Source organism: Anolis sagrei, chromosome 4 (assembly GCF_037176765.1).
Source record: "Anolis sagrei isolate rAnoSag1 chromosome 4, rAnoSag1.mat, whole genome shotgun sequence".
Lineage (NCBI taxonomy): Eukaryota > Metazoa > Chordata > Lepidosauria > Squamata > Dactyloidae > Anolis > Anolis sagrei.
The window spans coordinates 247962986-248034410 of NC_090024.1; the positions used below are offsets into that span (position 1 = coordinate 247962986).

General features: G+C 47.5%; 1 protein-coding gene across 1 annotated transcript; it reads right to left on the minus strand.

The window, feature by feature from the left end:
- Window positions 1-26438: 26438 nt before the first annotated feature.
- Window positions 26439-60074, minus strand: CD40 (CD40 molecule). Its single transcript, XM_067468328.1, has 9 exons — window positions 59916-60074; window positions 40845-40926; window positions 37235-37366; window positions 36993-37139; window positions 34864-34957; window positions 32279-32340; window positions 31445-31567; window positions 29773-29813; window positions 26439-27575 (listed from the first exon to the last, which is right to left on the minus strand). Exons 1-9 carry the CDS (start codon window positions 60012-60014, stop codon window positions 27435-27437), a joined length of 921 nt encoding a protein of 306 aa, XP_067324429.1. The 5' UTR covers window positions 60015-60074; the 3' UTR covers window positions 26439-27434.
- Window positions 60075-71425: the final 11351 nt, after the last annotated feature.

The window sequence follows — 71425 nt, forward strand, 5'->3', positions numbered from 1 at the left end:
AACCGGACCTTATCATCATCATCATCATTTAATAACTTATTAATCGCCCTCCATCCGAGAATGCTCCAGGCGATTTACAGCTAAATTATAAAAGATAAAATACATCCATACAAAAATTAAAAATTATCATAGAATCATAGAATCATAGAATCATAGAATCAAAGAGTTGGAAGAGACCTCATGGGCCATCCAGTCCAACCCCATTCTGCCAAGAAGCAGGAATATTGCATTCAAATCACCCCTGACAGATGGCCATCCAGCCTCTGTTTAAAAGCCTCCAAAGAAGGAGCCTCCACCACACTCCGGGGCAGAGAGTTCCACTGCTGAACGGCTCTCACAGTCAGAAAGTTCTTCCTAATGTTCAGATGGAATCTCCTCTCTTGTACTTTGAAGCCATGGTTCCATTGCATCCTAGTCTCCAAGGAAGCAGAAAGGAAGCTTGCTCCCTCCTCTTCCCTGTGGCTTCCTCTCACATATTTATACATGGCCTTCATCATATCCCCTCTCAGCCTTCTCTTCTTCAGGCTAAACATGCCCAACTCCTTAAGCCGCTCCTCATAGGGCTTGTTCTCCAGACCCTTGATCATTTTAGTCGCCCTCCTCTGGACACATTCCAGCTTAGAGTCAATATCTCTCTTGAATTGTGGTGCCCAGAATTCATGTGGACGAGCCCGATACCACCAGGCAGAAGAAACGACACAATATTCCAGGTACAGTGGTCTAACCAAAGCGGAATAGAGCATGGGGAGCATGACTTCCCTGGATCTAGACACTAGGCTCCTCCTGATGCAGGCCAAAATCCCATTGGCTTTTTTTGCCACCACATCACATTCCTGGCTCATGTTCCCCTTCCTCCCCACGAGGACTCCAAGACCTTTTTCACACCTACTGCTCTCGAGCCAGGCCTCATCGTCCCCCATTCTGTCTCTTTGCATTTCGTTTTTCCTGCCAAAGTGGAGTATCTTGCATTTGTCACTGTTGAACTTCATTTTGTTAGTTTTGGCCCTTCATCTCTCTAATCTGTCAAGATGGTTTTGAATCCTGCTCCTGTCCTCTTGAATCTTGGCTCTCCCTCCCCATTTGGTGTCGTCTGCAAACTTGATGATCCTGCCTTCTAGCCCTTCATCTAAGTCATTAATGAAGATTCTGATCAGGACCGGGCCCAGGACGGAACCCTGTGAATGGCACTCCGCTCGTCACTTCTTTCCAACAATGTCCCCTTTTAGTGGTTGTCCACTCTCTGGTCACTCCTTGCAGACCGCATAGAGTGAGGCCCTCTTTGTGTTGGTGGACTCACATTCCCAGCATCCCTCTGCTTGCAGTGGCTGATGGGACATGCAGTCCAACAGGACCTTATGAGAGTGGCCTGACCTCCACCCCAACGAATCAATGCCAGCCACCTCTGGCATACAGGTCCAGTTCCAAAGGTGGCCCTTGCCTTGAAATGGCTCAGGACGTAAATTGCTCTTGTTGTCAGGAGTCAATTTCTGAGGGCATGAAGACATCACAAATTCCCTCCGTGACATCCTGACTGAATCATCCTGGCTGCCTCAGTTTTCTCTCTGTGACATTTTGAAGCCGGCAGAGGACGCTGGGAATCTTGTATTGGAACTTGTGAAGCAACAAGCTCTAATAAGGAAACTGTGAAGAGGGGGAAGATGGGCAAGAAAGGTGTATAAAAGGAAGTGGTGGTGGGAAAAAGTCAGCAGTGTCTTTCTTTGCTGCAGAGATACAAGCAATATATCCATTTCCAAGCAAAACCGGCTTGTGAGTGATCATTTAACATTGCTACATAAAAACCTACAGTCTTACACTTGTGGTGCCCAGAGGAAGGGGGCATCCCCTCTTTATCAGTCCACTGTCAGCCCCAGCTCGGGGCAGCCCACCTAGCAGATCAAAAACAGAAATGTGAGTACATAAATAGGTACCGCTTTAAGCAGGGAGGTAATAAAAGGTGCCCATAAGGACATGCCGGCTATTTGATCGGGAGAATGTCTAAGGATAACAAAGCTCCTCAGCAGGGAAAATGGAGTGACAGCAACCCGGGGTCCAGCACAGCCTCCACATGCCAGGTGGAGTTCAGCCTGCGATTGTGTTTCAGGATCAGAGTGCTTTGGATATGGGAAATGATGTAAATGAAGTTCAAGATGGGAATGATTTGGTCAGTGATATTGATGCAGAGAATGACAGAGAGACACCTGTTCAAAGTGTAGTTTCCCATGAGAATGTTCCTACAGGGTATAGGGATGATGGTTTACTCCGCTTAAGCGGCTGAGAGGGAAAAGGAAGGGGCCCAAGGCTGTTAGGAATGGTGGGAGTTGGAGTCCAAAACACCTGGAGGGAGGGCCGAGGTTTGCCCATGCCTTAGAGTACAGTGGAGACTCCTTCTCTGGAGTGTTTTTAAGCATAGGCTGGATGGCCACATGTCGGGAGGGCTTGGATGGTGCCTTTCTACCTGACAAAAGGGGGTTGGAATGGATGCCCTTTGGGGTCCCTTCCCACTCTAGGATTCTGTGATTCTAAGCTTCTCCTGAGTTGTATTGTCGAAGGCTTTCATGGCTGGAATCACTAGGTTCTTGTGGGTTTTTTCGGGCTATAGAGCCACGTTCTAGAGGCATTTCTCCTGACGTTTCGCCTGCATCTATGGCAAGCATCCTCAGAGGTAGTGAAGTCTGTTGGAACTGGGAAAAATGGGTTTATATATCTGTGGAATGGCTGGGGTGGAGCAAGGAGCTCTTCCCTGCTGCAGTTAGGTGTGAATGTTTAGCTGATCACCTTCATTAGCATTTGAAGGCCTGCCTGAGCCTGGGAAAATCTGTTGCTGGGAGGTGTTAATCTGTGCCTGGTTTTTTTCCTCTCTGTTGTTTAGCTGTTATAATTTTAGAGTTTTTTAATACTAGTAGCCAGATTTTGACATTTTCATGGTCTCTTCCTTTCTGTTGAAATTGTCCACATGCTTGTGGATTTCAATGGCTTCTCTGTGTAGTCTGACATGGTGGTGAGAACACAGAAATGTGTTATTCGAGAACACAGAAGTGCTGGACCACACCAACAACCACCATGTTAGACTACACAGAGAAGCCATTGAAATCCACAAGAAGCATGTGGACAATTTCAACAGAAAGGAAGAGACCATGAACATGAACAAAATCTGGCGACCAGTATTAAAAACTCTAAAATTATAACAGCTAAACAACAGAGAGGAAAAAACCAGGCACAGATTAACACCTCCCAGCAACAGTTTTTCCCAGGCTCAGGCAGGCCTTCAAATGCTAATGAAGGTGATCAGCTAAACATTCACACCTAGCTCCAGCAGACAAGAGTCCTTTGCCCCACCCCAGCCATTCCACAGATATATAAACCCATTTTTCCTACTTCCAACAGACCTCACAACCTCTGAGGATGCTTGCCATAGATGCAGGCGAAACGTCAGGAGAGAATGCCTCTAGAACATGACCCTTCTCCTGAGTTCCTGCAGAGTGAGCCATGCTTCTATGATTCTGTTTTGTTGCTTGGCCTTCTTTATGGCAAGCTGCGCAACCCTTTCATGTGCCGTCCTGGCATTTGCAGCCCAAACTCTGCCTCGCTTTGCAAGGACATCTTTTAGGAGGCGGGACTGCAAGCCCTGTTCACCCCTCCGCTTTGGGGTCCCCACCTGCTCCTCCCTGGGGCACCTCGGCCCTTCTCGGCCAGCCTTTGGGGGTCTCCGCGTCCCCTTCCTCTGCCGCATGCACCTGGGTAATTCTAGAGTGCCGTCTTTTTAACGCCGCCCGTGCCTCATTTACTGTTCCAGCTGTTACGTTAATGATTTATGCATTGAGTGTTGTTGTTATTAACGAGCCGATTACTTATTGTATTCCAAAGTGAGGGTTTCGCCCCGGCAAGCGGCCGCAAACCAATTGCATCGCAGCCCTTTTTACCTTTCCAGGAGGGTTCAGGGGGAACGCCTGGTGGGGAGGCCGCAGCCGGCCGTAATGGCGCCCGGGTCAAGCAAGGCCCCCTTAATGGCGGCACCCGCCTGCCGTCATGGCAACGAGGGCCCGCTCCTCACCCCCAGCACCTGCTTCCTAGCCCCCCCCCCCCCCCCGAGAGGTTTGCTGGGCCTCAAAGGGGGTGGATTAGGGAGATCTGTGCAGGAACTTGAATTGAAAGGAGAGTTAGTTGTGACAATTTTTGCACACTTTTAGCTGCACAGCATCACTCCAACAAATGTTCACGGCAAGGATATTAATATTAAACAATCCAATTTATTATCTGGCCATTAAACTCTGTGTGTGTGTGTGTGTTGTTGTTGTTGTAGTACAGTGGTTCTCAACCCGGGGGTCGGGACCCCTGTGGGGGTCGCCAGGGAGTGTCAGAGGGGTTGCCAAAGACCATCAGAAAACAGTATTTTCTGTTGGTCATGGGGGTACTGTGTGGAAATTTTGGTCCAATCTAATTGTTGGAGGGGTTCAGAATGCTCTTTGAGTTCAGAATGCTCTTTGGTCTTTAGGAGAGCTGATTTCCGAAAAATGAAGGAAACGCTGAGCAGCATTCCGTGGACACAGATACTAAAAGATAAGGGAGTTATGGATGGATGGGAGTTTCTCAAGAGTGAAATACTCAAGGCGCAATTGCAAACTGTGCCAACAAAGTGAAAAAAATAGGACAAGTGCAAAGAAGCCAGAATGGAAGTCCAAAGAACTTCTAACTGTGCTGAGACACAAAAGAGACATGCACAAGAAGTGGAAAAAGGGAGAAATCACCAAAGAAGAATTCAAACAAATAGCCAACACCTGTAGGGAAAAGGTCCGCAAGGCTAAAGCACAAAACAAGCTCAGGCTTGCCAGGGACATTAAAAACAATAAAAAGGGATTCTTTTCTTATGTCAGTAGAAAAAGGAAAAACAAGGAGGAGATAGGGCCTCTTCGAGGAGAAGATGGGGCAATGCTGACAGGGGATAGGGAAAAGGCAGAACTACTTAATGCCTTCATTGCCTCGCTCTTCTCACAAAAAGAAAGTCATCTTCGACCTCAGCAAAATGGAGTGGATGAGGGATTGGAGGACATCCAACCCCAAATTGGGAAACAAGTTGTCCAGGAATACCTGGCCACTCTAAATGAGTTCAAGTTCCTTTTCAGGGCCAGATCAACTACACCCAAGAGTACTGAAGGAACTAGCAGAAGTCATTTTGGAACCATTGGCAATCATCTTTGAGAGTTCTTGGAGGTGATTTGAATGCAATATTCCTGCTTCTCGGCAGGGGGTTGGACTGGATGGCCCATGAGGTATCTTCCAACTCTTTGATTCTATGATTCTATGTAGATGAACTATAAATCCCAGCAACTACAACTCAAAAATGCCAAGGTCTATTTTCCCCAAACTCCACCAGTGTTCACATTTGGGCATATTGAGTATTAATGTCAAGTTTGGTCCAGATCCATCATTGTTTGAGTCCACAGTGCTCTCTTGATGTAGGTGAACTACAACTCCAAACTCAAGGTCAATGCCCACCAAACCCTTCCCGTGTTTTCTGTTGGCCATGGTAGTTTTCTGTGCCAAGTTTGGTTCAATTCTGTCATTGCTGGAGTTCAGAATGCTCTTTGATTGTAGGTGAACTCTAAATCCCAGCAACTACAACTCCCAAATGACAAAATTAGTCACAATAGTGGGGGGCGGGGCGGGGGCAACCCCACCACTATTCAGATTTGGGCATATCGGGTATTTGTTCCAAATTTGGTCCAGTTAATGGAAATACATCCTGCTTATCAGATAACTGCGTTACAATTAATAACAGGAGCAAATTTACAGTCATGAAGTAGCAAAATAATGTTATGGTTGGGGGTCACCACAACATGAGGAAATGTATTAAGGGGTCACGGCATTAGGAAGGTTGAGAAACATTGTTGTAGTAGGTTTTTCGGGCTATATTGTTACTATATCTGTGGAATGATGTAGCAGGATCAAGTGTGTGTTAAAGAAAAACCTTCCGATGTTATTTATTATGTGCAGCTGGTAATGTAGGTCAGCCAGCATGTTTGGGCCACATCCCGTGGGGTGTAACTATATGGATTTTAGCATTGGAAGAGACCTGATGGGCCATCCAGAGTAACCCCATTCTGTTACAGTAAGTCGTACCAAGATCAAGTGTGTGTTAAAGAAAAACCTTACAATGTTAATTATTATGTGCAGCTGGTAATGTAGGTCAGCCAGCATGTTTGGGCCACACCCGGTGGGGTGTAACTGTATGGATTTTAGCATTGGAAGAGACCTGATGGGCCATCCAGAGTAACCCCATTCTGTTACAGTAAGTCGTACCAAGATCAAGTGTGTGTTAAAGAAAAACCTTACGATGTTAATTATTATGTGCAGCTGGTAATGTAGGTCAGCCAGCATGTTTGGGCCACAACCGGTGGGGTGTAACTGTATGGATTTTAGCATTGGAAGAGACCTGATGGGCCATCCAGAGTAACCCCATTCTCTTACAGTAAGTCATACCAAGATCAAGTGTGTGTTAAAGAAAAACCTTACGATGTTAATTATTATGTGCAGCTGGTAATGTAGGTCAGCCAGCATGTTTGGACCACACCCGGTGGGGTGTAACTGTATGGATTTTAGCATTGGAAGAGACCTGATGGGCCATCCAGAGTTACCCCATTCTGTTACAGTAAGTCGTACCAAGATCAAGTGTGTGTGTTAGAGAAAAACCTTATGATGTTAATTATTATGTGCAGCTGGTAATGTAGGTCAGCCAGCATGCTTGGGCCACATCTGGTGGGGTATAACTGTATAGATTTTAGAATACAGTTTGGAGAAGCAATACACTACTCTGAGGAGGAGAAGCAATATGTTGTAATGCTGCCATGCTCGAACAACGATGCTCTTTGCTATGCTGGAATAGCTATTTACTCAAGGTTTATGCTTTGCTCTCATTTGAATGAAGACGAAGAAGCCTTACTCTGTGTTACTAAGGACTATGTAAGTTTGTTGCACTGTTTGATTTTGTATGCAACACTGCCAGTTTATGCTTCAGTCCCGTTTTCCTCTTGTTTGTGTGTCTTTTGCATGAGACTTGGCTAAAACACGCTTTGCGCAACACGTTCCAGAAGCATTTTGGGTTTCTATATCTGTGGAATAATGTCCTGGGTGGGAGAAAGAACTCTTGTCTGTTGGAGGGAGGTGTGAATGTTTCCATTGGCCACCTTGACTAGCATTTGATGGCTTGGCAGTTTCCAGGCATGGCTTGTTACTGCCTGGGGGAATCCTTTGTTGAGAAGTGATTAGCCCTAAACGGTTCTGGCCCAACTTACCTATCCGAATGTGCCTCCCCTTATGACCCTTCCAGTTTGTGGTGTCAAACTGCATTAATTCTTCAGTGTAGATGGACCCCCTGGGACCCATGGCCCTTTTGACTGGGCTCCCAGTCCTTGCCATCCTATTGAGGCAAACTGGTTCTTGGCAATTCATCCAGGGCGCCAAGGACAGAGATCTAGATCAGAAGATTTTCTGACTGCCGGAATATCTTTTGTAGAAGTCTATTTGCAGTGCGGTAAATGTAGTGCTTTGACAAAAGAGACGGATAAAATGGCCACAAATTGCCATGGAGACTCCAAGTATTAATTTCATTTTCATGTTAGGAAATTTACCTGTAACTTGAAATGCTGTGATTCTTTGTCGCAGGCAGGTAGGAACCTTTGGCTATTGTGCTCTGGTTCTGCCCTCTTTGCCTCAAATGCTCTGAACCTTTTCGAGCTCTTTCTGGTGGCCTTTGGCCAACACCATCAACATTGCATTATTGTAGGTTTTTTCGGGCTATATGGCCATGGTCTAGAGGCATTCTCTCCTGACGTTTCGCCTGCATCTATGGCAAGCATCCTCACTGCCTCTGAGGATGCTTGCCATAGATGCAGGCGAAACGTCAGGAGAGAATGCCTCTAGACCATGGCCATATAGCCCAAAAAAACCTACAACAACCCAGTGATTCCGGCCATGAAAGCCGTTGACAATACACAATCAACATTGTGGGGTTGATGGATTGATTAATGATTGGGAAAAGGGGAAGACTAAGGTGGCAAGAAGCAGTGCTGAGAACATCCCATCAGGGGCTTGCCATAGATTAGAAAGAATTAGAAGACACAGAACGAGAAGGTACAATATTTGCAGTTCCGTATTAAGTAACTAGCTGTACCTGCCACGTGTTGCTGTGGTCAACCTTCCCTCCCTCTTTCTCTCCTTTTTCTTTCTCTCCTTCTCTCCTTCCCTCCCTCCCACTTTCCTTCCTTCCCTTTTTATTTCCTTCTCTCTTTCCTTCCTTCCTTCCTTCTCCACCTCTTTCCTCTCCTTCCTTCCTTCCTTCCTTCCTTCCTTCCTTCCTTCCTTCCTTCCTTCCTTCCTTCCTTCTCTACCTCCTTCCTTCCCTTTTTCTTCTCTCTTTCCTTCCTTCTCTACCTCTTTCCTCTCTCCTTCCTTCCTTCCTTCCTTCCTTCCTTCCTTCCTCCCTCCCTCCCTCCCTCCCTCCCTTCCTTCCTTTTTCCTTCCCTCCCTCTCTCCCTCCCTCTCTCTCTCCCTCCCTCCCTTGCTTTCTTCTCTATCTCCTTCCTTCCTTCCTTCTCTACTCTTTCCTCTCTCCTTCCTTCCTTCCTTCCTTCCTTCCTTCCTTCCTTCCTTCCTTCTCTACCTTCCCTCCCTCCCTCCCTCTCTCCCTCCCTCCCTCCCTCCCTCCCTTTCTTCTCTATCTCCTTCCTTCCTTCCTTCTCTACCTTCTTCCTTCCCTTTTTCTTCTCTCTTTCCTTCCTTCTCTACCTCTTTCCTCTCTCCTTCCTTCCTTCCTTCCTTCCTTCCTTCCTTCCTTCCTTCCTTCCTTCCCTACCTCTTTCTTTGCTTCCTTCCTTCTCTACCTCTTTCCTCTCTCCTTCCTTCCTTCCTTCCTTCTCTACCTTTTTCCTTCCCTCCCTCCCTCTCTCCCTCCCTCTCTCCCTCCCTCTCTCTCTCCCTCCCTCCCTTCCTTTCTTCTCTATCTCCTTCCTTCCTTCCTTCTCTACCTCTTTCCTCTCTCCTTCCTTCCTTCCTTCCTTCCTTCCTTCCTTCCTTCCTTCCTTCCTTCCTTCTCTACCTTCCCTCCCTCCCTCTCTCTCTCCCTCCCTCCCTTCCTTTCTTCTCTATCTCCTTCCTTCCTTCCTTCTCTACCTTTTTCCTTCCCTCCCTCCCTCCCTCCCTCTCTCTCTCCCTCTCTCTCTCCCTCTCTCCCTCCCTTCCTTTCTTCTCTATCTCCTTCCTTCCTTCCTTCCTTCCTTCTCTACCTTCCCTCCCTCCCTCCCTCTCTCCCTCCCTCCCTTCCTTTCTTCTCTATCTCCTTCCTTCCTTCCTTCTCTACCTCTTTCTTTCCTTCCTTCCCTTCCTTTTTTCTTTCTCTCCTTTCTTCCTTCTGTACCTATTCTTGGACTGCAACTCCCAGCTGTCCTCTGGATCGATCTACCTACCTACTATCTATTTCTATCTAATCTATCTATCTTATCTATTTGGAGGATTGCTGGGAGTTGCAGTCCAGGAATAGGAAATATGCGCTGTATCGTCATTAGGGGGTTTTACGTTTACATAACTTTCCATTATTTTTAGGAGGGTTTTTTCATGACAATACATCCAGTGTTTCTTGAGTTATGTCAATCCCATAAATGAACATTACATTTTTATTGATGGAGATGATTGCCTCTGTTTGCATATTAGGATTTATTATGGAAAGACTTGCCATTGGAATGGGAAACCGGACAGCCAAGGGCCCTGTCTTCCTGCCTTTGACTTTTCCTTTCTCTACTTATAGATTCCCCCAGATTCTCTCTCCAGAATACGTTCTGTATTCCGCAAGGAGTTCCCGGCGTAACTGCGAAGGCGTCCCAATAAAGTGTGCAATTTGCAGCCTTTTCAGTGGTGAAAAGGTATGCCGAAAGGTGTCTTTTGACATGTTAAAGGCTCACCAATTTCTTCCGCCAGGAGCGGAAGATTGCAGCCCACTTCTTCTTGACGGAAGGCGGATTTTCGCCTCCTGAAAAGGGAATCTGGAGGAGGCGGAAAACAAATTGGCCTCCAATGCTGCTGCAAAGCCTCTTTCCCCTCTTCTGCAGAAACAAACACAACTGTCCCTTTGAACCTGGGTGAGAAGCATTGGGCACCGAGGGGAGGAAGAGGCAGGAAAGCAGTTATTATGGGGCGATGGAAAAGGTGTAGTTTTGCAAGGACTTTTGGTACCTCAATAAACTACAACCAGGGGCGGTTCAACCCTTACGCGAAGTAAGCATTCGCAGTAGAGTTGATTTTTCCAAGGGGCACTCTTGGGGGAAAATAGACCTTGACATATGCGAGTTGTAGTTACTGGGATGTATAGTTCACCTACAATCAAAGAGCATTCTGAACTCCACCAATGATGGAATTGAACCAAATATGGCACACAGAACTCCCACGACAAACAGAAAATATATATCAGTGATTGTTGTTGCTGGGTTGTAGTTACTGGGATGTATAGTTCACCTACAATCAAAGAGCATTCTGAACTCCACCAATGATGGAATTGAACCAAATATGGCACACAGAACTCCCACGATGAACAGAAAATATATATCAGTGATTGTTGTTGCTGGGTTGTAGTTACTGGGATGTATAGTTCACCTACAATCAAAGAGCATTCTGAACTCCACCAATGATGGAATTGAACCAAATATGGCACACAGAACCCCCACGACAAACAGAAAATATATATCAGTGATTGGTTTGGGGGAGAGAGGCGCCAAAATACTGTTTGCTTACCGTTGAAAATTACCTAGAGCCACCTCTGACTACAACTCTCAGGATCCTGTAGCATCGAGCCATGGCAGTTAAAGTGATATCAAACTGATTTATTTCAGCAGTGTAGCTGTACCCGTTACTGTAGATTTGCAGGCCTTTAAGCAAGAAAGCCCCCTGTCCATCAGAATCCTCACTTGAGGTTAAAGCCCTATGAGGAGCGGCTTAAGGAGCTGGGCATGTTTAGCCTGAAGAAGAGAAGGCAGAGAGGAGATATAATGAGAGCCATGTATAAATATGTAAGAGGAAGCCAGAGGGAGGAGGAGGGAGCAAGCTTGTTTTCTGCTTCCCTGGAGACTAGGACGCAAGGGAACAATGGCTTCAAACTACAAGGAAGGAGATTCCATCTGAACATCAGGAAGAACTTCCTGACTGTGAGAGCCGTTCAGCAGTGGAACTCTCTGCACCGGAGTGTGGTGGAGGCTCCTTCTTTGGAAGCTTTGAAACGGGCTGGATGGCCATCTGTCAGGGGTGGTTTGAATGCAATATTCCTGCTTCTTGGCAGAATAGGGTTGGACTGGATGGCCCAGGAGGTCTCTTCCAACTCTAGGATTCCATGATTCTTGTAGTTTGAAGGCATTGTTCCTTGTCCTAGTCTTCATGGAAGCAGTAAACAAGCGTGCTCCCTCCTCCCACCTGTGGCTTCCTCTCACATATTTATACATGGCTCTCATCATGTCTCCTCTCATCCTTCTCTTCTTCAGGCTAAACATGCCCAGCTCCTTAAGCCACTCCTCATAGGACTTGTTCTTCAGACCCGTGATCATTTCAGTCGCCCTCCTCTGGACACATTCCAGCTCCCTACCGTTTGCAGATTGTCGGCACCTTATGATGGCAAAATGCAAGCAAACAGGAGTTTCTTTCTGGTTTTGCAATGGGATAGCTTCCCCTACCATGAAGTGGGGACCCATATCAAATTAAGCTTCGGGTGGAGAGTTGGTTTTCTTGCTCAAATACTTGCAAATCTATATTGAGGAGTGTGTCTACATTGCTGAAATAATTCAGTTTGGTACCACTTTAACTGCCATGGCTCAATACTATGGGATCCTGGGAGATGTAGCTTGTTGAGGCACCAACCCTCTTGGGCAGAGCAGGCAATCGTCCTTGCAAAACTACAAGGGATCCTAGTTGGACAGTTTCTGAGCCAATCAGGAACAAGCACAGTCAATTGGAGTAGGTGTCAAAATACAATCATCATCATCATCATCATCATCATCATCATCATCTTTATTTATACCCCGCCACCAGTTCCCCAAAGGGGACTCGGGGCAGCTTACAATGAACATGCTATGTATTCTCAATTGCAAAATGTCCATTCTTTGGAGCGCTGTCCCTGCTGACATCCTCTCTCCAGCCATTGAGATAACCCTCTGATTTTGCCTTCTGTGTCTCATTGGACCTTCTGGAGAAGCTTGACACGCTGGGCCCCGAACCCGTGGTTCTTGCCGATGCGGAAATCACTCAAGGAAGGTCCCCCACACTTAGAAACAAATGCGGTCATCGCTAATAGTCAACATGGATTTATCAAAAACAAGTCATGCCAGACTCATCAGATCTCTTTTTTTGACAGAGTTACAAGCTGGGTAGATGCCGGGAATGATGCCGTGGATGGAGCGTGACTGGATTTCAGGAAGGCCTTCTTTGACAAGGTCCCCCATGACCTTCTGGCAAGGAAACTAGTGCAAGGTGGGCGAGGCAAAACTACGGTGAGGTGGATCTGGAATTGGTTAAATGGACGAACCCAGAGGGTGATTCTCCCCAAGGCTTCATCCTGGGAAGAAGTGACGAGTGGAGTGACATCTGCAGGGTTCTGTCCTGGGCCTGGTCCTGCTCAGGATCTTCATTCATGACTCGGATGAAGGGCGAGAAGGCAGGATCGTCAAGTTTGCAGACGGGACCAAATTGGGAAGGAGAGCCAAGACTCCAGAGGACAGGAGCAGGACTCAAAGGGATCTTGACATATTAGAAAGATGAAGGGCCAAAACTAACACAATGAAGTTCAACAGTGACAAATGCAAGATACTCCACTTAGGCAGAAAAAAACGAAATGCAAAGATACAAAATGGGGGATGCCTGGCTCGAGAGCAGAAAAAGGTCTTGGAGTCCTCGTGGGCAGGAAGGGGAACATGAGCCAGGAATGGGATGTGGCGGCAAAAAAAGCCAATGGGATTTTGGCCTGCATCAAGAGGAGCCTAGTGTCTAGATCTAAGGAAGTAATGCTCCCCATGCTCTGTTCCGCTTTGGTTAGACCACTTTACCTGGAATATTGTGTCGAATTCTGGGCACCACAATTCAAGAGAGATATTGACAAGCTGGAATGTGTCCAGAGGAAGAGGGCGACTAAAATCATAGAATCATAGAATCAAAGAGTTGGAAGAGACCTCATGGGCCATCCAGTCCAACCCCCTGCCAAGAAGCAGGAATATTGCATTCAAATCACCCCTGATAGATGGCCATCCCGCCTCTGTTTAAAAGCTTCCAAAGGTTAAAAGTCTGGAGAACAAGCCCTATGAGGAGCGGCTTAAGGAGCTGGGCATGTTTAGCCTGAAGAAGAGAAGGCTGAGAGGAGATATGATGAGAGCCATGTATAAATATGTGAGAGGAAGCCACAGGGAGGAGGAGGGAGCAAGCTTCCTTTCTGCTTCCCTGGAGAGAGACTAGGACGCAAGGGAACAATGGCTTCAAACTACAAGAGAGGAGATTCCACCTGAACATGAGGAAGAACTTCCTGACTGTGAGAGCCGTTCAGCGGTGGAACTCTCTGCCCCGGAGTGTGGTGGAGGCTCCTTCTTTGGAAGCTTTGAAACAGAGGCTGGATGGCCGTCTGTCAGGGGTGAATTGAATGTAATATTCCTGCTTCTTGGCAGAATGGGGTTGGACTGGATGATGGCTCAGGAGGTCTCTTCCAACTCTTGGATTCTAGGATTCTATGATTCTATGACTAGCCTTGCCCTAAGAAACGGTCCGGCATTGGGGTTCCCCACGTAGCTGGCCAAGGGGATTGCACTAGAAATTCTTTTTGGGGGCCTGTTTCTCCTGCGGAGGGGTTTGCAATGCCATCTGCTGCACCACTAACTCCCAATAAAACCGATTTCACGGAAGCAACGGAGGTCTGGAGCCAAGCCCAGGTCCGGCACAGGGGGCCCTTTAAAGGTGACAATTCATCTGCGGTGTGTTGTGTGTTTGCTTTTCCGCTCGCCTGCCAAGAATCACAGCATCGTAAATGTCAGAAGGGGCTCCCAGGGGCCATCCAGCCCAACTCAGTTCTTTCTGCCAGGCAGGAAGAACACAATGCAACACAACGCAACTCCTCCCATTAGATAGCCATCCAGCCTCGGCTTTAAAGCCTCCAGAGAAGGAGACTGTGCAAAGCACATACCGGACATGCAACACACAACCACAACCGCAAGTGAGCCCTCAGTGCCTGTTGAAGGGGAAATACAGTGGGTTCTCGGTATCCATGGATGTTCAATTCCCATGACATACAATGACTTAGTAACATGGCATCGGCTCCATAACATTGTAGAAACAAGCTTTGCTTTCTTGGACTATTATCTCTGAATATTTTCAAGTGAGGATGGTTGCATCCATGGACACAAAGGGAGGAGGACATTCTGCATCTCCAGGTACAGCTGCATTGTGGAATTGGCACGGTTTGGCTCCACTTCAACTGCCCCAGTGCACAGATACAGGATCCCCGGATAGAATCCTAGAATCAAAGAGTTGGAAGAGACCATCCAGTCCAACCCCATTCTGCCAAGAAGCAGGAAAATCACATTCAAAGCACCCCAGACAGATGGCCATCCAGCCTCTGTTTAAAAGCTTCCAAAGAAGGAGCCTCCACCACACTCTGGGGCAGAGAGTTCCACTGCTGAACAGCTCTCTCACACACTCATAGAATCATAAAATCAAAGAGTTGGAAGAGACCTCCTGGGCCATCATCCAGTCCAACCCCATTCTGCCAAGAAGCAGGAATATTGCATTCAAAGCACCCCAGACAGATGGCCATCCAGCCTCTGTTTAAAAGCTTCCAAAGAAGGAGCCTCCACCACACTCCGGGGCAGAGAGTTCCACTGCTGAACGGCTCTCACAGTCAGGAAGTTCTTCCTTGTGTTCAGATGGAATCTTGTAGTTTGAAGCCATTGTTCCCTTGCGTCCTAGTCTCCAAGGAAGCGGAAAACAAGCTTGCTCCCTCCTCCTCCCTGTGGCTTCCTCTCCCATATTTATCCATGGCCCTCATCATGTCTCCTCTCAGCCTTCTCTTCTTCAGGCTAAACATGCCCAGTTCCCTAAGCCGCTCCTCATAGGGCTTGTTCTCCAGACCTTTTATCATTTTAGTCGCCCTCCTCTGGGCACATTCCAGCTTGTCAATATCTCCCTTGAATTGTGGTGCCCAGAATTGGACACAATGTTCCAGGTGTGGTCTAACCAAAGTGGAATAGAGCATGGGGAGCATGACTTCCCTGGACCTAGACACTATGCTCCTCTTGATGCAAGCCAAAAACCCATTAGCTTTTTTTGCCACCACATCACATTCCTGGCTCATGTTCACCTTCCTCCCCACGAGGACGCCAAGATCTTTTCCCCACATCCTGCTCTCAAGCCAGGCCTCATCGTCCCCCATTCTGTCTCTTTGCATTTTGTTTTGTTTGCCTAAGTGACGTATCTTAGTTTTCCAAGGTCTTTAGACTTCCCTGCCAAAGAGAGATGGTGTCTCACAAAACTAGAGATCTATCAATAGGAACCTGGTGTCTAGACTGAGGGAAGGATATTGTGCATCTACTCTGTTTTGGTCAGACTGAAATAACCCAGTGTCCAGTTCTGGGTGAAGCACTTCAAGAAGGAGATGGACAATGCAGAAGGAGCCCATCAAGGAGCCCTGGAAGTCCAATGGAGGGCTTGAACGGTGTCTTTCTGCCAATAGTGTTGGATTGGATGGCCTCTGGGAGCCCCTTCCAACTCTAGGATTCTATGTGTGTATGAGAGCCCATGCGTGTGCAAGAGGACCGAGAGAGAAGAGGCAGGGTTTCATTAGGGAAGCTCTCAGAGAATGGCCCAACCTTTGGCGGCGTGTTTCTGTGCCTTGGGTTGTTGCAGGTTTTTTCGGGCTATATGGCCATGGTCTAGAGGCATTCTCTCCTGACGTTTCGCCTGCATCTATGGCAAGCATCCTCAGAGGTAGTGAGGTCTGTTGGAACTAGGAAAAAGGGTTTATATATCTGTGGAATGACCAGGGTGGGACAAAGGACTCTTGTCTGCTGGAGCTAGGTGGGAATGTTTCAACTATATGGCCATGTTCTAGAGGCATTCTCTCCTGACGTTTTGCCTGCATCTATGGCAAGCATCCTCAGAGGTAGTGAAGTCTCTTGGAACTAGGAAGAAGGGTTTATATATCTGTGGAATGCCCAGGGTCGGACAAAGAACTCTTGTCTGCTGGAGCTAGGTGGGAATGTTTCAACTATATGGCCATGTTCTAGAGGCATTCTCTCCTGACGTTTCACCTGTATCTCTGGCAAGCATCCTCAGAGGTAGTGAGGTCTGTTGGAACTAGGAAAAAGGGTTTATATATCTGTGGAATGACCAGGGCGGGACAAAGGACTCTTGTCTGCTGGAGCTAGGTGGGAATGTTTCAACTATATGGCCATGTTCTAGAGGCATTCACTCCTGACGTTTCGCCTGCATCTATGGCAAGCATCCTCAGAGGTAGTGAGGTCTGTTGGAACTAGGAAAAAGGGTTTATATATCTGTGGAATGACCAGAGTGGGACAAAGGACTCTTGTCTGCTGGAGCTAGGGGTGAATGTTTCAACTGACCACCTTGATTAGCATATAATGGTCTAACAGTGCCTGGAGCAATATTTTGTTGAGAGGTAATTAGATGTCCTTGTTTGTTTCTCTCTGTTGTTGTGCTGTTGTAATTTTAGAGTTTTAGAGTTTTAGAGAGTTTCTGTGCCTTGTTTGTGTGCCTCCCAGGTGCATCATGCGCTCCCTGCGCCTTGCGCATCCATTGCGTGGGAGTGCCATTCCGGTTCCGTCCATCATACCTGTTTGGGCCCCTGCCCATTGGCAAAGACGCATTTGGCGAAGTTTCACAGCTTGCTTTGATGTGTTGCACCTCGGAGCAACACTCGTTTGGGAGCTGCGAAAGGAAGCATGCGGGAAAGGCTTTGGGGAGCGCGTGCAAAATCGACATGTGTTTCCACTCTCTTTCTCTCTCTTGTTTTGTTATTTCCTTGGTGCTTTGTTGTGTGTGTTGTGATGGTGACATTTTTCAAGGTGACTCCACCTGATCCGCAAGCCCTTTGTTTTGAAAGGCAGGTAAGGACAGGCCCAAAAGCCAAGTGACGTGTGTGACTTTGCCTACGCAGCAGAAAGGCAGCCAGCCATCTGTCCGGCCCACATTTCATGGAGACCCACGGAGGACCCCCACGCCTCTCCATCCCCACAGCCACGTCCAGGAGGAAGAGGTCCAGAAACCCCAGAAGATGGAATGGGAGCAGGATGAAGCCTCGCAGCCAGTTTGGATGGATCTAGCTAAATGAATCCTGTGGCTTCGGTGTGACTCACAGCAGCTCCAGAGGAAATCAGATTGGCCCAATTTGATTCCGAGATGCAACAACACAGCTGGGAGTGTGTTTTGGACCAAGCTGGACTTGGAAAACAAAGGGGAGGACCAGATAGAGGATTCCCAGTCATAGCATCCTAGAGCTGGAAGGGAACCACAAAGGCCATCCAGTCCAACCCCATTCTGCCAGCCAGGAAGACGTCATCTAAGCACTCCCGCCAGATGACCAGCCAGCCTCTGTTTGAAGACTTCCACAGAAGGAGGCTTCACCATCTCTCAGGAAGTTCCTGTGTTGGATTTCATCCCTGGACTGCACAAGTCTCTTGTGTCATCTGTGAGAGCCGTTCAGCAGTGGAACAAGCTGGAATGTGTCTAGAGGAGGGCGACTAAAACGATCAAGAGTCTGGAGAACAAGCCCTATGAGGAGCGGCTTAAGGAGCTGGGCATGTTAGCCTGAAGAAGAGAAGGCTGAGAGGAGATATGATAGCCATGTATAAATATGTGAGAGGAACCCACAGGGAGGAGGGAGCAAGCTTGTTTTCTGCTTCCCTGGAGACTAGGACGCGGAACAATGGCTTCAATCTACACGAAAGGAGATTCCATCGGAACATTAGGAAGAACTTCCTGACTTTGAGAGCCGTTCAGAAGTGGAACTCTCTGCCCTGGAGTGTGATGGAGGCTCCTTCTTGGGAAGCTTTTAAACAGAGGCTGGATGGCCATCTGTCAGGGGTGATTTGAATGCAACATTCCTGCTTCTTGGCAGAATGGGGTTGGACTGGATGGCCCATGAGGTCTCTTCCAACTCTTTGATTCTAGGATTCTATGATCTATGAGTGGAATCCTAGAATCCTAGAGTTGTAAGAGACCTCATGGGTAAGCCAGTCCAACTCCATTCTGCCGAGAAGCAGGAAAATCGCATTCAAATCACCCCTGACAGATGGCCATCCAGCCTCTGCTTAAAAGCCTACAAAGAAGGAGCCTCCACCACACTTTGGAGCAGAGAGTTCCACTGCTGAACAGCGCTCTAGACTAGAGATAGGATTAGATTGAGGCATTCCTTCCTCCACATAATCCTATGCATGCTTCTCTCAGAAGGGCCTTTGTCTTTACTCTTCTTGCCTGCCACTATTTCCTACCCCTTTGAAGGTATTAGGAAGAACTTCCTAACTGTGAGAGCTGTTCAGCAGTGGAACTCTCTGCTCCAGAGGGAGTGTGGTGAAGGCTCCTTCTATGGAGGCTTTGAAGCAGAGGCTGGGTGGTCATCTGTTGGGGGCACTCTGAATGCGATTTTCCTGCTTCTTGGCAGAAAGGGGTTGGACTGGATGGCCCATGAGGTCTCTTCCAACTCCACGATACTATGCTTCTTCTAGAGGATCCCCAAACAAGCATTCTCGGCCTCCCTGGCTTCATGGCATCTCCTTTGATATCTCAAGAGGGCTTTGGTGCCATCCTTCAGTGCCTCATCATCTTCAGAAGTCTTCAAATAGAGGCTGGATGGGCATTCCTTGGGCAGGCTAAAGCTTCCTGGAAGTCATAAGAATCCTAGAAATCTAAAGTTGGAAGAGACCTCCTGGGCCATCATCCAGTCCAACCCCATTCTGCCAAGAAGCAGGAATATTGCATTCAAAGCACCCCTGACAGATGGCCATCCAGCCTCTGTTTAAAAGCCTCCAAAGAAGGAGCCTCCACCACACTCCGGGGCAGAGAGTTCCACTGCTGAACGGCTCTCACAGTCAGGAAGTTCTTCCTCATGTTCAGATGGAATCTCCTCTCTTGTTGTTTGAAGCCATTGCTCCTTTGCGTCCTAGCCTCCAGGGAAGCAGAAAGGAAGCTTGCTCCCTCCTCCTCCCTGTGGCTTCCTCTCACATATTTATACATGGCTATCATATCTCCTCTCAGCCTTCTCTTCTTCAGGCTAAACATGCCCAGCTCCTTAAGCCGCTCCTCATAGGGCTTGTTCTCCAGACCCTTGATCATTTTAGTCACCCTCCTCTGGACACATTCCAGCTTGTCAATATCTCTCTTGAATTGTGGTGCCCAGAATTGGACACAATATTCCAGGTGTGGTCTAACCAAAGCAGAATAGAGCATGGGGAGCATGACTTCCTTAGATCTAGACACTATGCTCCTCTTGATGCAGGCCAAAATCCCATTGGCTTTTTTTGCCGCCACATCACATTGTTGGCTCATGTTTACCTTGTTGTCCACGAGGACTCCAAGATCTTTTCCACACGTACTGCTCTCGAGCCAGGCATTGTCCCCCATTCTGTATCTTTGCATTTCATTTTTTCTGCCAAAGTGGAGTATCTTACATTTGTCACTGTTGAACTTCATTTTGTTAGTTTTGGCCCAATTTAGCTAGATCCATCCAAACTGGCTGCAAGGCTTCATCCTGCTCCCATTCCATCTTCTGGGGTTTCTGGACCTCTTCCTCCTGGACGTGGCTGTGGGGATGGAGAGGCGTGGGGGTCCTCCATGGATCGCTGTTAAATGTGGGCCGGACAGATGGCTGGCTGCCTTTCTGCTGCCTTTCAAAGAGTCGGGTTGGGCAGGGTGTGGGTCTCCTTCTCTGGAGGGTTTTCAGCAGAGCTTGGATGGCCTTTGGGTGTCCCTTCCAACTCCAGGAGTCTATGATTCCAAGAAGAGTAAATAAGGATATTGCTTGAGAGCCTGGAAGGAAAAAGGAAGGAAGGAAGGAAAGTGTTGCGCGTGGGCAGGGCGCCCCCTGGTGGGCAGAAAGGGTCACTGTTTCTTGTGAAGGACACTGGAAGCATCTGAATGCAGGACAGGACCAGGAACTGGGCAGATTTGGAGGTTCTAAAGACTGTATTCTAAAGCCTTTGGCTGTGTGGATCATAATACATTGCGGCAAGTTCTTGGTGGTACTTATGGGGATCCCAAGTGACCTTGTCTCTCTCCTGAGGGATCTGTATCAGGACCAAGTAGCAACAGTCAGAACTGAACCTGAAACAACAGACTGGTTCAAGACTGGGAAAGGAAAACGGTAGGGTTGTCTTCTCTCACCCAACCTATTCAACTTGTATGCAGAACACATCATGCGACATGTGTGAGGCTTGACCAATCCAATTGTGGAGTTAAAATTGCTGGAAGAAACATTAACGACCTTAGATATGCAGATGATATGCTGACCGAGAACAAGCCATGAGAGTCACGACAAAGACCCTCCCAGAGGAAAGGAGATTCCATCTGAACATGAGGAAGATCTTCCTGACTGTGAGGAGAGCTGTTCAGCAGTGGAACTCTCCGCCTTGGAGTGTGGTGGAGGCTCCTTCTTTGGAGGCTTTTAAACAGAGGCTGGATGGCCATCTGTCAGGGGTGCTTTGAATGCAATATCCCTGCTTCTTGGCAGGTGGTTGGACTGTATGGCCCAGGAGATCTCTTCCAACTCTTTGATTCTATGATTCTATGTCCTTGCCAGACATCAAGGGAACCACTGACCGCAGAGGGAAGCTGATGAGGAAACACAACATACAAAGCATCTACAGACCACCATGAACATCCAACCAATGCTCCATTCAGCAAAGGACAAGAGGGATCCTCTCACCTCTGCAGGAGTCTACCATTGTATACCATGCAGCTGTGGACAAGAAGTCTACAGAGGGAACACCAAACGCAGCAGCATCACCCAACATGCGAATCAAGGAACATGAAAGGCACTGCAGAGTACTTCAACCAGAGAAGTCAGCCATAGCAGAGCACCTGAGGAACCCGCCTGGACACAGGATATTATTTGAGAGCACAGAAATGCTGGACCACTCTCACAACCACCATGTCAGGCTACACAGAGAAGCCATTGAAATCCACAAGCATGTGGACAATCTCAACAGAAAGGAGGAAACCATGAAAATGAACAATCTGGCTACCAGTATTAAAAAAAAATTCTAAAATTACAGCACCACAACAGAGAGGAAACAATCAAGGACAGCTAATCACGTCTCAGCAAAAGATTCCCCCAGGCACTAACAAGTCACACCAAACAACAGCCAGGCCATCAAATGCTCATCAAGGTGATCAATTGCAGCTTTCATACCTAGCTCCAGCAGACAAGAGTCCTTTGTCCCACCCTGGTCATTCCACAGATATATAAACCCACTTTCCTACTTCCAACAGACAAACCTCACAACCTCTGAGGATGCTTGCCATAGATGCAGGCGAAACGTCAGGAGAGAATGCCTCTAGAGCATGGCCATATAGCCCGAAAAACCTACAACAACCCAGTGATTCCAGCCATGAAAGCCTTCAACAATCTTATTGAATTGTTTGGCCATTTTTGAGTGTAGGCTAATCAGATATTTAAGTCAAAATCTGTTCAGTTGATCACTGCCAGGTGATGTCCAGTTCTTGACTTTCTTCACTCTTTCAGTGATCGTTTGTGTTGTTATTTCCAAGGTTCTCCTTTTATTATCTGAAAATGTCCGCCACCAACGACAAGGTTTCATTTGCGCCCCCCCCCCCCTTCTTTTCTCTCTCCAAGGAGATCCTTTGGGGTTCCTTCCAATTCTCGTAGACTACAGAATTCCCAGGGATCCCATGAAGTTTGCTTTTCTGCAGGTTATCAAGCAGCAGCTGAATGGGCACCTCTTGTATTTACGGCAGAAGGGGGTTAGACTAGATGGCCTCTGGGGGTCTCTTCCGACTCTTGACAGATTAGAGAGATGATGGGCCAAAATGAACACAATGGAGCTCAATGGGGACAAATGCACTTGGGCAGAAAAAAGAAATGCAAAGAGACAGAATGGGGGACGACGATGCCTGGCTCGAGAGCAGCACGTGGGAAAAAGACCTTGGAGTCCTCGTAGGGAGGAAGGTGAACATGAGCCAGGAATGGGATGCTGCAGCAAAAAAAGCCAATGGGATGTTGGCCTGCATCAAGAGGAGCCTAGTGTCTAGATCTAGGGAACTCCTGCTCCCCACGCTCTATTCCACTTTGGTTAGACCACTTTACCTGGAATATTGTGTCCAGTTCTGGGCACCACAATTCAAGAGAGATATTGACTCTAAGCTGGAATGTGTCCAGAGGAAGGCGACTCAAATGATCAAGGGTCTGGAGAACAAGCCCTATGAGGAGCGGCTTAAGGAGCTGGGCATGTTTAGCCTGAAGAAGAGAAGGCTGAGAGGAGATATGATAGCCATGTATAAATATGGGAGAGGAAGCCACAGGGAGGAGGAGGGAGCAAGCTTGTTTTCTGCTTCCCTGGAGACTAGGGCGCAATGGAGCAATGGCTTAAAACTACAAGAGAGGAGATTCCACCTGAACATGAGGAAGAACATCCTGACTGTGAGAGCTGTTCAGCAGTGGAACTCTCTGCCCCGGAGTGTGGTGGAGGCTCCTTCTTTGGAAGCTTTTAAACAGAGGCTGGATGGCCATCTGCCAGGGGTGCTTTGAATGCAATATTCCTGCTTCTTGGCAGAATGGGGTTGGGCTGGATGATGGCCCAGGAGGTCTCTTCCCACTCTAGGATTCTAGGAATCTATGATTCGAAGAACAGCAATCCTTAGGGTTTGAGGCAAATCAACAGCCAAGGGGCAAACTCTTCCAAACTCAGACACACAAGTCCTGAGGAAGATGGAGGAAGCTTTCTCCTTCTGCTCCAGAAAGGAAAACACAAAGTGATGGATTCAGATTGCAAAGAAAGGGAAAGCTAAATATGAAGAAGTGCTTTTTTTTCCTGGAAGAGCTGCTCCAGAGCGGAAGAGATGGCTTTGGAGGGTGGCAGACCCACCGTTTTCAGAGGCCTTTAAAGAGAGGCCGGGTGGGCATTTTTGAGGGGTATATTCCCACACGGCAGAAGGGCGCTGGACTAGATGCCCTTTGGGGGTCCCTTCCAGTTCAAAGATTCTCAGCTTTCTAGATCAAGTAGGCACATTGGGCAGCCTTCCTCTGCGTAATGCAGGACTACAAATCCCATCATTCCTCCTAGCCTAGTGGTGAGGTATGCTGGGAGTTTGTTGCCCACTAAGCTCTGAAGGCAGGACCAGACTTACCTGTAATACACCTTTTGGGCACGCAGAAAGAGGTGAGCTCCCATCATCCCCAAAGAGAGCACACCCGAGGGCTTCGTTAAACCAAAAATATATACATTTATTTATTTATTTATCTATCTATCAACACAAGAGAGAGAGAGAAATAACACAAAATGGCAGAGGAAGGAGCAAAGTCAGTCATATGTTGGTTGCAAAATGTCATCCTTTGTTGCATTTGACATAAAAGGCCAATGGGTCACGTTTGGCCATCTGTTGGGAGGGTTTGGGTTGTGTCTCCCTGCCTGGCAAGAAGAAAAGGGTTGGCCTGGATGGCCTTTGGGGGAATATAAATAGACTGGGATTCTGGGGGGGGGGGGGGGGAGGATTCCATCTCTAGAGGTCTTTCATCAGAGGCCAGATGGCCATCTGTCGAGAGGTCTTAGATGGTGTCTTTCTGCATGCCAGAAGAGGGCTGGACTGGATGGCCTCTGCTTTCTGATGTGTTGATTCTCAGCCATGCAGTAGCTTTGGGGTCGCCATACCTTTGAATGGAAGAATTAAAAAGCGGAGTGTGGACTCAAACCTTGGTTTGCAAAGTCCAGCTCCAATGCTGCCTCTGTTAATTCTGCAAAATGCGGAGTCACCCTTTGGCCGGCTCTGGGGAGAAGGAAAAAGAGACCAGCTTCCAAAGTGCAACCGGGCATTGGATTATGATTATCTGCCGGACCCGGTTTCCCTTCTGGAAAAGGCAAGATCCCATTGCCTTTGGCCTGCATTGAAGCATCCTTGACCATTCAGGAAGGAAAGGGCAGTAGGTTCTTTCCTGCAGAGCCTGTCCTGGCAACCAAAGACAGCACTGGTCCAGTTGACCTGGCCCATTGGGAAGCCTCTCCAGCTTCCTTCTTGGTGTGGGGCCCTTGCATAGAGCAACCTGTGCTGCTTTGGGGCTTTGCACTGAGAAGTCCTTGCAAACTGGAGCTTTGCATTGAGAACTTTTTGCAAGTTGCACCGGCGCTCTATGGAAGTCCCTGCAAGTTGCATGGGCACCCTGTGGGACTTTGCCCTGAGAAGTCCCTACAAGTTGCATGGGCACCCTGTGGGGTTTTGCACTGAGAAGTCCTTGCAAATTGCATGGGCACCCTGTGGGTCGTTGCATTGAGAAGTCCCTACAAGTTGCATTGGCGCCCTATGGAAGTCCCTGCAAGTTGCATGGGCACCCTGTGGGGTTTTGCACTGAGAAGTCCCTGCAAATTGCATGGGCACCCTGTGGGTCTTTGCATTGAGAAGTCCCTACAAGTTGCATTGGCGCCCTATGGAAGTCCCTGCAAGTTGCATGGGCACCCTGTGGGACTTTGCCCTGAGAAGTCCCTACAAGTTGCATGGGCACCCTGTGGGTCTTTGCATTGAGAAGTCCTTGCAAGTTGCATGGGTCTTTGCATTGAGAAGTCCCTACAAGTTGCATTGGCACCCTATGGAAGTCCCTGCAAGTTGCATGGGCATCCTATGGGACTTTGCCCTGAGAAGTCCTTGCAAGTTGTATTGGCACCCTATAGAAGTCTCTGCAAGTTGCATGGGCACCCTGTGGGGTTTTGCACTGAGAAGTCCTTGCAAATTGCACAGGCACCCTGTGGGTCTTTGCATTGAGAAGTCCTTGCAAGTTGCATTGGCACCCTATGGAAGTCCCTGCAAGTTGCATGGGCACCCTGTGGGTCTTTGCATTGAGAAGTCCTTGCAAGTTGCATTAGAACCCTATGGAAGTTCTTGCAAGTTGCATGGGTACCCTGTGGGACTTTGCCCTGAGAAGTCCCTGCAAGTTGCATGGGCACCTGTGGGGTTTTGCATTGAGAAATCCCTGCAAGTTTCACCAGTGCTCTATGGACGTCCCTGCAAGTTGCACGGGCATCCTGTGGGGTTTTATTTATTTATTATTATTTATTTATTTATTAGATGCACTTATTGACCGCCATTCTCAGCCCTTACGGGCGACTCATGGCGGTGTACAGTACACATACAAAGACAGTTACAGAGGCCAGTATCAACAACATATGACTATACAACAAATACAAACTACATAAAAATCCGCTTCGTCTCTTAGTAGAATCATAGCCAGTCTCATCTTCCTTGTACCATTCCAGTTCTCATTACCGTAATGTTGTTGCTTAGCACTTAATTAAATGCCCTCTCGAACAGCCAGGTCTTAAGGCTTTTTCGAAAGGACATGAGGGAGGGCGCCTGTCTGATGTGTGCCGGGAGAGTGTTCCACAGCCGGGGGGCCACCACCGAGAAGGCCCTCTCCCTCGTCCCCGCCAGCCGTGCCTGTGATGCAGGCGGGATCGAGAGAAGGGCCTCCCCAGACGATCACAAGGTCCTCGTGGGCTCGTAGGCCAAGATGCGGTCAGAAAGGTATTTTGGGCCGGAACCGTTTAGGGCTTTGTAGGCCAAGACCAGCACCTTGAATTGGGTCCGGTAGCAAATCGGCAGCCAGTGGAGCTGGGACAACAAGGGCGTTGTGTGCTCCCTGCGTCCCGCTCCAGTTAGTAACATGGCTGCCGCATGCTGGACCAGCTGAAGCTTCCGGGCCGTCTTCAAGGGCAGCCCCACGTAGAGAGCGTTGCAGTAATCCAGGCGGGATGTGACAAGAGCGTGTACCACCGTGGCCAAGTCAGACTTCCCAAGATACGGGCGCAGCTGGCGCACGAGCCTAAGCTGTGCAAATGCTCCCCTGGTCACCGCTGAAACCTGGGGGTCCAGGCTCAGCGATGAGTCCAGGGTCACACCCAAGCTGCGAACCTGCACCTTCAAGGGGAGTGCGACCCCGTCCAGCACAGGCTGTAACCCTATATCCCGTTCGGCCTTGCGACTGACCAGGAGTACCTCTGTCTTGTCTGGATTTAGTTTCAGTTTGTTCGCCCTCATCCAGACCGTCACAGTGGCCAAGCACCTGGTTCAGGACCTCGACAGCCTCCTTAGTAGCAGGTGGGAAGGAGTGACAGAGTTGGATGTCATCTGCGTACAGGTGACACCGCACCCCGAAACTCCGGATGATCTCACCCAGTGGCTTCATGTAGATGTTAAACAGCATGGGGGACAGTATGGAACCCTGTGGCACCCCACAAGTCAAAGGTTGTGGTGCGGAACAGGAGTCCCCCAATAACACCTTCTGGGTGCGGCCCTCCAGGAATGACTGGAGCCACTGCAGAGCAATGCCCCCAAGACCCATTTCCGCAAGGCGCCCCAGAAGGATACCGTGGTCGACAGTATCGAAGGCCGCTGAGAGGTCCAGGAGCACCAACAGGGACACACTCCCCCTGTCTAGCTCCCGGCGCAGATCATCCACTAAGGCGACCAAGACCGTCTCGGTACCATGCCCCGGTCTGAAACCAGACTGTGCCGGATCCAGATAATCCGTGTCTCTCAAGAATACCTGGAGTTGTGAGGCCACCACGCTTTCCATGACTTTGCCCAAAAAGGGGAGATTGGAAACAGGCCGAAAGTTGTCCAATTTAGTGGGGTCCAGTGATGGCTTCTTCAACAGCGGCTTTATAATAGCCTGTTTTAGGCTCGCTGGAATCTTGCCTTCCCGAAGGGAGGCATTCACCACCACCGTTACCCACTCAGCCAATCCCCCTCTGGCCTCCCTCAGAAGCCAGGATGGGCAGGGGTCTAGGATGGATGTGGTGGGCCTCATTCCTCCAAGTATCTTGTCCACATCCTCGGGTTTTGCATTGAGAAGTCCTTGCAAATTGCATGGGCACCCTGTGGGTCTTTGCATTGAGAAGCCCTTGCAAGTTGCTTTGGCACCCTATGGAAGTCCCTGCAAGTTGCATGGGTACCCTGTGGGTCTTTGCATTGAGAAGTCCCTACAAGTTGCATTGGCACCCTATGGAACTCTCTGCATGGGCACCCTGTGGGACTTTGTGCTGAGAAGTCCTTGAAAGCTGCATGGGCACCCTGTGGAAGTCCCTGCAATTTGCATGGGCACCCTGTGGGACTTTGTGCTGAGAAGTCCCTGGAAGCTGCACCAGCCCTCGGTTCTTGTCCTGGTGGGCATGGGGAGACCCCCACCCAGCGACTCAGGCCTGCTCCTGGACGGCCAGGCGGGTCTCCTTGCCCTCCTCCTGGGCCATGGGCTTGGCCCCCAGCAGTGTCTCCTGGATGGGAAAAGCAGGGCACTCCTCGTCCATCTCTATTGGATCATCCAGTCGGCGAGGGTCCTGTGGGGGGGGACACAGACTAAGGGTTAGGGTGCGCTTGACCCCGCTTCCAATGGAGGGAGCGATGCTCCGGAATCCTGGGAGTCGGAGTTTGGCCAGAGAAGGCTAGAAGGTGTTCTTGTTGTGATTATTTCATTTATAGTTATCTGTCTCCCACTTTCTCTCTCTGAAGGAGACTCAAGGCAGATAACCATCATCATCATCATCATCATCATCATCATCATTTCTATCCCACCTTTCCCTCCATTGGGACTTAAGGTGGATGATGATGATGATGATGATGATGATGATGATGATGATGATGATTTCTCCTCATAGGGACTTAAGGCAGGCTCACTATCATCATCATCATTACCATCATCATCATCTTTATTTCTATCTTGGCTTTCTCCCCATAGGGATTCAAGGCAGATGATGATGATGATGATGATATTTATTTATACTTCAATTTATCCCAAAATCAATATGATTATTTTCAACTTTATTTCTATCCCACGCTTCTCCCCATAGGGACTCAAAAGCTCATCACCATCATCATCATCATCATCATTTCTATCCCACCTTTCTCCCCATTGGGACTCAAGAATGATGATGATGATGATTATTATTATTATTATCATCTTCATCATCATTATTTCTATCCCACTTTTCTCCCCTTAGGGATTGATGATGATGATGATTATTATTATCATCATCTTCATCATCATTTCTATCCTGCCTTTCTCCCCATTGGGACTCAAGGATGATGATGATGATGATGATGATCATCATCATCATCATCTTTATCATCATCATTTCTATCCCACCTTTCTCTCCATTGGGACTTAAGGTGGGTTATTATTATTATTATTATTATTAACAACTAATTCTAGCCCACCTTACTCCTCATAAGGACTTAAGGCAGGCTCACTATCATCACCGTCATCACCATCGTCATCACCACCACCACCACCATCACTATCATCATCTTTATTTCTATCTTGGCTTTCTCCCCATAGGGACTCAAGGCAGATGATGGTGATGATGATGATGATGATTATCATCATCATCATCATTATTTCTATCCCACTTTTTTCCCCTTAGGGATTCAAGGATTATAATTGTTATTGTTGTTTTTATCATCATTTCTATCCCAGCTTTTTCCCCATTGGGACTCAAGGATGGTTGTTGTCATCATCATCCTCTTTATTTCTATCCCGCCTTTCTCCCCATTGGGACTCAAGGGTGATCATCATCATCATCACCATAATTCCTATCCCACTTTTCTCCCCTTAGGGACTCAATGATTATTGTTGTTGTTGTTGTTGTTGTTGTCATCACCATCACCATCATCTTTATTTCTAGCACACCTTTCTCCCCATAGGAACTCAAGGCAGCTAATCATCATCATCATCATCATCATCATCATCACCATCATCATTTCTATCCCGTCTTTCTCCCCATTGGGACTCAATGATTGTTGTTGTTGTTGTTGTCATCACCATCATAATCACCATCATCACCTTTATTTCTAGCACACCTTTCTCCCCATAGGGACTCAAGGATGATGATGATTATTATTATTATTATTTTTATCACCATCACCACCATCATCATCATCACCATCATCATTTTTATCCCACTTTTCTCCCCTTAGGGACTCAATGATTGTTGTTGTTGCTGTTGTTGTTGTCATTGTCATCACCATCATCATTACCATCACCATCATCACCTTTATTTCTAGCACACCTTTCTCCCCATAGGGACTCAAGGCAGCTCATTGTCGTCATCATCATCTTTATATCTATCCTGCCTTTCTTTCCATAAGGACTCAGGTTGACAAATAATATCATGACACGACCCACTACCATTTAAAAACAAGGAAATTGCTATTTTTAAAAAATAAATATTAAATATATAATTACAAAATACAGTTAAACTTCCATGTAAGAGCTAAGCACCTGACCCAGCTTGCCACCAACAACCTCCCCCTCCTCCTCCTTCAAGACCTGATGGCAAAGGTGTGCCTTGACCTGTTTGCTTCCAGAACAGCCTGCACAGCAGGGACGTGGGTCTTCCCTGCACTGGCCACTAAGGGGGGGGGGGGGATGGACTAGATGGCCTCTTGGGGTCCCGTTCTCATGCCGTGACCTGTAGAGGAAGGTGGGCATCCTCCCACAACTCAATATTAGGTGGTCTGCCCCAAAGGAACACCTACCTGGTTGTGTTGCTGTGGCTGCTGCTGCTGCTTCTGGAGACCTGATGTGGAAGAAGGGAAGGCCTCCATCAATTACAAACATAGAATCCTAGAGTCAAAGAGTTGGAAGAGACCTCCTGGGCCATCCAGTCCCACCCCATTCTGCCAAGAAGCAGGAAAATTGCATTCAAAGCACCCCTGACAGATGGCCATCCAGCCTCTGTTTCAAAGCTTCCAAAGAAGGAGCCTCCACCACACTCCCTCTGGGGCAGAGAGTTCCACTGCTGAACAGCTCTCACAGTCAGGAAGTTCTTCCTTATGTTCAGATGGAATTATCCTTGCTTGTAGTTTGAAGCCATTCTCCCATTGTGTCCTAGTCTCCAGGGCAGCAGAAAGGAAGCTTGCTCCTTCCTCCTCCCTGTGGCTTCCTCTCACATATTTATACATGGCCCTCATCATATCTCCTCTCCGCCTTCTCTTCTTCAGGCTAAACATGCCCAGTTCCCTAAGCCGCTCCTCATAGGGCTTGTTCTCCAGACCCTTGATCATTTTAGTCACCCTCCTCTGGACACATTCCAGCTTAGAGTCAATATCTCTCTTGAATTGTGGTGCCCAGAATTGGACACAATATTCCAGGTAAAGTGGTCTAACCAAGACAGAATAGAGCATGGGGAGCATGACTTCCCTAGATCTAGACACCATGCTCCTCTTGATGCAGGCCAACATCCCATTGGCTTTTTTGGCCCCACATCACATTGTTGGCTCATGTTTAACTTGTTGTCCACGAGGAATCCAAGATCTTTTTCACACGTACTGCTCTTGAGCCGGGCCTCATTGTCCCCCATTCTGTCTCTTTGCATTTCGTTTTTCCTGCCAAAGTGGAGTCTCTTGCATTTGTCCCTGTTGAACTTCATTTTGTTAGTTTTGGCCCATCTGGGCCAAATTGGCCCGAGAGGTGTAGTGTGTCCAAATTTGATGTCAATTTATACAGTGGTGTTTGAGTTATGTTAATCCTACAAATGAACATTAAATTTTTATCTATCATCCATCTATCTATCTATCTATCTATCTATCTATGCAAACATATACATACACATATACACACATATACATACACACACACAACATATATACAGACTAGACCACAGCAACACGTGGCAGGGGACGGCTAGTTTGAAAAATAAAATTGGTTCCTGTTCCGAAAGTGTTATTTCCTATTTAATTGTGTGGTTCTTACTTTCAATGTAGTTGTTATTTTTTTTCCAGGGGGGGACATCCTGCAGCAGCACCACATTTTGCCTTAGTTTTTCCATGAATCTCTCATCAAACCACAACCGATGCAACATAGCTGAGGGTTAGGGTTGGGGACAACCTCTTAACTGACCCAAAAGCCAAGGAAGAGCCAAAGGATAAGACTCTGGAAACAACAAAATGTCCCCAATTTGGGGACAACCCAAGGAACCCTCCCCAAGTCCTCTGGATCTCTAGAAGACTCTCCAATCTGCCTTCCTCCTGGGAAGGAACTCCATCAGGGTGGGATCTGGACCCTTTCCAATGGCGGTTGAGCATTGAGGTTGGGACAGCAGACATGGGGTCGGTCACTGGGTGGCACTGAGAGTGCTGCTCTCGCGCCCGAGGCCAACGCCACCCCTGGCATTCAGTGGCACCCCCTGCACCCCAAACAAGGACTTACCCCTGCCTCGGAGCCAATAGCAGACAGCCAAGAAGCCCCCCAGGAGAAGGAGGCCTGCCACGGGGAGCAATGCCAACAAGTGGGTCCTCTCTGTGTCCTTTTGGGCAGGAGGGGGTAGGGTGTCTGCAGGAAAGAGAGATCATCGGGGTTATTCCTCAAACAAACAATGACCCCCCCCCCCCACTCACTTTGCCTTGGTTCTCCCCTCCTGGTTGAGGTGCTGGGTTTGAGCCTGCCACTTTTGGACTCTCGCTTGCTGGGGTGTTCCAGCGAGGGTCTCTGTAGATCTTAGAAAACTATGTCTAGATTTAAGTCGTTGGCATGCTGGCTGATACCCAAACAGGGGATGAGCTGGAGATGTCTCTGCCTTGGTCCTCTCACTATTGGCTGCTACTTCCCAGCGAAGCTTCTGTGGCGAGAGAATCTGCTGTCTAATTTGGCTGATACCAAATGAGAGACTCTCCCCTGGGCATACAGAAGACTGGGCGACTTGGAAGGCGCTGAACAGACTGCGCTCTGGCACCACGAGATGCAGAGCCAACCTTCAGAAATGGGGCTACAAAGTAGAATCCTCGACATGCGAGTGTGGAGAAGAGCCAACCACTGACCACCTGCTGCAATGCTCCCTGAGCCCTGCCACATGCACAATGGAGGACCTTCTTGCGGCAACACCGGAGGCACTCCAAGTGGCCAGAGACTGGTCAAAGGACATTTAACCAGCTACCAAACTCACAAGTTGTGTATTTTTCTGTTTGTTTGCTTTGTTCTGTTAGACTGGTTGTTCTGACACGACAAATAAATAAATAAATCCCCTCCTGGTTGGGGGTCACTCACCACAGATGACATCTGACACCGCCGTCCCCCTCGCCTTCAGGACAAGGTTCTGGGCTTCGCAGCTGCAGAAAAAAGCGAGATTTAATCTAGTTTGCAAACTGGTAGAGTTCGGCAATAACAATGAAAGACAAGAGGTCTAGGGTGGATGAGCTTTGATCAAAAACAATTTGGAAAGAGATCTGGGGTCTTAGCAGGTGTTGCACCTCAGCTAGGGCTCCCCTTGCTCAAGCACTCACCAGGAAGACAAGCGTAGTAATGAACAGTTTGTTGAAAAAGCACACACAGTAAAAGAGTAAAAAAATCCAAATATGTAAGACAGAAGGAGTCCCAAAAGCCAGAGACAAATCTCCAATGCAAAGGTTAAAGCGTGAACATTGATCCAAGGTACAGGGCACAATCATGAGTTTGAATAATCCAAAGACAAGGAATAAAACATCAACTTGAGTAGTCCAAGAATCAAAGAACAAAACATGAGCTTGAGTCCATGGTAAAATCCCCAAGACTGGAAGCAAAACTTGACCAGGACATGGCTTGAGGTGAGGAACAAGGCAGGAGCTTCTTGCTCTATTTGCGACGTTGCTTGATCTGAGAACTGAAAGCTATTCTTTCCCCAATGAAGGATAGCAATGCATGAAAGCTGCTGGGAATCAGCCTGTGTTTGTGTTCCAAGATCATGCTGCTTCTGATGTGGGAAATGATGAGGGAAATGATGGGGCCGAGGCTGAGTTGCAAGATGGAGACCATTTGGTCAATGGTTTTCAGGCAGACAATGACAGAGAGGCCCCAGTGCAAAGGGCAGATTCTCATGAGAATATCCCTGCTGGGCCTAGCAATGATGGTACACTCCCTCTTTCTGTGAGCTCTCAGGATTTGGGTTTGGAAAACAATCTGACACCTGGGAATTTTAACGAGCAGCCAGAGAGGGAGTTGAAGAATAGGCGGCTGGAGATCAGCCAGGATCGACAGCAAACTCAGTGTTTATGTCACTTTGAATCATAGAATCAAAGAGTTGGAAGAGACCTCGTGGGCCATCCAGCCCAACCCCATTCCGCCAAGAAGCAGGAATATTGCATTCAAATCACCCCTGACAGATGGCCATCCAGCCTCTGTTTCAAAGCTTCCAAAGAAGGAGCCTCCACCACACTCTGGGGCAGAGAGTTCCACTGCTGAATGGCTCTCACAGTCAGGAAGTTCTTCCTCATGTTCAGATGGAATCTCCTCTCTTGTAGTTTGAAGCCATTGTTCCCTTGCGTCCTAGTCTCCAGGGAAGCAGAAAACAAGCTTGCTCCCTCCTCCTCCCTGTGGCTTCCTCTCACAGATTTATTATACATGGCTATCATATCCCCTCTCAGCCTTCTCTTCTTCAGGCTAAACATGCCCAGCTCGTTAAGCCGCTCCTCATACGTCTTGTTCTCCAGACCTTTTATCATTTGAGTCGCTCTCCTCTGGACACATTCCAGCTTGTCAATATCTCCCTTCAATTGTGGTGCCCAGAACTGGACACAATATTCCAGATGTGGTCTAACCAAAACAGAATAGAGGGGTAGCATGACTTCCTTAGATCTAGACACTAGGCTCCTATTGATGCAGGCTTCGTCTGAGAAGGGGCAAGTGTGGGGGAAAGCGAAACCAGTTTCTGGGATTTGGGATATAAGGTTTGCTTCAAGGGAAAACCTGTTAGATCAGGCATCATTTGGAAATCAAGTTCTTGTGCCATGGAAATCCTGTTCAAGGGGTCTTGTTCCTGTGGAGATTTTGAGCCTTTTGGATTGTCTTTGCATCCTGTTGATTCCTGTCTGGATAAACACTGTCTTGGATAGCTTTTGTATCTTGTCTGGACATTGCTTTGTGTTGCTGCATTTTAGTGACTTATTACTTTTTGGAACCTTCTTATTTTTCTTAGAAGCATTTATTTCTCCTGGCTATTTTACTAAGATTCAATAAAAGGAGATTTGTTTCTTCACTCATCATGTGGTGTGTTTTATAGTCAGAGGGCCTTTTCCTGACCTGGAGTGCAACAAAAGCATCCCGTCAGCCTTGAGGAGTCTCCTTCGGCCTCCCTTTCCCATGGTTCCGAACTCAAGAACAGAAAACGGAATGTTGGTGGACAGGAAAAGAGATTGAAAGACGATCTCAAAGCCAACCTTACAAACTCTGGCATAGACACTGAGAACTGGGAAGCCCTGGCACTTGAGCGCTCCAGTTGGAGGTCAGCTGTGATCAGCAGTGCTGCAGAATTCGAAGAGGCACGGATGGAGGGCGAAAGAGAGAAACGTGCTAAGAGGGAGGTGCATCAAGTCAACCCCGAGTGGGACAGCCTTCCACCTGGAAACCGATGCCCTCACTGTGGGAGATGATGCAGATCAAGAATAGGGTTCCACAGTCACCTATGGACCCACCCTGGAAGACTATCCTACTCAGACAACGAGGGATCACCTAAGTAAGTAAATGTTCCCGTTCCCCTCCGGCCAGGTCAGGGGGGCTCCAAATGCAGCGAGAGAAGGGGGAGAGTCTCCTGCCCCCCCCCCCCGGTCAATCAATGCTTGAGCCTGACCTTGTCCACACTGACCACTGACCCTTCCTACCTGCTCCAGGGCTGGCAGGGATCCGTGGCCGAAGAGACGTTGGAGAAGAAGCCATCTGGGCAGTCGGTGCAGACCGTGTCTCGCTCGTGGGTCGCTGGGTCAAAGGAGAGGTCGTGTTAAAGATCAGGATGGGGAAGCAGGAAGGGTCAGCTGCGACCCTCCCTCCAGGTGTTTTGGACTCCAACTCCCAGAATTCCTAACAGCCGGCAGGCTGTTAGGAATTGTGGGAGTTGAAGTCCAAAACATCTGGAGGGCTCAAGTTGGCCATGTCATGGTTATTGTTGCTTTGGAAAAGAAAATCCTGGGTGTGCATCTATGCTGGAGAATGAACCCAGTTGAATTGCCCTGGCTCAAGGCTGATGCCTCTCCAAACTACAAATCCCAGGATCCTATAGCATTCATGATGAGCCAAAACAGCAAAGGAAGCTGCTTCAGGAACTGCGTCTGGAGCTCCTCTTTGAGGGACATTCATCTCCAACTTAACGTCCATATCTCAATGCTATGGGATCCTGGGATTTGTAGATTGGAGAGGCATCAGCCTTGAGCCAGGGCAGTTAACGTGGATTCGTTGTCCACCATTGATGCGCACCCACTGCTGAAAGCAAAAAGTAATGGGCTAAATGACATAGAGTGCACTTTTTGCTGCTCTGCATTAACACTCACCAATACTTTATTTTTGGATTATTATTATTATTATTATTATTATTATTATTATTATTATTTGTATTCTGCCCTATCTCGCTGAGAAGTTTCCAGCATACACAAACACAAAGGCAAACATGCCTAGAAACAACAAAACAGAGATAAAGGTAAAGGCTTCCCCTTCATTTCCTGTTCTGGGGGTGCTGGTCATCTCCATTTCTAAGCCGAAGAGCTGGCGTTGTCCCTAGACACCTCCTAGGTCACGTGCCCGGCATGACTGCATGGAACATCTTTTTGTCTTTTCCTGCCAAGTTCATGTACTCAAATTTGCATGTTTTCAAACTGCTAGGTTGGCAGGAGCTGGGGCTAACAGCAGGAGCTCACCCCGTCCCGCAGATTTGAACCACCAACCTTCTGGTCAGCAAGTTCAGCAGCTCAGCAGTTTAACCAGCTGCACCACCGCGACCCCTTTAGGCACACATTGGGTTCGATGGCACATTAGGTAAAGGTAGAGGTTTCCCCTTGACATTAAGTCCAGTCGTGTCCGACTCTGGTGCTCATCTCCATTTGTAAGTTAAAGAGCCGACATTGTCCATAGACACCTCCAAAGTCATGTAACCAGCATGACTACATGGAGCGACTTTTTGCGTTTTCCTGTTGAGGCAGTACCTATTGATCTACTCACATTTGCATGCTTTCGAACTGCTAGGTTGGCAGGAGCTGGGGCTAACAACAGGAGCTCACCCCGTCCCACAGATTTGAACCTCCAACTTTCTGGTCAACAAGTTCAGCAGCTCAGCAATTTGACCTGCTGCACCATCGTAGCCCCTTAAGGCACACATTAGATTAGGTAAAGTCTTCTCCTTGACATTAACCTTAGTTATGTCCAACTCTGGGACTCTGGTTCTCATCTTCATTTCTAAGCTGAAGAGCTGGTGTTGTCCATGCTAGTATGACTGCATGGAATGCCATTACCTTCCTGCCGGAGCAGTACCTATTGATCTACTCTTATTTGCATGCTTTTGAACTGCTAGGTTGGCAGGAGCTGGGACTAAGCATTATCTATTGATTTACTCACATTTGCATGCTTTCGAACTGCTAGGTGGGCAGGAGCTGGGACTAAGCGTTACCTATTGATCTACTCACATTTGCATGCTTTCGAACTGCTAGGTTGGCAGGAGCTGGGAGTAAGCGTTACCTATTGATCTACTCACATTTGCATGCTTTCGAACTGCTAGGTTGGCAGGAGCTGGGGCTAACAGCAGGAGCTCACCCCATCCCATGGATATGAACCAACAAAGTTTAGCAGATCAGTGGTTTAACCAGCTGTGCCACCAAGGGCTCCTAGACTCCTAGGCATGTTATGACTTGAGTAAATACGGCCGACAGCTCCTCTGATTGACAGCTTGTCCTGGCCCCATCTGCGCATGCCTGCCATGACCCCATGGAAAGCTATGGGGCTGTGCTGGGTCTTCCTATTGGCTCACCTTGCTGCTGGACCCCCTGCCCGGGCCCACAGTCCTTGTCGTATTGGCAGGTGTGGCACTCGTGGCTGGAGCAGTGGGTGCCCCTCCGGCATCGGCACTCGGTGTCCGTTTTGGCCGTCCCGGGCACATGCACCTCCAGGCCCGCATCTGGAACGGGGAGAGACATGGGTAAGGGTGGGGGGGGTGCGCAGGCCATTGGGGAGGGCGGGAGAGGAAGGGGGGGAATAGGGGGCACCCCTTACTCTGGCTGCACTGCTTATGTGGGGTGCACTCCTGCTCCTGCGTCCATCCAGACTGGAAGCGATCCTCCTCGCAAGGAGCGCAGACCGTGTCGCCCGAGGAGTCGCCCGGGCACGCCACTGCCACCCTCTGGCCTGCAAGAGAAAGAGAGAGGGTCAGGCACAGGTGAGGGTCTTGATTGAGAGGTGAACGGGCAAGGAGTGGGCGCAAAAAGGATCTAAGAGTCCAGGAAAATGCAAGCTGAATATGAGCCAAGAGCGTGATACGGCAGCTAAAAATGCCAATACGATCTTAGGCTGCACCAAGTACAGTGTCTCAAATGAGGGAGGTCTTTTAACTCACTTGGCGAGAAGTGAGGCACAAGCTGCACATCGCAAGTGCTGAACCTGACTCAGCACATAGAAGATGGCTTTGAAAGGCAGCAGATCACAGGAGCTGTCTTCATAGACCTGTCAGCGGCTTATGAGACTGTGAACCACCACCGCCTCCTCCTGAGAAAAATGTATAGTATCACAAAGGACGACCACCTCACCCGCCTCATAGGAAACCTACTACAAAACAGGAGCTTTTTTGTTGAGTTCCAGGGCCAGAGAAGCAGATGGCGGAAACAGAAGAATGGCCTGCCTAAGGGGAGCGTGCTTGCTCCATCCATGTTCAACATCTACACAAATGACCAGCCACTGCCAGAAGGGACAGAGAGCTTCATCTATGCTGATGATCGTGCCATCACCGCTCAAGCAGGGAGCTTTGAGATGGTTGAACAGAAGCTCTCCAATGCTCTAGGCGCTCTTACTGCCCATTACAGGGAAAACCAGCTGATCCCTAATCATATATCATATATATAATATCACAAAGAACTACCATCTCACCAGCCTCATAGGAAACCCGCTACAAAACAGGAGCTTTTTTGTTGAGTTCCAGGGCCAGAGAAGCAGATGGCGGAAGCAGAAGAACGGCCTGCCTCCGGGAAGCGTGCTTGCTCCATCCATGGTCAACATCTACACAAATGACCAGCCACTGCCAGAAGGGACAGAGAGCTTCATCTATGCTGATGATCGTGCCATCACCGCTCAAGCAGGGAGCTTTGAGATGGTTGAACAGAAGCTCTCTGAAGCTCTAGGTGCCCTTACCGCCTATTACAGGGAAAACCAGCTGATCCCTAATCCATCTAAAACACAGACATGTGCCTTTCATCTCGAGAACAGACAAGCATCCCGAGCTCTGAGGATTATTACCTGGGAAGGAAGGAATCCCACTGGAGCATTGCAGCGCACCCAAATACCTGGGAAGAGTCACCCTGGACCGTGCTCTGACCTACAAGAAGCACTGCCTGAACATCAAGCAAAAAGTGGGTGCTAGAAACAATATCATACGAAAGCTGACTGGCACAACCTGGGGATCACAACAAGACACAGTGAAGGCATCTGCCCTTGCGCTATGCTACTCTGCTGCTGAGTACGCATGCCCAGTGTGGAACACATCTGACCACACTAAAACAGTGGATGTGGCTCTTAATGAGACATGGCGCATTATCATGGGGTGTCTGCGTCCTACACCACTGGAGAAATTACACTGCTTAGCCGGTATTGCACCACCTGACATCCGCCGGGAAGTAGCAGCCAATAGTGAAAGGACCAAGGCAGTGACATCTCCAGCTCATCCCCTGTTTGGGCATCAGCCAGCACGTCAACGACTTAAATCAAGAAATTGTTTTCTAAGATCTACAGAAACACTCGCTGGAACGCTTCAGCAAGCGAGAGTCCAAAAGTGGCAGGCTCACACCCAGCACCTCAATCAATGGCTGATATGATAATAATAATAATTATTTATTTATTTATTTATTTATTTCTCGTGTCGAGGCAGCCAGTCAATTATATTACATTTCTAACAGAACAAAGCAAACAAGCAAACAGAGAAAATACAAAATTTGTGAGTATGAGAGTTGATTAAATGTCCTTTGACCTGGCCACTTGGGAGTGCCTCTGGTGTTGCTGCAAGAAGGCCCTCCATTGTGCATGTGGCAGGGCTCAGGGTGCATGGCAGCAGGTGGTTTGCTCCTCTCCGCACTCGCATGTTGTGGACTCCACTTTGTGGCCCCATTTCTTGAGGTTGGCTCTGCATCTCGTGGGGCCAGAGCGAAGTCTGTTCAGCGCCTTCCAAGTCGCCCCGTCTTCTGTGTGCCCAGGGGGGACTCTCTCATTGGGTATCAGCCACTGATTGAGGCTCTGGGTTTGAGCCTGCCACTTTTGGACTCTCGCTTGCTGAGGTGTTCCAGCGAGTGTCTCTGTATATCTTAGAAAACTATGTCTGGATTTAAGTCGTTGACATGCCCAAACAGGGGATGATCTGGAGATGTCTCTGCCTTGGTCCTTTCACTATTGGCTGCTCCTTCCCGGCGGATGTCAGGTGTTGCAATACCGGCTAGACAGTGTAATTTTTCCAGTGGTGTAGGGCACAGACACCCTGTGATAATGCGGTATGTCTCATTAAGAGCCACATCCACTGTTTGAGCGTGGTGAGATGTGTTCCACACTGGGCATGCATACTCAGCAGCAGAGTAGCATAGCGCAAGGGCAGATGTCTTCACTGTGTCTGGTTGTGATCCCCAGGTTGTGCCAGTCAGCTTTTGTATGATATTGTTTCTAGCACCCACTTTTTGCTTGATATTCAGGCAGTGCTTCTTGTAGGTCAGGGCATGGTCCAGAGTGACTCCCAGGTATGTGGGTGCACTGCAATGCTCCAGTAGGATTCCTTCCCGGGTAATCCTCAGAGCTCGGGATGCTTGTCTGTTCTTAAGGTGAAAAACACATGTCTGTGTTTTTGATGGATTAGGGATCAGCTGGTTTTCCCTGTAATGGGCAGGAAGAGCACCTAGAGCTTCGGAGAGCTTCTGTTCAACCATCTCAAAGCTCCCTGCTTGAGTGGTGATGGCACGATCATCAGCATAGATGAATCTCTCTGTCCCTTCTGGCAGTGGCTGGTCATTTGTGTAAATGTTGAACACGGATGGAGCGAGCACGCTCCCCTGAGGCAGGCCGTTCTTCTGTTTCCACCATCTGTTTCTCTGGCCCTGGGACTCAACAAAAAAGCTCCTGTTCGGTAGCTGATTTCCTTGAGTGATGATGGCACGATCATCAGCATAGATGAAGCTCTCTGTCCCTTCTGGCAGTGGCTGGTCATTTGTGTAGATATTGAACATGGATGGAGCGAGGATGCTCCCCTGAGGCAGGCCGTTCTCCTGTTTCCGCCATCTGCTTCTCTGGCCCTGGAACTCAACAAAAAAGCTCCTGTTCGGTAGCTGATTTCCTTGAGTGGTGATGGCACGATCATCAGCCTAGATGAAACTTTCTGTCCCTTCTGGCAGTGGCTGGTCATTTGTGTAGATGTTGAACGTGGATGGAGCAAGCACGCTCCCCTGAGGCAGGCCGTTCTTCTGTTTCCGCCATCTGCTTCCCTGGCCCTGGAACTCAACAAAAAAGCTCCTGTTTTGTACAAATACAAATAAATAAATAAATGTATCTGCAAACTTTTTTGGGGGGGGGAGGGGATGGCACCAAGATTGGGGGTCTGGACTGACCAGGGAAGGGGACGGACCACGCACGCATGTCCTACCTGGGGGGCACTTTCTGCAGCACTGGTCGCCTTGCTTGTATTCCACAGCACTGCAGTTGGGGCCCCGATCCAGCGCCAGGCTCTGAGCAGAAGAGAGAGAGAGAGAAAGAAGGCTTAGCAAGCGAGACTTTTGGGTGTCCCTGCCGCACCGTCTCACTCGCCACCCCAAAAGAAACCACATTGCACCCCCTCCTCCTCCTCCTCGCTGCAGCTTTATTTGTTTGTCGTGTCAGAACAACCAGTGAAATTATATTACATTTCTAACAGAAACAAAGAAAACAAGCAAGTTACAAAATGTGTGAGTTTGGTAGTTGATTAAATGTCCTTTGACCAGTAGCTGGCCACTTGGAGTGCTTCTGGTGTTGCCGCAAGAAGGTCCTCCCTTGTGCATCATGTGGCAGGGCTCAGGTTGCATTGCAGCAGGTGGTCAGTGGTTTGCTCTTCTCCACACTCGCATGTCGAGGATTCCACTTTGTAGCCCCATTTCTGAAGATTGGCTCTGCATCTCGTGGTGCCAGAGCGCAGTCTGTTCAGCGCCTTCCAAGTCGCCCCGTTTTCTGTGTGCCCAGGAGGGAGTTTCTCATTTGGTATCAGCCATTGGTTGAGGTTCTGGGTTTGAGCCTGCCACTTTTGGACTCTCGCTTGCTGAGGTGTTCCAGCGAGTGTCTCTGTAGATCTCAGAAAACTATTTCTAGATTTAAGTCGTTGATGTGCTGGCTGATACCCAAACAGGGGATGAGCTGGAGATGTCACTGGCTTGGTCCTTTCACTATTGGCTGCTACTTCCCGGCGGATGTCAGGTGGTGCAATACCAGCTAGGCAGTATAATTTTTCCAGTGGTGTAGGGCGCAGACACCCCGTGATAATGCGGCATGTCTCATGAAGAGCCACATCCACTGTTTGAGTGTGGTGAGATGTGTTCCACACTGGGCATACATACTCAGCAGCAGAGTAGCACAGCACAAGGGCAGATGTCTTCACTGTATCTGGTTGTGATCCCCAGGTTGTGCCAGTCAGCTTTCGTATGATATTGTTTCTAGCACCCACTCCTCCTCCTCCTCCTCCTGGCTGCAGCTGTGCTTCGGCTTCCCGTCTTGCGGTTTAATGGGTGAGGTGATAAACGGCGCCTATCTGCCGCCATCTGCCCCATTGCCACCGCGCTGGCTGCATCCGGCCTCCTTCCGGCCATAAAGAAGATAAATAGGCCGAGGAAGACAAGAGAGGCCTCTGAAGGCAAAGCAATGCCAGACATTCCTGGAATGGGATGGGAAGGCAGCCGGGAAGAAGGAGGAAACCCCAAAGGAGACCAAAGCAGAGCCAACACTTGCAGACACCCCGAGCATTCCTTCCCGCGTCTACTGTTATGAATCGCAATGGACCACATTTGGAACAAATACTCAATACACCCCAATTTGAATACTGGTGGAGTTGGGGGAAGGGTTAATTTTGTCATTTCGGAGTTGTAGTTGCTGGGATTTATAGTTCACCTCCAATCCAAGAGCATTCTGAACTCCACCAATGATGGAATTGAACCAAACTTCCCACACAGAACTCCCATGACCAGCAGGAAAAACTGGAAGGGTTTGGTGGGCATTGACCTTGAGTTTGGGAGTTGCAGTTCACCTACATCCAGAGACCCCTGTGATTTTGTCATTTGGGAGTTGTAGTTGCTGTGATTTATAGTTCACCTCCAATCTAAGAGCATTCTGAACACCACCAACGATGGAATTGAACCAAGCAGAAAATACTGGAAGAGTTTCATAGGCATTGACCTTGAGTTTGGGAGTTGTAGTTCACTTGCATCCAGAGACACCTGTGTTTTCGTCGTTTGGGATTTGTAGTTGCTGGGGTTTCACCTACCATCAGAGAGCCTTTCAAATTCCACCAATGATGGAATTGGAGTTGTAGTTCACCTACATCCAGAGAGCACATAATGATGGATCTGGACCACACTTGGCCAGATATTCAATATGCCCAAATGTGAACACTGGTGGAGTTTGTGGGAAATAGACCTTGACATTTGGGAGTTGCAGTTGCTGGGATTTATAGTTCACCTCCAATCCAAGAGCATTCTGAACACCACCAATGATGGAATTGAACCAAACTTGGCACACAGTTCTCCCATGGCCAACAGAAAATACTGGAAGGGTTTGGTGGGCAGTGACCTTGAGTTTTGGAGTTGTAGTTCACCTACATCCAGAGAGCACATAAAGATGGATCTGGACCAAACTTGGCCAGATACTCAATATGCCCAAATGTGAACACTGGTGGAGTTTGTGGAAATAGACCTTGACATTTGGGAGTTGCAGTTGCTGGGATTTATAGTTCACCTACAATCCAATAGCATTCTGAACTCCACTAATGATGAAATTGAACCAAACTTCCCACACAGAACTCCCATGACCAGCAGAAAATACTGGAAGGGTTTGGTGGGCACTGACCTTGAGTTCTGGAGTTGTAGTTCACCTACATCCAGAGACACCTGTGATTTTGTCATTTGGGAGTTGTAGTTGCTGGGATTTCACCTACCATCAGAGAGCCTTCCAAACTCCACCAATGATGGAATTGAACAAACTTGGCATACAAAACTCCCACGACCAACAGAAAATACTGGAAGGGTTTGGTGGGCATTGACCTTGCGTTTTGGAGTTGTAGCTCACCAACCTTCCTTCTCTAACTTTCCTTCCTTCCCCCTTTTTCTTTCCCTCCCTCTTTCTCCCCTTTCTTCCTTCTCTATCTCTTTCATTCCTTCCTTCTGTCTTTGTTTCCATGCTTCCTTCTCCCTTTCTTTCTTTCTTTCTTTCCCTCCCTCTTTCTTTTCTTTCTTTCCTTTTTTCTCCCCTTCCCTCCCTCTTTCTTCCCTTTTTTCTGTATTGTCATTTAGCTTTTTGTCATTTAGCTTTTTGGGGCTTTTTAAGTCCCTTCTGCTGTGTTTTTCAGTGTTTTTATGAGTGAAGGACAGACATTGGGTTGTTAGGTGTCTTGTGTCCAGATTTGGTGTCAATTCCCCCAATTGACCCAAAGGCCAAAAAAAAGCCCAAAGGGAAAATACTCTGGAAACCACAGAACCTAATTTGGAGGCAGGGACAAAATAAGGACCCACCACTACATCTTCTGGGTCTCTAGCCACAACAGCAACAATGAGATCGAACCCAGAACTCCCTGCTTTCAAGCCAATCTGACCTGCAGCAGGGAGTTCCTCAGTTCTCCATTGCCCGCTTGGGCCAGCTTCACAGCAGCAGCTTCAAACAAGAATCTCTCAGCTTGCTTCACTTTCTTCCCCTCTCCTAACATTGTAGCAAATCTCCCCAATAAAGTGTCAATTAATTGTAACTTTTTTCCTCTCTATAGTGTTACTTTGTGTCTTTTTATTGCCTCTAACCTCTCTCTGGATGAACCTTTCCTCTCCCAGGAAAGATGGCTGCTGGCCCACCCGGAACACAATCTTTGTGTCCTGGGGAGGCCGAAACTGCGCTCCTTAAAACCGTGGATACGGAAACCCATCGGGTCCCCGTATCCGCGAGTTAACGGATCGTTTCCAAATTGGTGTCATTCTACTCCTGGGAGAATTCTAAGACTAATGGTTATCTCTGTATCCCTAAATTCTTGCTCGATATCACCAACAAGAGGGATTCTGGGGCCTAATGTGGCTTTGCCCTTCTCTCCACATGCTCATGGATTACAATAGTCTTAAACTCTTTTTCCAGGTGTTAAGAGTCTGGGCTTAACAGTTATTAATAGGCTTTTAGAGTGTTTAAATTATTCCTATTCTTCAACGGTGTTTAAGAGGATTGTACGCGGGCAGTGCTGGGAGCCTTGGGGGGGGGGGCATCAATATTTGATAAACACAGTATTTGATTAATATGATAAGGAATCCAGGAACCACGCGCCTCGTAGACCGTGTTGACTTTGAGAGAGAGAAACTGAGAGGCTGCAAGTCCACTTGGCCAAAGAGGTGGGTCAGACCCTTAGTGCCCTTTGCCCCTTAGGGCAATGCCCATTCGTTCTATAGGGATTTCTCAGGCAAGCAAGACCTACTAGGCTTGGGGAAGGGTCTCCTTTTTGAACTGCCACTCTCACAATCCCTGGCTGGGGAATTCTGGGGGGAATTAATAGCTGCTTTGAGTCTCTTGCAGGAGAGATAAGGCGAATAATAATAATGGGTTGTTGTAGGTTTTTCCGCGCTATATGGCCATGTTCTGGAGGCAGTTTTTCTCCTGACGTTTCGCCTGCATCTATGGCAAGCATCCTCAGAGGTAATTAGGTCTGTTGGAACTAGGAAAAACTAGGTTTATATATCTGTGGAATGACCAGGGTGTGACAAAGGACTTCTGTCTGATGGGCTAGGTGTGAATGTTTCAGCTGATCACCTTGATTTGCATTCAATGGCTTGGTAGTGCCTGGGGGGAATCTTTTGTTGAGGGTGATTTCATGTGCCTGTTTGTTTCCCCTCTGTTGTTTTTCTGCTGTAATTTTGGAGTTTTTTAATACTGGTAGCCAGATTTTGTTCATTTTCATGGTTTCTTCCTTTCTGTTGAAATTGTCCACCTGCTTCTTGTGGATTTCAGTTGCTTCTCTGTGTAGTCTGACATGGTGGTTGTGAGAGAGGTCCAGCATTTCTGTGTTCTCAAATAATACGCTGTGTCCAGGTTGGTTCAACAGGTGCTCTGCTATGGCTGATTTCTCTGGTTGGAGTAGTCTGCAGTGCCTTCCATGTTCCTTGATGCGTGTCTGGGCAATGCTGCTGCGTGTGGTGGTCCCTCTGGAGACTTCTTGTCCACAGCTGCATGGTATACAATGGTAGACTCCTGCAGAGGTGAGAGGGTCCCTCTTGTCCTTTGCTGAACGGAGCATTGGTTGGATTTTCTTGGTGGGTCTGTAGGTGGTTTGTATGTTGTGTTTCCTCATCAGTTTCCCTCTGCGGTCAGTGGTTCCCTTGATGTCTGGCAAGAACACTTTCCCTCTGGGTGGATCTTCATCTTTACGCTCGTGGTTTGTTCTTGGTCTTGCAGCTCTTCTGATGTCTGAAAGATTCCCCCCAGGCGCTACCAAGCCATTGAATGCAAATCAAGGTGATCAGCTGAAACATCCACACCTAGCCCCATCAGACAGAAGTCCTTTGTCCCACCCTGGTCATTCCACAGATATATAAACCTAGTTTTTCCTAGTTCCAACAGACCTCACTACCTCTGAGGATGCTTGCCATAGATGCAGGCGAAACGTCAGGAGAAAAACTGCCTCCAGAACATGGCCATATAGCCCGGAAAAACCTACAACAACCCATGGATTCCAGCCATGAAAGCCTTCGACAATACAACAACAACAACAATAATAATAATAATAATAATAATAATAATGGAACCACGGTCAGCACTTACTGCCTTCAAGTCACCGGTCAACTTATGGGGACCCCCCTCCAAGCACCAACCTGGGCTGACCCATTCCTGGCCTTCGCTTCCAGGAAAAGGAGGGACCTTGTGTCCAGTGGGATCATCACTTGCCCCATGTCAGGCCAGGGGTCAGGAGGGGTCACTGGCCCCGGTGGCACAGTGGGTTAAACCCCTATGCTGGCAGGACTGAAGACCAACAGGTCACAGGTTCAAATCCGGGGAGAGTGCGGGTGAGCTCCCTCTGTCAGCTCCGGCTCCTCATGTGGGGACATGAGAGAAAGCCTCCCACAAAGATGATAAAAAGTCAAAACATCCGGGCATCCCCTGGGCAACGTCCTTGCAGACGGCCAATTCTCTCACACTAGAAGCGACTTGCAGTTTCTCAAGTGGCTCCTGACATGACCAAAAAAAAAAACTGGCCAGATAGTATGGGGTCGAGATTTATGGGGAGCAGGAATCTGGGGAAGCCCTGGGAGATGAAAATGAAAGCAAACCAGGAAGGGAAAATGGCCCAGAGGAAGTGGGGGATTTCCCAAAGGGGCATTCCTTAAAGAGTCACTGCACAAAGGAATAAAGGGGGCTGTGGAGGGCGCCCCACCAATGGGCTCCCAAGGGCACCCGCAAATTGGTGTAGACACCTCTTCTTCCAGGAGAGAAGACCCCACAAAGGAGGCCCTGTCCCAGGACTTTTCGGCCCATTCAGCATGTTTATCCATGGCTTGGACATCAATGGAAGAGAAGGCAGGCTGGCTCCACTGGAGATGGGACCCCAAATTTGGAGAGAGAGCAAATGCCCCGCTGGACAGGGTCAGGGCCCCAAAAGGACCTTCACAAAACCAAGACCTCACTGGCCAAAAACTGACACCATGAAAGACCACCTGTAGAGATATGTTTATTATAAAGTGTTTATTATACTGTGTTTAAACTGTATTTATGTTTTACATTGGTTGCCATGTCCTAGCTGTGAGAGATAGGTTGCCATGGTGACAAGGCAGAAGAGGAGGTGGGCGGAGCTTAAAGAGAAAAAGGTTTGAAAGTGACAGTTAATTTTCAGTCAGGAGGATGAGACCCTGAGAGGAGGAGCAGAGTCAGATAGGACTCTGGAAAAGTAGTTTAGTCAGGAGGATGAGACCCTGAGAAGAGGGCAGAGTCAGTTAGGGCTCTGTGGTGTGAAGCAGTGTAAATTCAGTTAGTTCTTAGTATTTGTGAATATTTCTTCAGCAAGGGAGCTGAAGGTGAAACCTCGTTAGATTGCTTGAGTTAAAAAGAATCTAACAGAGGGGGTTTTAGGATCGCCAGTAGTGGAAGACTGGAGATCAGTGGTTTGATCCGGTATAGGACAAACAGGGTGAATATTCACAACAGGGAACACTGAAATAATAAAGCACTTCACTGAAGAAGGAGTTTATAAGATTGTAACATCAGAAGCCTGAATGTATCTCAACCAAGCCATATTGTAACCAACAAGCATATGCCAAGCTCATCATCTCAATATTGCAACAATTACGCTTTGTTTAGCAATAAACTTGTTCTCTTTGTATTTTAAAACCTGCCTCATCTCCATTGATTTTACGTTCGGTGCATTCCACTCTACCAAAGTTACCTCACAACGCAAATAGGGATAAACAGAGACTTTAAGACCAGCGTCTCTAAACATATTGGTGGCAGTTTAATTTAATAGCAGTCTAGGAACTTTCTTACATTTTTGGTGGTCCCATTTGGTGGGATTAACGCACGACTTTACTTTTTATTGGTGGCATTGATACGTCTTTACATTTTTTGGTGGCAGACGACGGGATTCGTGTAACAACTGATCGAGTGCCTTAAGTTTAATTTAAGAATAAGTTGTGAGGTAAAAGTTGTTGAAAACATGGCTACCAGGCGGCAGAGAAAGCTGGCTGAGGAAAGAGAGGGAGACCAAGAAGAAAGTTCGGGCTCTGAGGCAGAGACAGAGCCAGTGCCTATGTCAGAAATGGCTCTTAAGTACAAATTAGAGATGAAACGATTGGAGATGGAAGAAAAACAAAGAGAGAGAGAACAGGAGTTAGAATTGAAGAGAATGGAGTTTGAGCTAGAGAAACAAAGATTGGCTTTGTCTCAAACATCCAGTGATATTCAGGAAGGGAGATCTGGAGTGGATACCCCAGATTTGACAAAGAAATTCCCTAAATTTACCAAGGACGATGATCCCGAGAAATTCCTAATATCTTTTGAGAGATGTTGTTGAGATTTTGGGGTGGCTAAGGAAAAATGGATGACATACCTTAGACCTCAGATAAGTGGGAAGCTTTTGCAGATTTATGGACAGATGCCTGAGGAGTCTTATGGAGACTATGATCTGTTTAAGAAACAGATTCAACAAGAGTTTAGATTGACTCCTGAATATTATAGATTTAAGTTCAGGACATTAAAGAAAGATAAAACACAAAGTTTTGCTCAGGTGGCCTCCAGATTGTCTCAACTGTTCGATAGTTGGATAAGGACGTCTGAGGTGGAAGATTACCAACAGCTGAGAGAACTTTTAAAGCTGGAACAGTTTTTTCAGTTAGTGCCTTATGATATTCGCTGGGTGATTCAAGATCGCAAGCCATCCACTATTGTAGAGGCAGCGGTTATGGCAGATCAAATAACCTTAAAAGAAGGATTCAAAAGGGAAGATCTGCCAAGTGACAAAAGAACAAACAGGCAGCCATTTTATTCACAACAAACGCGCCCACAGCAAGAAAAGGGTGCTGACTTAGAAAACACCATCTATAGGAGGCAGAGTGTAACAAGACAAACTGCTCCTGAGGTAAAAAGACGGTGCTTTCAATGTGGAAAATTGGACCATATAAAATATCAATGTCCCCTGTTAAGGAAAGAGAAAACAACCCTCTTTGTGAATAAAATGAAAGAAACACCAAAGACAGAACCAGATACTGTTTCAAAGGAGAGTTCAGGCTCAGAGCCTCAAGAGAAACAATGTTTGTTCATCTTGTCAGGCAGCCCATCTAAGGATTACTTAGAAACCATTTCTATTGATAATAAAGACAGGAAAGGACTTAGAGATACAGGCTCCGAAGTGTGTATAGTGCACCCCGAAATAATACCTCAGAAATTTCAGCAGCCAACCTCTGAAATAAGATTAAAAGGTTTAGGACCTGCGATACCAACAGCAGTGGTGACTTTGCCAATAGAATATGGAGGATGGAAGGGTATGTGGGATTTTGCAGTCAGTCCTGACATACCATACAAATGTTTAATTGGAAATGATTTGGCTGAGAAGATTGAGAGCTGGAGGATGGCGTGTGAGGAGAAAGAATGTAACAACGAAAGCCCTGAACAAAAAGCCATGTGTTTTGCCATACAACAGGATGGGGATGAGAGTCCGGAAACCAGCGCTACAGTTGCTGAGCTTGTTAAGAGGACGGGAGGAGTTGAAGAGATTCGGCAGGAACAAGGAGCCGATGTTTCTCTTAAACCTCTATTCGCTTTAGCTCAAAACCCCACAGTATCGGCAAAAGAACAGCCCTCCGAGTTTGTGTTAAAGAATGGTGTCTTATATAGAGAAACCAGAAGTGTGAACTCGACAGAAGGATCAGTAACATGTAGTCAAATTGTAGTGCCTCAAAGTTTTAGAGAACAGCTGATGAGGGTGGCACACGAAAACCCTCAAGGTGGACATTTGGGTGTGAGGAAAACCACGAAGAGAATCACTAAGAACTTTTATTGGCCTGGCATGTTCCAGAGGATCAAAGAGTTTTGCCAGTCTTGTGACATCTGCCAAAGATTGAGTACTGGAAGGGATAAAGTTAAAGCTCCTATGATCCCTATGCCAATAATTGGAGAACCATTTTACAGAGTAGGCATTGACATAGTGGGTCCTCTTTGTAAACCAAGCAGACGTGGTTACCGATACATTTTAACCATGATTGACTACGCCACAAGATATCCAGAGGCTGTAGCTCTGACTAACATCGAGACAACAACGATTGCTAATGCACTGTTATCCATTTGGGGAAGAACTGGTTATCCTAGAGAATTGGTTTCGGATTTGGGAACCCAGTTTACTTCCAGGCTTATGTCGAAATTGCTTGAGTTATGTGGAATTAGACACCTGACTTCAACAGCTTATCATCCACAGACAAATGGACTAGTTGAAAATATGAACAAGACTTTAGTCAAAATGATAAAGTCTTACAGTCAAGAGAAGCCATATGACTGGGACGTCAAATTGCAACAACTGTTATTCGCCTACAGGACCGTCCCTCATGACAGTACTGGCTACAGTCCATTTGAATTGCTATATGGAAGGAAAGCTCGTGGTCCATTGGATCTGATAAAGGAGTATTGGGAGGAAAGTCCAGCAACAGATCCAGTTCCAGTGTCGGAATATTTAAAAGATCTTCAAGCAACAATGCAACTGGCAAGGGACATTGCTCAAGAACATTTGCTTGCGGCTCAGCAAAGACAAAAAGACTATTATGACTCTACTGCTAAACCAAAGATCTTCAACATCGGAGATGAAGTTTTATTTTTATCTCCCAACAAAACCAACAAACTTCAATTGGATTGGTCTGGTCCCTGGAAGATCATCAGAAAGCACAACCACATAAACTATGATATTTTTGATGAACATTCCAATGTGGAAAGAAGAGTCCATGTAAACATGTTAAAGCCTTATGTTGTAAGGTCTGCTAATGTATGTTTTGTTGTTTCGGAAGAGAAATCTGGTCCCTTTTCTTTTTGGGAGGGTGATCGTGAACAGTATAAAAATTTAGATCGAGTAGAAATGAACATAGAATTGTCCCAACCACAGAGAAGAGAGGTGGTAGAAGTTTTAAGTAAATATAGAGACATATTTTCGGATTTGCCAGGAAAGGTCCAAGGAGTCCAGCATCAAATAAACACCGGTGATGCCACTCCTATAGTATCTCCACCCTACAGGGTCACGGGGAGAATTAATGAGTGTATTGAAAAAGAGATTAGAGAAATGTTGGACCTAGGTATTATCGCTCCATCGGTTAGCTCTTGGGCTTCACCTATATTGTTAGTACAGAAGCCAAATGGTTAGATAATGTGAAAGGTACGAATAACAAATTGTTGAGATGGAGTTTATATTTACAGGATTTTATATTTGAAATTAAACATGTTTCAGGTAAACAAAATATAGTTGCGGACGCCTTATCTAGAATTTCGTAGGTTAAAGGTTTGTATGTATGTGTAATTGAAATGTATTTAACCATAATATGTTTCCCTTTCAGGATTGGTGTATATGTATATATTGTTGAATAATATGTGGAATTATTTTTGCCATTCTGGGATTGAGAATGGTCCAAAAATAATTTTTCTGGGGGGGAAGGTGTAGAGATATGTTTATTATAAAGTGTTTATTATACTGTGTTTAAACTGTATTTATGTTTTACATTGGTTGCCATGTCCTAGCTGTGAGAGATAGGTTGCCATGGTGACAAGGCAGAAGAGGAGGTGGGCGGAGCTTAAAGAGAAAAAGGTTTGAAAGTGACAGTTAATTTTCAGTCAGGAGGATGAGACCCTGAGAGGAGGAGCAGAGTCAGATAGGACTCTGGAAAAGTAGTTTAGTCAGGAGGATGAGACCCTGAGAAGAGGGCAGAGTCAGTTAGGGCTCTGTGGTGTGAAGCAGTGTAAATTCAGTTAGTTCTTAGTATTTGTGAATATTTCTTCAGCAAGGGAGCTGAAGGTGAAACCTCGTTAGATTGCTTGAGTTAAAAAGAATCTAACAGAGGGGGTTTTAGGATCGCCAGTAGTGGAAGACTGGAGATCAGTGGTTTGATCCGGTATAGGACAAACAGGGTGAATATTCACAACAGGGAACACTGAAATAATAAAGCACTTCACTGAAGAAGGAGTTTATAAGATTGTAACATCAGAAGCCTGAATGTATCTCAACCAAGCCATATTGTAACCAACAAGCATATGCCAAGCTCATCATCTCAATATTGCAACAATTACGCTTTGTTTAGCAATAAACTTGTTCTCTTTGTATTTTAAAACCTGCCTCATCTCCATTGATTTTACGTTCGGTGCATTCCACTCTACCAAAGTTACCTCACAACGCAAATAGGGATAAACAGAGACTTTAAGACCAGCGTCTCTAAACATATTGGTGGCAGTTTAATTTAATAGCAGTCTAGGAACTTTCTTACATTTTTGGTGGTCCCATTTGGTGGGATTAACGCACGACTTTACTTTTTATTGGTGGCATTGATACGTCTTTACACCACCACAGGGAGAAATGTAGGGCTTACTTAGGCAATCCCTCGTTGTCCAAGTAAGATTGTCCCCCTAGGTCGGTGAACTGGCAGTGGGTACTTTGGTGACTGCTGACCCACATGTTCTCCCACAGTGAGGGCATCGGTTTCCAGGTGGAAGGCGGTCCCAGTTGGGGTTTGCTTGATTTACCTTCTTCTTGGCACGTTTCTCACTTTCACCCTCCATTCGGGCCTCTTCACATTCTACAGCACTGCTGGTCACAGCTGACCTCCAGCTGGAGCGCTCAAGGGCCAGGGCTTCCCAGTTCTCAGTGTCTATGCCAGAGTTTTTAAGCCCATCGTTCAATCTCTTTTCCTGTCCTCCAACATTCTGTTTTCCATTCTTGAGTTCAGAATAGAGAACCAGTTTTGGGAGACGGTGGTCAGGCATCCAGATAACGTGGCCAGTCCAGCGGAGTTAATGGCGTAGGAACATCACTTCAATGTTGGTGGTCTTTGCTTCTTCCCCACGCTGACATTTCCCCGCCTGTCTTCCCAAGAGATCTGCAGGATTTTCCGGAGGCAGCACTGATGGATCGTTCCAGGAGTTGCATGTGACATCTGTAGACAGTCCACATCTCGCAGGCATACAGCAGGGTTGGGAGGTCAATTGCTTTATAAACAAGCACCTTGGTATCCCTACGGATGTCCTCAAACACTCTCTGCTTCATTCAGAAGAATGCTGCACTTGCAGAGTTCAGGCGGTGTTGTATTTCAGTCTCAATGTTGACATCTGTAGACAGTCCACGTCTCGCAGGTGTATAGCAGGGTTGGGAGGACAATAGCTTTATAAACAAGCCCCTTAGTCTCCCTATGGATGTCCCAAACGTCAGATGGATGGATGTAGGGCAGGACACTGATGGCCAACACCTTGATCCCTTCTCTTCTCCACATTCTTAAAACATCTCTTTAGTGGGATTTGTGGTTTGCAGACCTTTGGCTCTTTTTGTGGCCCTTCTCTGGACCTCTCCCTTCCTTCTATGATTCCCTCTTGTCCACCTCCTTCTTGAATGGCTTTTGCCCACAACTGGAACACAGGGATATGATGATTATTCCAGAGAGATGAATGGCCAAAACTAACAAAATGAAGTTGAACGGGGACAAATGCAAGATACTCCACTTTGGCAGAAAAACGAAATGCAAAGAGACAGAATGGGGGACGATGAGGCCTGGCTCGAGAGCAGTACGTGTGAAAAAGATCTTGGAGTCTTCGTGGGGAGGAAGGGGAACATGAGCCAGGAATGTGATGTGGCGGCAAAAAAAGCCAATGGGATTTTGGCCTGCATCAAGAGGAGCATAGTGTCTAGATCTAGGGAAGTCATGCTACCCCTCTATTCTGCTTTGGTGAGACCACATCTGGAATATTGTGTCCAATTCTGGGCGCCACAATTCAAGAGAGATATTGACAAGCTGGAATGTGTCCAGAGGAGGGCGACTAAAATGATCAAGGGTCTGGAGAACAAGCCCTATGAGGAGCGGCTTAGGGAACTGGGCATGTTTAGCCTGAAGAAGAGAAGGCTGAGAGGAGATATGATAGCCATGTATAAATATGTGAGAGGAAGCCACAGGGAGGAGGGAGCAGATCAAGGGTCTGAAGAACAAGCCCTATGAGGAGCGGCTTAAGGAGCTGGGCATGTTTAGCCTGAAGAAGAGAAGGCTGAGAGGGGATATGATAGCCATGTATAAATATGTGGGAGGAAGCCACAGGGAGGAGGAGGGAGCAAGCTTGTTTTCTGCTTCCTTGGAGACTAGGATGCAAGGGAACAATGTCTTCAAACTACAAGAGAGGAGATTCCATCTGAACATGAGGAAGAACTTCCTGACTGTGAGAGCCGTTCAGCAGTGGAACTCTCTGCCCCGGAGGGAGTGTGGGGGAGGCTCTTTCTTTGGAGGCTTTTGAACAGAGGCTGGATGGCCATCTGTCAGGGGTGATTTGAATGCAATATTCCTGCTTCTTGGCAGGGGGTTGGACTGGATGAGGGCCCAGGAGGTCTCTTCCAACTCTTCGATTCTATGATTCTAAGCACCTTGGTCTCCCTACGGATGTCCCGGATGTCGGATGGATGGATGTAGGGCAGGACATTGATGGCCAACTCCTTGATCCCTTCTCTCCTCCAGATTCTCAAAACAGCTTAGTGGGATTTGTGGTTTCCAGACCTTGGCCCTTTTTGTGGCTCTTCTCTGGGCCCCTTCCTTCCTTCCTTCCTTTCCTCTTGTCCAACTTCTTGATGGCTTTTGCCCAGAACTGGACAGAGGGATGGGATTCTTCAAGGAGAGAAGCTCTGAACACAGCAGAAGAAGAGAGTAGCACTACTATTCGGATGCAATCCTCCTCTGGATGGATGGGACTTGTGGTTTCCAGACCTTTGGCCCTTTTTGTGGCCCTTTCTTCTATGATTCCTTCTCGTCCACCTCCTTCTTGAATGGCTTTTGCCCAGAACCGGAACACAGGGATTTGAGGATTATTCCAGGAGGGAAGGTGTGGACACAGCAGAAGAAGAGAGCAGCACTACTATTTGGCTCTGCTTGGGCGTAATCCTCCTCTGGATGCATCTGAGAATATCATTGGCCTTGTGAGCTGCAGCCTCTCACTCCTGGCTCATGTCCAGCTTGTGGCCCACCAAGAGGCCTTGGCCCATTTTGAATGGCCTCTTTCCAAGGCAGGGCTTTCTTGCCCCATCTCCCTGTGTTTCCTCTGTATTGCCTTTTTGTGTTTCCCTTTCACCAAATTTGGGGGGGGGGGGGAGGAGCCTCTTTCACCCAAAAGTGGGTCTGGGGGCGGTGTCTTCCTCCTTCCCTTCCTTCCTGCAGGAAACTCCCCACCTCTTCTTTGCATAGGAAAGCCCCCCAACCCTCTCAGGATGTGATAATAATAACAATAATCATAACATTGTTTTTATGCCCCACCCCATCTCTCTCCCCGAAGGGACTTGGACCGGCTTACATGCAGGAACATGCCCAACCCAAGGGAGCTAATTGCTAATAACACATTTAAAAACGTAGCAAACACATGACAATCTGATGAATCAATTTAAAAACAAGCCCAAAAGGAATCAAAACAAATCTCACTAACTATGGGCAAGGTCAGAAATTAGAGAGGAGTGGGCAGGAGCTTGTGCAAAGAGCCCATGATAAGGCCAGGGCTGCAGGAAAATGCTGAGTCCACTCTAACGGTCAGTTAGGGCTGGGCATTCATGGACAGGGGCCTAAGGTCAAGGTTTCCCCTTGAGACTAAGTCCAGTCATGTCCAACTCTGGGACTCTGCTGTCCTTCTCTATTTCTAAGCCAAAGAGTCAGCGTTGTCCACAGACACCTCCAAGGTCATGTGGCCTGCATGACTATAAGGAGTGCCATTACCTTCCCACCAAAGCAGTACCTATTGTTGTTGTTTATTCACTTGCGCTGAACTCTTCGTGACCTCCTGGACCATCCCATGGGTGTTCACGGCCGGGGCCAAAGGTCAAGGTTTCCCCTTGAGATTAAGTCCAGTCATGTCTGACTCTGGGGTGTGGTGCTCATCTCCATTTCTAAGCCAAAGAGCCGGCATTGTCCATAGACACTTCCAAAGTCATATGGCCTGCATGACTACAAGGAGTGCCATTACCTTCCCACCAAAGCAGTACCTATTGCTGTTGTTTATTCGTTCAGGTGCGTTGAACTCTTTGTGACCTCCTGGACCATCCAATGGGTGTTCATAGACAGGGCCTAAGGTCAAGGTCAAGGTTTCCCCTTGAGATTAAGTCCAGTCGTGTCTGACTCTGCGACTCTGGTGTCCTTCTCTATTTCTAAGCCAAAGAGCCAGCGTTGTCCATAGACATCTCCAAGGTCATGTGGCCTGCATGACTACAAGGAGTGCCATTACCTTCCCACCAAAGCAGTACCTATTGTTGTTTATTTGTTCAGTTGCGTTGAACTCTTCATTGAGAGCCGTTCAGCAGTGGAACTCTCTGCCCCAGAGTGTGTGGTGGAGGCTCCTTCTTTGGACGCTTTTAAATAGAGGTTGGATGGCCATCTGTCAGGGGTGATTTGAATGCAATATTCCTGCTTCTTGGCAAAAAGGGGTTGGACTGGATGGCCCATGAGGTCTCTTCCAACTCTTTGATTCTATGATTCTTCGTGACCTCCTGGACCATCCCAGGCCAGAGCTCCCTGTTGACCGTCACCACCCCCAGGGTCTCCTTCAAGGTCAAGCCAGTCCCTTTAAGGATGCCATCCATCCACCTAGCCCTTGGTCAGCCCCTCTTCCTTTTTCCTTCCATTCTCCCCAACATCATTGTCTTCTCTAAGCTTTCCTGTCTTCTCATGATGTGGGCAAAGGACTTCCTCTTGGCCTCTCATCTCCTTCCCTCCAATGGAGGATGGACTGGTTGGATCTTCTGGTGGTCCAAGGCACTCTCAGAACTTTTCTCCAGCACCACAGTTCAGAAGCATCTCTCTTCCTTCACTCAGCCTTCCCTATGTTCCAGCTCTCACCTCCGTAGGTGACTACAGGGAATACCATGGACCTTCGTTGCCAGTGTGATGTCTCTACTCTTCACTCTTTCATTGAGGTTGGCCAACGCTCTCCTCCCAAGAAGGAAACATCTTCTGATTTCCTGGTCCCTATTGATCAACTCACATTTGCATGTTTTCAAACTGCTAAGTTGACAGAAGCTGGGGCTAATAGTGGGTGCTCACCCCACTCCCTGGAATCAAACTGGCAACCTTCCAATTAGCAAGTTCAGCAGCTCAGCGGTTTAACTCGCTGTGCCACCTGGGAATCTAATCATGATCAAAGGAACACTGGAACATTTGAGTTTTGAGGTCTCTGCGAAAGGCGGACAGAGTGGGTGCCAGCCTCATCTCCTGAGGGCTGAGAAGGGCAGTATACACATACAGTACATAAAATGAATAAATCTCCCTGGGGAAGGCATTCCAAACCCAGGGGCCACCACTGAGAAGCCACCCCCCTCTCCTCCCCACCAACTATGTTTGGGACGGTGGTGAAAGGATCTTGGAGAACACACCATACTTCTGAACTAGTTCATAGTCAATGGGGGGTGGGGGATCCCCAAGGGAGGGGTCCCTGGGTGGGGGAGGGGCCGAGGGTGGGGACGCGAGGAAGCCCCCCCCCCCACCAAACGACCTGGAAAGGAAAGGAGGAAAGGAAAAGGGAAGGGATGAAATGAAAGAAGAAAGGAATGGAAGGGGAGGATGGGAAAAAAGACAGGTGGGAGTAGAGGAAGGAAGGAAGGAGAGAGGAAAGAAAGGAAAAAAGAAAGGACGGACGGAGAGAAGTAAGAAAGGGAAGGGAGGAAGGAGAAAGGGAAGGAAGGGAGGAGAGAAGAACGGATGGGAAGAAGGAGAGAAGAAAGAAAGGAAAAAGGAATGGAGGGAGGGAAGAAAGAAAAGAAGGGAGGAAGGAGAGAGGGGAGAAAGGAAAAAGGAAGGAAGGAATGAGAGAAGGGGGAAAAGGAAAGAATGGAAAGGAAAGGAAAGGAAAGGAAGGAAGGAAAGAAGAGGAAGGAAAGGAAGGAGGGAAGCAAGGAAGGAAGGAGAGAGGAAAGAAAGGAGAAAAGAAAGGAAGGAAGGGAGGAAGGAAAGAAAAGAAGGGAGGAAGGAGAGAGGAAAGGAAGGGAAGAAGGAGAGAGGGAAGAAAGGAAAAAGAAAGGAAGGAAGGAAGGAAAGAAAAGAAGGGAGGAAAGAGAGAGGAAAGAAAGGAAAAAAGAAAGGAAGGACAGAGAGAAGTAAGAAAGGAAAGGGAGGAAGGAGAAAGGGAAGGAAGGAAGGAGAGAAGAACGGATGGGAAGAAGGAGAGAAGAAAGAAAGGAAAAAGGAAGGGAGGGAGGGAGGAAAGAAAAGAAGGGAGGAAGGAGAGAGGGAAAAAAGGAAAAAGGAAGGAAGGAATGAGAGAAGGGGGAAAAGGAAAGAATGGAAAGGAAAGGAAAGGAAAGGAAAGGAAAGGAAAGGAAAGGAAAGGAAAGGAAGGAAGGAAGGAAGGAAGGAAAGAAGAGGAAGGAAAGGAAGGAGAGAAGCAAGGAAGGAAGGAGAGAGGAAAGAAAGGAGAAAAGAAAGGAAGGGAGGGAGGAAGGAAAGAAAAGAAGGGAGGAAGGAGAGAGGAAAGGAAGGGAAGAAGGAGAGAGGGAAGAAAGGAAAAAGAAAGGAAGGAAGGAAAGAAAAGAAGGGAGGAAGGAGAGAGGAAAGAAAGGAAAAAAGAAAGGAAGGAATGAGAGAAGGGGAAAAAGGAAAGAATGGAAAGGAAAGGAAAGGAAGGACGGAAGGAAAGAAAGAAAGAAAGAAGATCAAGGAAAGGAAGGAAAGGAAGAAAGAAAGCCAGTGGGATTTTGGCCTGCATCAAGAGGAGCCTAGTGTCTAGATCCAGGGAAGAACTTCCTGACTGTGAGAGCCGTTCAGCAGTGGAACTCTCTGCCCCGGAATGTGGTGGAGGCTCCTTCTTTGGAAGCTTTTAAACAGAGGCTGGATGGCCATTTGTCAGGGGTGATTTGAATGCAATATTCCTGCTTCTTGGCAGAATGGGGTTGGACTGGATGGCCCATGAGGTCTCTTCCAACTCTTTGATTCTATGATTCTATGATTCTATGCTCCCCATGCTCTATTCTGCTTTGGTTAGACCACATCTGGAATATTGTGTCCAATTCTGGGCACCACAATTCAAGAGAGATATTGACTCTAAGCTGGAATGTGTCCAGAGGAGGGCGGCTAAAATGATCAAGGGTCTGGAGAACAAGCCCTATGAGGAGCGGCTTAAGGAGCTGGGCATGTTTAGCCTGAAGAAGAGAAGGCTGAGAGGGGATATGATGAGGGCCATGTATAAATATGTGAGAGGAAGCCACAGGGAGGAGGAGGGAGCAGGCTTGTTTCCTGCTTCCCTGGAGACTAGGACGCAATGGAAGAATGGCTTCAAACTCCAAGAGAGGAGATTCCACCTGAACATTTGGAAGAACTTCCTGACTGTGAGCGCCGTTCAGCAGTGGAACTCTCTGCTCCGGAGTGTGGTGGAGGCTCCTTCTTTGGAAGCTTTGAAGCAGAGGCTGGATGGCCATCTGTCAGGGGTGATTTGAATGCAACATTCCTGCTTCTTGGCAGAATGGGGCTGGACTGGATGGCCCAGGAGGTCTCTCCCAACTCTTTGATTCTAGGATTCTATGATTCTAAGAAGGAAGGGAAGGAAAGAAAGCGCAGTTCCACCCCCTTTCCCCCCAGAAGCCCCCATTTCGGGCAGAGAGGGACCCTCTCCTCCTCCCCGGGACTCAGAAAGGGAGGAGTAGAGAAAAGAAGGGAAAGAAGGGAGGGAGGGAAATAAAAGCGAGAAAGAAAGAAAGAAAGAAAGAAAGAAAGAAAGAAAGAAAGGAAAGCCCCGACCTGTGCCCCCCCCCCCTTTTCTTGGTGTCCGAAGCGAAAGCGAAACTCACGGCGCGTCCGAGGTGGGTGGCGAGGAGGGCCCAGGTCAGCGCCCACGAGGAGAAGAAGCGCCCTGGCCGGAGCCCCGCTGACCTCCAGCCAGACCCCATGCCCACCCTCTTCCTTCTGCAAGAGGAGGGCCGGAGCGCTGCCCTTAAGAGCCCCCCGGGAAGAAGAAAGAGGAGGAGGAGGAGGAGACAGAAGAGGCGCCACGCCCCCTGCCCCGCCCCGCCCCCTCCCCTCCGCCCAATGCCGCCCCGCCGGGGAATCCCCCCCTGCCTCTGAGCATGGGCAGAGCGCCCCCCCCCCCACTGGCCCTCCCCATCGCCTCCGGGGTTTCCCTTCCAGAGCATTCCCGGCCAAACAGGACCAGGAAGATCCCCATAATTGGGTTTTTGTAGAAATTTACGGGCTGTCTGGCCATGTTCTAGAAGCATTCTCTCCTGACGTTTCGCCTGCATCTAGGGCAAGCATCCTCAGAGGTTGGGAGGTCTCAAAACCTCCTAGGATGCCTGCCACAGATGCAGGCGAAACACCAGGAGAGAATGCTTCTAGAACATGGCCAGACAGCCCGAAAAAACCTACCACAACCCAATAATTCCGGCTATGAAAGCCTTTGACAGTAGAGTTCAGAATGCTTTTTGATTGTATGTGAACTATACATCCCAGCAATGACAACTCCCAAATGTCAAGGTTTATTTTCACCAAACTCCACCAGTGTTCACATTAGGGTATATTGATTATCCATGCCAAGTTTGGTCCAGATCTATCATTGTTTGAGTCCACAGAGCTCTCTGGATGTAGGTGAACTGCAACTCCCAAACTCAAGGTCAATGCCCACCAAACTCTTCCAGTACTTTCTGTTGGTCTCAGGAGATTTGTGTGCCAAGTTTGGTCCAATTCCATTGTTAGTGGAATTCAGAATGCTCTTTGATTGCAGGTGAACTATAAATCCCAGCAACTACAACTCCTAAATGTCAAGGTCTATTTCCCCCAAACTCCACCAGTGTTCACATTTGGGCATATTGATTATCCATGCCAAATTTGGTCCAGATCTGTCAGTGCTCTCTGGATGTAGGTGAACTACAACTCCAAGCAAACTCTGTGCCAAGTTTGGTCCAGATCCAGCATTGTTTGAGTCCACAGTGCTCTCTGGATATAGGTGAACTACAACTCCCAAACTCAAGGCCAATGCCCACCAAACCCTTCTAGTACTTTCTGTTGGTGTCAGGAGTTTTGTGTGCCAAGTTTGGTCCAATTCCATCGTTGGTGGAGTTCAGAATGCTCTTTGTTTACAGGTGAACTATAAATCCCAGCAACTACAACTCCCAAGTGACAAAATCAACTATCCCCCAACGCCACCAGCATTCAAATGTAGGCGTATAAGATATTTGTGCCAAATTTGGTCCAGTGCATGATAATACCTCTTGCATGTCAGATATTGACATGACGATTCTTAAGAGTGGCAAAATGACAGTGATGAAGTTGCAACGAAAACAATCTTCTGGTTGTGGGTCAACACAACATGAGGAACTGTATTAAGGGGTCGCGGCATTAGGAAGGGTGAGAGCCACTGCTTTAGAGCCTAGGATGCCTTTATGAGTATGTACGATTCAAATAGAAGACTGTGACTCCTTAAAGAAAAGATATTATCGGAGAAATGATCATGGAACACAAATAGCTGGAAAACAGCACACTGTTTGCAACAAATACTTATGCGCATAGAATCCTAGAATCAAAGAGTTGGAAGAGACCTCCTGGGCCACCATCCAGTCCAACCCCATTCTGCCAAGAAGCAGGAATATTGCATTCAAATCACCCCTGACAGATGGCCATCCAGCCTCTGCTTAAAAGCTTCCAAAGAAGGAGCCTCCACCACACTCCCTCCGGGGCAGAGAGTTCCACTGCTGAACGGCTCTCACAGTCAGGAAGTTCTTCCTCATGTTCAGGTGGAAACATTCAGTTCAGTTTCCCTTCCGCATTCCAGCTTGTCAACTCTCACATATTTATACATGGCTATCATATCTCCTCTCAGCCTTCTCTTCTCCTTAAGCCCAGCTCCTTAAGCCGCTCCTCATAGGGCTTGTTCTACAGACCCTTGATCATTTTAATCACCCTCCTCTGGACTCATTCCAGATTGTCAACTCTCACATATTTATACATGGCTATCATATCTCCTCTCAGCCTTCTCTTCTTCAGGCTAAACATGCCCAGCTCCTTAAGCCGCTCCTCATAGGGCTTGTTCTACAGACCCTTGATCATTTTAATCACCCTCCTCTGGACACATTCCAGCTTGTCAACTCTCACATCTTGATCCATGGCCCTCATCATGTCTCCTCTCAGCCTTCTCTTCTTCAGGCTAAACATGCCCAGTTCCCTAAGCCGCTCCTCATAGGGCTTGTTCTCCAGACTCTTGATCATGGTAGTCGCCCTCTTCCTCTGGACACATTCCAGCTTGTCAATCTCTCTCTTGAATTGTGGTGCCCAGAATTGGACACAATATTCCAGGTAAAGTGGTCTAACCAAGGCGGAATAGAGCATGGGCAGCATGACTTCCTTAGATCTAGACTCTATGCTCCAATTGATGCAGGCCCAAATCCCATTGGCTTTTTTTGCCGCCACATCACATTGTTGGCTCATGGCTCATGCATGTCTGTTGCAATGTTTTGTAAAGACCCACAGGGAACTCCACGGCAGGAAAAGTCCTCCGGAAAACCCAAGGAGGGGTCTTCCTTCCTTGCTTCCTTCCTTGCTTATGCAGCCTTGTCTCCCTGGGGTTTCCTGCTGACTTTTCTTGCCTTCCCGTCCAGTTTCCCTTCCGCAGAAAGTAGAGAGAGACGCTCCTTCCCTGCCTCTTCTGGGTCAATCCCTGTCCATGGTCCTAGCACCCTAGACTTGGAGGAAAAAACCCCAAAGGCCATCCAGCCCAGCCCCAACCTGCCAGGAAAAGCACCATCCAAGCCCTCCCAATAGAGCAGTGGTCCTCAACCTTCTTAATGCCGCGACCCCTTAATACAGTTCCTCATGTTGTGGTGACCCACAACCATAACATTATTTTTGTTGCTACTTCATAACTGGAATTTTGCTACTGTTATGAATCATCACATAAATATCTCATATGCATGATGTACTTTCATTCATTGGACCCAAATTTTGCACAAAAACCCAATATGTCCAAATTTGAATACTGGTGGGATTGGGCAGGCGGATTGATTTTGTCATTTGGGAGTCGTAGTTGCTGGGATTTATAGTTCACCTACAATCAAAGAGCATTCCGAACTCCACCAACAGTGAAATTGAACCAAACTTGGCACACAGAACTCTCATGGCCAACAAAAAATACTGGAAGGGTTTGGTGGGCATTGACCTTGAGTTTGGGAGTTGTAGTTCACCTACATCCAGAGAGCACTGTGGACTCAAACAATGATCAATCTGGACCAAACTTGGCACAAATACTCAATATGCCCAAATGTGAACACTGGTGGATTTTGGGGGAAATAGACCTTGACATTTGGGAGTTGTAGTTGCTGGGATTTTTGAGTTCACCTAAAATCAGAGCATTCTGAGACCCACCAGCGATAGAATTGGGCCAATATTTCCACACAGAGCTCCCATGACCAACAGAAAATACTGTGTTTCCTGATGGTCTTTGGCGACCCCTCTGACAACCCCTCGCGACCCCGCCAGGGGTCTCGACCCCCAGGTTGAGAAACGCTGCAATAGAGAGCCATCCAGTCTTCAAGGGTCAGACCCCAGAGGGTCACTCTAGTATCCTGACCCTCTCCTCTTCATATTATCCCGATGTTGGAAATCACACACACAGCCCAGTCGCAACGTTCATATAATGTCATCCTCACTCCCCCCCCCCCCCCCCAAAATGTGTTTGAACTCATTTTTAGATAAGAAAGAGGAACTGACCCTGCAGTCACTTGCAGTTTCGTAGAAACCGCTTCTCAAGACCTGCCGAGGAGGGGGTGGGAATGAATGGCGTAGAAAGGACAAGCAACTCCAACCCCCCAAAGATCTGGCTGCACCAACCCCATGGTATGAGGGAGCAAGCTTGTTTTCTGCTTCCTTGGAGACTAGGACGCATTGGAGCAATGGCTTCAAACTCCAACAGAGGAGATTCCATCTGAACATGAGGAAGAGCTTCCAGACTGTGAGAGCCGTTCAGCAGTGGAACTCTCTGCCTTCCCCGGAGTGGGTGGAGGCTCCTTCTTTGGAAGCTTTGAAGCAGAGGCTGGATGGCCATCTGTTGGGGGTGTTCTGAATGCAATGTTCCTACTCCTTGGCAGAATGGGGTTGGACTGGATGGCCCAGGAGGTCTCTTCCAACTCTTTGATTCTAGGATTCTAGGATTCTATCCCCTGCCCCATCATTGGCTTCCGCTCCCCATAGAATCATAGAATCCTAGAATCAAAGAGTTGGAAGAGACCTCATGGGCCATCCAGTCCAACCCCATTCTGCCAAGAAGCAGGAATATTGCATTCAAATCACTCCTGATAGATGGCCATCCAGCCTCTGCTTAAAAGCTTTCAAAAAAGGAGCCTCCACCACACTCCCTCTGGGGCAGAGAGTTCCACTGCTGAACGGCTCTCACAGTCAGGAAGTTCTTCCTAATGTTCAGATGGAATCTCCTCTCTTGTAGTTTGAAGCCATTGTTCCGCGTCCTAGTCTCCTAGGAAGCAGAAAACAAGCCTGCTCCCTTCTTCTCCCTGTGGCTTCCTCTCACATATTTATACATGGCTCTAATCATATCTCCTCTCAGCCTTCTCTTCTTCAGGTTAAACATGCCCAGCTCCTTAAGCCGCTCCTCATAGGGCTTGTTCTCCAGACCCTTGATCTGCTCCCTCCTCCCTGTGGCTTCTTCTCACATATTGATCCATGGCTATCATATCTCCTCTCAGCCTTCTCTTCTTCAGTCTAAACATGCCCAGCTCCTTAAGCCGCTCCTCATAGGGCTTGTTCTCCAGACCCTTGATCATTTTAGTCGCCCTCCTCTGGACACATTCCAGCTTGTCAATATCTCCCAGTTGAATTCTGCTAGGAAAATATTTATTTATTTATCTATTTATTTACTACATTTGTATACCACCTTTCTCAGTTTATGGGCGACTCATACCAAAGGCTCGGTTGCCACCTTGGGGTTGTGTGATTCTACTCTAGTTCAGGCACGGGCAAACTTCGGCCTTCTCTCCAGGTATTTTGGACTCCAACTCCCACCATTCCTCACAGCCTCAGGCCCTTTCCTTTCCCTTTTATGATTCCTTTTCTGCTTAAGCAGCTGAGGGGGGAAGGAAGGGGCCCCAGGCTGTGAGGAATTGTGGGATTTTGAGTCCAAAACACCTGGAGGAAGGGCTCAAGTTGGCCCATGCCTGCTGTACAGTCTGATTGCTGCTTGACATTGTCTAAACTTTATCTGTTCAATTAATAATAATAATAATAATAATAATAATAATAATAATAATATAGGTTTTTTCGGGCTATATGGCCATGTTCTAGAGGCATTCTCTCCTGACGTTTTGCCTGCATCTATGGCAAGCATACTCAGAGGTAGTGAGGTCTGTTGGGACTAGGAAAAAGGATTTATATATCTGTGGAATTACCAGGGTGGGACAAAGGACTCTTCTCTGTTGGAGCTAAGTGTGAATGTTTCAACTGAGCACCTTGATTAGCATTTGATGGCCTGGCAGTGCCTGGAGCAATCTTTTGTTGAGAGGTAATTAATCTTTTGTTGAGAGGTAATCACCTCTCAACAAAAGATTTCTCCAGACACTGCCAGGCCATCAAATGCTAATCAAGGTGCTCAGTTGAAACATTCACACCTAGCTCCAGCAGCCAAAAGTCCTTTGTCCCACCCTCGTCATTCCAGAGATACATAAACCCTTTTTCCTAGTTCCAACAGACCTCACAACCTCTGAGGATGCTTACCATAGATACAGGCGAAACGTCAGGAGAAAATGCCTCTAGAACATGGCCATATAGCCCGGAAAAACCTACAACAACCCAGTGATTCCAGCCATGTAAGCCTTCGACAATACAATAATAATATATATATACATATACATATTGGCATCAGGAGCAACTTGAGAAACTCCAAGTTGCTTCTGGTGCGAGAGAATTGGCCATCTGCAAAGACGTTGCCCAGGGGATGTTGCCTGGATGTTTTGATGTTTTACCATCCTTGTGGGAGGCTTCTCTCATGTCCCTGCATGGGAAGCTGGAACTGACAAAGGGAGCTCATCCTTGCTCTCCCCGGATTCCAACCTCTACCTATCAGTCTTCAGTCCTGTTGGCTGTGTGCGTGTGCGTGTGTGTTCAAGGGTACATTTCCTTATTTTGGAGCAGAAAGACTAAAGTGGGGAACGGGACTCAGGGGCTGTGTTTTCTCTGGGGCTTTTGTGCCACAGAAAGTACCCAGTTTACCAAAGAAAGCAAGAGGTTTGGTGGGAAATTCCTGACACATCATGATGTCTCTGTAGGCTATGAATGTGTGCATGTGTGTGTGTGTGTGTAGAGAGAGAGAGAGAGAGAGCGCGCGAACAAGTTTATGCAATATTGGGCTTTTGATGCAACAGCAGCCAAACATTAAGAAAAGCCAAATAAGGACCACAGATTATATTTCTTGTTGTTGTTGTTGTTGTGAACTGGCACCAAGTTGTTCCCAACCTTAAGCACAAGAATTCTTGCACTGAGACTTTCTTTGTGACTTGATCAAGAGACAATAACAACAACAACAACAACAACAACACACTGTCATAGAATCATAGAATCCAAGAGTTGGAGGAGACCTCCTGGGCCATCATCCAGTCCAACCCCATTCTGCTAAGAAGCAGGAATGTTGCATTCAAAGCACCCCTGACAGATGGCCATCCAGCCTCTGTTTCAAAGCTTCCAAAGAAGGAGCCTCCACCACACTCCCTCCAGGGCAGAGAGTTCCACTGCTGAACGGCTCTCAGAGTCATAGAATGATAGAATCCTAGAGTTGGAAGAGACCTCCTGGGCCATCCTCCAGTCCAACCCCATTCTGCCAAGAAGCAGGAATATTGCATTCAAATCACCCCTGACAGATGGCCACCCAGCCTCTGTTTCAAAGCTTCCAAAGAAGGAGCCTCCACCACACTCCCTCCGGGGCAGAGAGTTCCACTGCTGAACGGCTCTCACAGTCATAGAATGATAGAATCCTAGAGTTGGAAGAGACCTCCTGGGCCATCATCCAGTCCAACCCCATTCTGCCAAGAAGCAGGAATATTGCATTCAAATCACCCCTGACAGATGGCCACCCAGCCTCTGTTTCAAAGCTTCCAAAGAAGGAGCCTCCACCACACTCCCTCCGGGGCAGAGAGTTCCACTGCTGAACGGCTCTCAGAGTCATAGAATGATAGAATCCTAGAGTTGGAAGAGACCTCCTGGGCCATCATCCAGTCCAACCCCATTCTGCCAAGAAGCAGGAATATTGCATTCAAATCACCCCTGACAGATGGCCACCCAGCCTCTGTTTAAAAGCTTCCAAAGAAGGAGCCTCCACCACACTCCCTCTGGGGCAGAGAGTTCCACTGCTGAACAGCTCTCACAGTCAGGAAGTTCTTCCTAATGTTCAGATGGAATCTCCTCTCTTGTAGTTTGAAGCCATTATTCTGCGTCCTAGTCTCCAAGGAAGCAGAAAACAAGCTTGCTCCCTCCTCCTCCCTGAGGCTTCCTCTCACATATTTATGCATGGCTCTCATCATGTCTCCTCTCAGCCTTCTCTTCTTCAGGCTAAACATGCCCAGCTCCTCAAGCCGCTCCTCATATGGCTTGTTCTCCAGACTCTTGATCATTTGAGTCACCCTCCTCTGGGCACAGTATTCCAGCTTAGAGTCAATATCTCTCTTGAATTGTGGTGCCCAGAATTGGACACAATATTCCAGGTGTGGTCTAACCAAGGAGGAATAGAGCATGGGGAGCAGGACTTCCTTAGATCTAGACACGATGCTCCTCTTGATGCAGACCAAAATCCCATTGGCTTTTTTTGCCGCCACATCACATTCCTGGCTCATGTTTAACTTGTTGTCCACGAGGACCCCAAGATCTTTTTCACACGTCCTGCTCTCAAGTCAGGCATTGTCCCCCATTCTGTCTCTTTGCATTTCGTTTTTTCTTGCACTGAGACTTCCTTTGTGACTTGATCAAGAGACAAAAGTGGGGTGATGACAACAGCAACAACAACAACAGCACACTGTCCTTTTAAGACAGGTATGGGCAAACTTCGGCCTTCCAAACGTTTTGGACTTCAACTCCCACAATGCCTAACAGCCTGTCGTCTGTTAGGAATTCTGGGAGTTGAACTCCAAAACACCTGGAGAGCTGAAGTTTGCCCATGCCTGCTTTAAGGTGACCTTAGGGTCCGATTCAGATCCAGTCTTGGGAATATTGTAAGTGCTATTGTTTGTTTGTTTATTTATTTATTTACAGTATTTATATACCGTCTTTCTCACCCTGGGGGGACTCAAAGTGTTGTTGTTGTTGTTGTTGTTGTTGATAGGGTGGCATGGGGTCTCTCACTTATGGGGTCACCATAAACCAAAGACAACTTGGTGCCAGTTCACAACAACAACAACAACAACAACAATTTGTGATCCTTTTTTGGCTTTTCTTAATGTTTTGCTGCCTTTGCATCTTCTTCCTTGACTGTCTGGGGCAAGTCTCTGCTATTGTCATGCTTCCTTCCTCCAAATCTAATTCTGCTTTACATACGATACATTCAGCATGCAAATGAAACGGGGAGAGTGGCAAAATGCAGCCTTTCTGATTGCTCTGCCGTTTGGAAACCATGCTGCCCTTCCACATTCTGTCCTAACAGTAGCCTCTTGTCCTGAGCTCAAGTGAAGCCTTAGGACAACCATTTCTTTAAGAGCCACCCGTATGTTTTCGTGCTCTATATATACTCAAAAGTATTTGTAATCATCTATAATAATTTTCTTCTGAAATTATTTGCATATCGAATATATGTTTGCAAAGTGATCCCGGGTGCCTCCTCCTTTCCTGAACCCAGCTTGGACATCAGGCCTTTCTCACCCCACAGATGAATTATATTTATAGCACTAGCCGTCCCCTGCCATGTGTTACTGTGGCCCTGTTTGTATATATGTGTTATGTGTGTGCATATATTTATGTATATGTGTACATATGTGTGTTTGCATGTGTGTATGTATATGTGTGTGTGTGTCTATCTATCTTTTAGGCCTGGGTAAGAACGGAAAAATTTGTTTCTAAAATCGATTCGTTTTTTGGGGTTTTTTTGCGTTTCGATATTTAAAAGAATTCCGAAATTTTCCTTTAAAAAAGTTCGATATTTACGAAATTTCGTAAATGGTAAAAAAATTACAAAACAATAACGAAACAATAACGAATTGATTCATTAATGGCGGCTGCGATCGTGCAATACGCTAAAAAAACTTCTGAAGCTTCCCTCTCCCTCTGTTGTTGACTGTTGGTGTGATATTATATTTTTTTTCACTAATTAAACAAAAAACAACTATAAAACTTGCCCCAGACATGCGGAAATAATAACGAAACGACCTCAAACCAATAACGAAACGAATACATAACGAAATACGAAGCATTTACGAAACGAATTGAAAAATTCGTTTCGTTTTTAAGTTGCGCCAGAATGGTTCGTTATCGCTTCGTTAACAAAAAATAACGATTTTTTAACGAATTACGAATTAACGAAACGAAACCGCCCAGCCCTACTATCTATCTATCTATCTATCTATATCTATCGTTATATGTGTGTGCATATCTGTATGTATATATATGTGTGTATATATATGTGTGTGTATATATTTGTTTATATGTGTATATGTATATTCTGTATATGTGTGTGCTTATCTATATGCATATTTGTGTGTACATATGTGTGTATGTATGTGTGCATGTGTATATTTGTGTGTGTTAATGTATATATGTCTGTGTGTGTATGTATATGTATGGGTGTTTATTTGTGTGTGCTTGTGTATATATACGTGTGTGCATGTGTGATGTGTATATGAGTGTATGTGTATAGTATATGTATATATAGTGTATTTTTGGGGTTTTAAGTCCTTTTTGATGGGGGTTTTTGTCCGTTTTGCTGGAGGGGGGGTTGTGTGTGTGTTTTTAGGGGTGATGAACACTCGTTGAACTGTTAGGTGTCTTGTGTCCAAATTTGGTGTCAATTCGTCCAGTGTTTTTTTGAGTTATGTTAATCCCACAAACTAACATTACATTTTTATTTACATAGATGTGGTACATTTGGGGACTTAGACATGAGTGATTTCTCACATGTATTCAAATATTGTTATTTCTCTCTCTGTCTTTAGCAAATGAAGTCATAAATCACAACCACAAACCATTTGTGTCTCTGTGGGAAGAGGTTTGATTTCCCAGTCACATCAACCTCGGAGAGGATTGACTGTTTCCCTCTGATTTGCCCTTTGATGTTCCCAGCCAAATGGAAGTTGGATACAGGCAGTCCCCAAGTTACAAACAAATGACTCCTAGTTAAGAACAAGGCTGAGGCAACAAGAAGTGAGAGAAGCCTCCCCCCTGGACATTAGGAAGAATTTCCTGACGGTCAAAGCTGTTCAACAGAGGAACCTGCTGCCGCCCAGGATTGTGATGGAATCTCTTCCTCTGGATGTTTTTAAGCAGAGGCTGGATGGCTATCTGTCGGGAGGGCTTGCATGACGTCTGTGTGCCTGACGGAAAGAAGGGGGTCAGACTGGATGGCCTCTGGGGTCTCTTCCAACTGCGGGGAAGCTGAACAGCCTTTCATGTTCCTTTTTCTGCCTTTTGCAGTTGGTGTAAGCTTCTGTGGATGGGTTTCCCCTGATGCCTTGCTCATCTGATTCACCCACACTTGGTGTTCTCTCCCTCTGAATATGTTTTGCTTTGTCTCCCTTTCGCTCTTAAGGCCACCTGATTTCTTCTCAGATTTTCATTCCTGAGTCAAAACCATGTGTAATGATCTGGCTGGAAATGCTCCTGCCCTGCCCACTCTTCCTCCCTCGGCCCGATAGGCAATGCTGCTTGCCTTCAACATATTGCACACTCTGTGAGGAGGGCCAAAGGAAGGAAGGAAGGAAGGAAGGAAGGAAGGAAGGAAGGAAGGAAGGAGAAAGAAGAAGAGAGGAAGGAAAGAGGGAAGCATGAAAGGGTGGAAGGGAAGGGTGAAGGGAGGAAAGGAAGGAAGGGAAGAAAGACGAAAAGGAATGAAGGAAAGAAGCATGAAAGGGTGGAAGGGAAGGATGGAAGGTAGGAAGAGAAAGAGAAAGGGGGGAGAGAAGGAAGGAAAGACAAAAAGGAGGAAGGAAGGAAGGGTGGAAGGGAAGGAAGGAAGGGAAGGATAAAGGATAGGGAGAAGGAAGGGAAGACAAGAGAGGGAAGGAAGGAAGGAAGGAAGGAAGGAAGGAAGGAAGGAAGGAAGGAAGGAAGGAAGAAGAGAGGAAGGAAAGAGGAAAGGATGAAAGGGAGGAAGGGAAGGATGAAGGGAGGGAAG

Coding starts and splice junctions, on each gene's coding strand:
- CD40 (XM_067468328.1), bottom strand. CDS start 60,014: ATGGGGTCTGGCTGGAGGTCAGCGGGGCTCCGGCCAGGGCGCTTCTTC. Junction 37,140..37,234: donor ACATAAGCAGTGCAGCCAGA/GTAAGGGGTGCC, acceptor TCCCCGTTCCAG/ATGCGGGCCTGGAGGTGCAT. Junction 31,568..32,278: donor GGTGTCAGATGTCATCTGTG/GTGAGTGACCCC, acceptor TCTTTCCTGCAG/ACACCCTACCCCCTCCTGCC.